The sequence below is a fragment of the Poromitra crassiceps genome (genome assembly GCF_964638095.1).
Source record: "Poromitra crassiceps genome assembly, chromosome: 7".
NCBI lineage: Eukaryota > Metazoa > Chordata > Actinopteri > Beryciformes > Melamphaidae > Poromitra > Poromitra crassiceps.
This window is the reverse complement of record NC_139628.1, coordinates 30149289-30221377: the sequence shown is the minus strand read 5'-3', so window position 1 is coordinate 30221377 and position 72089 is coordinate 30149289. Positions and strand designations below refer to the sequence as shown.

General features: G+C 44.1%; 1 protein-coding gene and 2 long non-coding RNA genes across 3 annotated transcripts; all 3 read right to left on the bottom strand.

The window, feature by feature from the left end:
• Window positions 1–20120: 20120 nt before the first annotated feature.
• Window positions 20121–28230, bottom strand: LOC310780316. The gene is made up of 3 exons (XR_014552918.1): window positions 28138–28230; window positions 20419–20499; window positions 20121–20250 (listed from the first exon to the last, which is right to left on the bottom strand). It is a non-coding gene; the product is annotated as an uncharacterized lncRNA (long non-coding RNA).
• A 7093-nt stretch (window positions 28231–35323) lies between these two features.
• On the bottom strand, window positions 35324–42389 carry LOC310780121. The gene is made up of 3 exons (XR_014552907.1): window positions 42183–42389; window positions 36207–36279; window positions 35324–36111 (listed from the first exon to the last, which is right to left on the bottom strand). It is a non-coding gene; the product is annotated as an uncharacterized lncRNA (long non-coding RNA).
• A 4823-nt stretch (window positions 42390–47212) lies between these two features.
• LOC310779327 (uncharacterized protein) lies at window positions 47213–49042 on the bottom strand. The gene is made up of 2 exons (XM_083639866.1): window positions 48931–49042; window positions 47213–48789 (listed from the first exon to the last, which is right to left on the bottom strand). Exons 1-2 carry the CDS (start codon window positions 48946–48948, stop codon window positions 47830–47832), a joined length of 978 nt encoding a protein of 325 aa, XP_083495992.1. The 5' UTR covers window positions 48949–49042; the 3' UTR covers window positions 47213–47829.
• Window positions 49043–72089: the final 23047 nt, after the last annotated feature.

Genomic DNA, 72089 nt, shown 5'->3' with positions numbered 1-72089 from the left:
AAATGGACCAACATAGCTCATTGACTTTGACACAGCAAAATGAAGCTCACTTCCGGATAGGTTTGATTTTGTTTGATTGGTTGAATGAATGAATGCTACACGGAAGTACGAGGGGAGGGGGCGGCTGCCGGGGGAGTTTCCGAATTTGTCTCCCTTATCGCCGTAATGCATTATGGGTGGTCAGCTACTTTGGCTAATGTAGCCGCTAACGCTACTTACTTTACATTGCAGTAAAACGGCACTGAATGACCAAATTGATTTAACTTTTAACCATTTCGAGTAACACTGTTTCCATACGGACCCCCAGCGTTGGTTAGTTGTTTATAACGTGACTCTATTTAAAACCTCCGGTTTCTGTGCTGAATCCAATGGTCTGAATGTCTGAATACAGAGACGGCTTAAGGCTTTATCTAATGGTATAAATAACGTTATATGGTCCTCCATGTTATGGACGTTAGATGTATGGTATCTATATAGTTACGTGTGTCTACTAACATTATTAAAATATCATAAAGTAACGGTATTTTCTGATAAATGCTCAACTATTACTTGCCACCTGATGCCTTGCGGCACATTGCTGCCTCTACCGGTCGGAAGTATTACTGTTCTTATTATCCGATGTTTGTCGTCAATTTTCCTCGAAATGGGGGTATCATTTGGAAAACGGAGCGCGTTAGAGCATGAAAAAGACTTGAAATTGTTTTTTCAGACCATACACTAATTTGGAAAGTGTTTATTTAAGACGTAGACCGAGAGAGAAGTTGGCTCGTTTCCCATATAGTTGAATGGTGATGTTCCCGGGAGTGCTACACAAGCTGCGACCCCGACTGGCCATTTGAAAGAAGGCAATTTCCGCATAGGCGTAAAAAATAGGCAGGCTGAAATGCCCACTGGTGTTAGCACATACTGCTTGTAGGCTTGTACGCGTGTAGCTATTACTGGCTTCGCCCCCGGACTGGGGGAGCGTTCGGAGATATTTAGCTGAGCGAATACGCTAGCTAGGTAAGCTCGATTCACACGTGTGTTAGCCGCTTCTCTCAGTACTTACGCTATCTTAGCAAGCTTTGCTTGTCTGCTAAGTGTTGCTTTGCCGCCGTGCAAATAGCATCTACTAGATTGTAACTTCCTCTGAGGAGTTTCTTCTGAGATTGACTAGCTTCGCGAGCCGCTGGCTTTCAGCTTGCGGTCACGCTCGTTCCCCCTTGTTACGCAGGGTAGAGGCTCGCTGCACTGGCTTGTGCGCTGGCTTGTGTTAGCTCACGCTTGTCTCTCAGTGCTTACGCTAGCTTAGCTAGTGGCTTGTTCACGCTTGTTCTCTCGGGTTAACAGGTTGTGGGTAGAGGTCGACCAATTAATCGGCCGGCCGATTAATTGGGGCCGATTATTGGCATTTTTAATTAATCGGCATCGGCCTCTGCCTTGCTCACAAGGCCGATTTTTTATTACTATTATTATTATTATTTTTATTATTATTATTGTTATTGTTATTGTTATTATTATTATTTAGCGGGGGTTCCTATCTGGAAGAAACTAACATTGTAGTGTTAAACTCCACGGAGAAAGGCCGGTTTACAAGTGATACAGTGTGGCTGCTCACCCCTCCCCTTTCACCCCTCCCCCTTCCTTGGCTTTGCTGCGGTGTCTGTTCAAAGAAGCAGTGTGGAGTCCTCACTCTGATAGCCTACATGCTTGCTAGATCTTAAACTAAGAAAACTACGGTAAGATTCCCACTCCTAGCTTTCAAAGCTCAACATATACTCTCACTCACTCTTATAAGTTTACTGTCTGTAACGTTAACATTGATTGCGGTCCGCAATTTGCGGGGGGACGCATGTCATTAGAAAGTGTGAAACAACCAGACGCAAGCCAGTTCAATCGTCTCAAGCGACGAGTCATTCCAACATTTACAGCAGGTTGCATTAATGTGGTTAGAGATTCAACAAGCGGGAGTCCAAAAGCTAGCGTTAACGCTACTTGTCAACAGTGTTTTGCTGAAGGAACAGCTTCCTAGTAGTAGGCTAAATAGCTCCGTGTGTGTGTGTGTGTGCGTGCGTGCGCGCTCGCGTGTGTGTTGACTGTTTAATGAGATAGCGTAGCATTCCTCCTACAGTCTACCCGAGCCTGTCAAACGTTCATACAAACGTAACATACGAAAACATGTCTTGGGACAGTTGTTATTTAATGCGTGAAAAAGATTTGAGCTCATGCAACCTGCTGTAAATAATGTTGGATTGACTCGTCGCAAATGGACGATTGGACTGGCTTGCGTCTACGTTATGTTGTCATTCTTATCAACCCGAGCGTTTCACAGTAGGCTTCATGCATCCCCCTTGGCTGCAATCATAGCGTTACAGACAGTAAACGTATAAGAGTTAGTGAGAGTATAGGCTATTGAGCTTTGAAAGCTAGGAATGTGAGTCTTCTCATGCACCCATGCAGTGGCGTGCCTGACCAAGTTGGTGCCCTAGGCAAGATTTTTGCTGGTGCCCCCCCCCCCTCCCCCAAAGAAAATATAATAAAAATTATATCGCAGCTAATCCAGCACTGCAGTGCAGGCTCAGAATCGCCCTTCCCCAGTGGCGCTGGAAGTACTTTTAGGTAGGGGGTGCTGCAAAATTTTAGGTTTTTTGGACTTTCATCCATATTTAGAAGAATATTTAATTTTAAATTAACATTAGGATTATACTGTTGTGATGTCATTATTCAGTATCTTCTCCTTTTCTCACTCACTTTCATGTAAGCACCTGCTCTCCCTTTAGTCGTTTTACACTACAACAGACAGAAACACAGGCATAAACACTGAACTTATTATTATTATTATTATTATTATTATGGAAAACCAGATTATGATGAAAATGGGTGGTATGGATTAGGGACCATGTGCTGCAGCCCGGGCAGCCAGAAAGCCAGAATTAGAAAAATGATTTCACTATTATTTAAAGACGTAAGACGTTGTTCTTCTTATTTTTGTCTACTATTGTAAAATAATAGTAGGCCTATTATCATGAAAAAGTATTTGTAAAAAAAAAAAAAATGTAACCCTCTCTGGCGCCCCTAACGGCTCAAGCGCCCTTAGCATTTGCCTAGTTCGCCTAATGGACGGCACGCCACTGCACCCATGAGCCTACTGTAACGTTACGTTTCCTCAGTCACCATCATCTTCTGCAAACACACTTCTCCCATCAAATGACAGCAAATCTAAACAGTTACATTATTATTATTATTATTATTGTTAATGTATAGAACAGTGCATGAATGAGTTCTCTGACATACTGCTCTCTCGCTATAGCCTACCAGTCACTACTGAAATCTATACCGCATAACCCAATGTATTTTTCTATTTAATAAAAAGAATAATCAGAAACATGTTACTGTACTGGCTAAGATAACATCTTATATTAGATGTAGGCCTACAGTATAATGTTATATTCGATTTTCAATGTGCATGAATGGATAATGGAAATCTAGGCTACTAGATTTCTTTAAAAAAAAATACCAACAGAAGAATATTGCACATTTTTTGGGGGCGCTACCCACACGTTTAGCTGTGTGTTTCTCATTCCACGAATGCACAATCCTTACAAGTTGTACCCCGTTGTAAAGGTGACTAATCAGGCTTTCCAACTATATAAAATACAATACCAATTGGTATTATTAAAGGGGAGAAATAATCGAGCGAAATAACGTTTCCAAACTTTTTTTGAGGAGTTTATTTTAATCGTATTTTATCGAATGAAAAAAAAAAAAAAAATATGCATTATATATCGGCCATCGGCCGCCCTGCTCTCTAAAGATCGGCATCGGCATCGGCCATTGAAAAAGCAATATCGGTCGACCTCTAGTTGTGGGTGTTGTTGCCTTCCCTTCGGGCTAGGCTATTGCCGCTTACGTTACCGTTGCACGCGCACGTTCGCTAGCCTCCGGGTTGCTTACTGTCTAGCCTGTGCTTCATGCTAGTTTGCTAGCTTGCTTAAACGGTACTCCCACTAACAGGGTGTGGCCTGCGGGAGCTTGCCATTTTAGTGATTAGCTTCCTGCTTTCTCTTGTGCTACTGAGCAGGGAAAGTCAGCGAGGGGATGGGCCTTGTGTAAGGCTACATTGGCCGAGTATGAACCGGCACGATGGGTGCGTGTTCTGCCTTGGGCATGAGCACGCTGCACAGGCGCTTTGAACCCTCGGTCTTGCAGCTGCTGGGCTATCTTCAAGATGGCCGTGCTGCGTCATAGAGCTTCGCTCTTCTTGAGGAGGACATTCCTCCCAGCGGTACGCCTCTCGAGAGAAACGTGTCCGTTGAATCTCTCTGGCCTGTCGTGGGTGAAGCCCCTGCTGCTCAGGGCGAACAGGGCCAGGGGCCCCAGTCCGAATTAGACGAGCAGTCTGGAATTAGAGCGGGGCAAATTCCCCGGGTACGACCCCCTAGTCTAGACCGCCCAGGAGGAGGTTCCCGATAGGGAGGAGGCTTGGGATGGTGCGACCACCGTCACTGCGGAGGCGGAGGCTCGCGCGGAAAACGAATGAGCCCTTCAAGGGAGCAGTTTCGTGGGGTGATGCCCTGGGCCGCAGCTAAGCTGGGCATTTCCTGGGCTGAGCCACCCCAGCCCCTGCATTAGTGCTACAGGGGTGCTCTTCAGGCGTGGCAGGCATCTCGCCCTCCGCGTCGCATGCCGCTAACATGGCTCCTTGGTCTACAATGGACATACCGCCCCTTGCTGGCGCTACACGTCCAGCAGGGGCGTCAGCTCGCCAAGGTCTGGGCTCAGTGCCAGCCTTCGGCTTGTAGCTCTGAGGACAAGCCCGCCGCCCTTGGTGCCCAGGGCCCGGGTTGGTTGGGAGCTCTCCTTGGGTCCCATTCCCTTTGCTGGGGCACCCCCTGCAAGCGCAAGGAGCCTGACAGGGGGCCCAGCGCACCTTGGTCCATGGCCACGGCCTGGCCTCGGTTGGCAGCGCTCAGGTCAAGCCCACGGTCAGCTTGCCAAGGTCTGGGCTCAGTGCCAGCCTTCGGCTTGTAGCTCTAGGGACACGCCCACCGTCCTCGGTGCCCAGGGCCCGAGTTCGGTTAGGAGCTCTCCTTGGGTCCCATTTCCTTCGTCAGTAAATGGTGAAAATTGCCCCCTTCGTTGAGGCGCCCCTGGCCCATGGACACGGCCAGGCCTCAGTTGTAGAGCCCAGGACAAGCCCACCGTCGACGACACCTTGCGCCTGTCATCGGTCGGGAGCTCTCCTGTGGACCACGCGCCCGGACACCGGCTCACCATCGTCTGGGCCCAGGGCCTCGACTCCGGCTAGGAGCGTTCATGGGATCCGTGTGCGGCCTCCAGGTTGTTCCACGGCGGTTCAGGCCGCCAAGTGTATTTGCGAGCCCGCCGTCAATGGCGTACGATGCCCGTCTTCGGTCTCTGGCTCAAAAGAGGACCAGCCCGACCTTCTTTTTTTATTTAACCTTTATTTAACCAGGAAAATCCCATTGAGATTAAGAACCTCTTTTTCAAGGGAGACCTGGCCAAGATAGGCAGCACGACAGCAGCAAGTACAAAAGTTACAGTTACAAAAATTTCACAGATAAAACAAACAACATAACGTATTGACTTTTCAAGCAGATCATGAAAAACAAGCACATGTAGTGGAATCGGCCACAAGTACACTCAATTTGGATTTAAAGGCGTTCAAAGAAATTAACCCTGTTAGTTTCCAATCATTCTGCAGCATATTCCATGCTAAAGGTGCAGAGTGGACAAAAGCCCACCTGGCGTGTTCTCCGGACGCGTCTATAGTCGGAGTGCGTGAAGGACTTTCCCCCGGCATGCCTAGCATTGCGGAGCTAGCCGTGAGACAGGTGGGCGCTCTCACACCCTGCTTTCCCCAAAACCACGCTGCTCGCTAAGGGGGCGATATGCTCGGTCCCCAAGGCGGAGGAGCGCTTGGGGTTTCTATCACAGGTACCCTGTGTACCCAAGAAGGACGGTTACTTGCGTCAGATTCTGGACCTTGGCGCCGCAACGGGACACTGAGGGAGGTTCCCGTTCCTAATGCTTCCCTTCCCCGCCTTTCAATTTGTTGAAGCCGCGGGATTTCTTACTTCCGTGGTTCTGGAAGATGCGTTCCATGTCCCCGTTGTTTGGAGGCACAGGAAATACCTGAGGACCTCCTTCCTGGGAAAAGCTTACGAGTTGCATCCTGCCGTTGGCATGTGCTTGAGCCCACGGACCTTCGATGTGTGCGTGGAGACAGCCCTGGCTCCCCTCCGCTTGAGTGGGATTCGCGTCTTCCTCTATCTCGACGATGCTCATAGTGGCGAACTCGAGGGTCCGCGCTATGGAGCATGCCAGGGCGGTGACAGATCACCTGCAGACCTTGGCATTTTTGGTGAACTGGCAGAAGAGTTGCCTCGTCCCAGCGCAGGTTACAACCTTCCTAGGGCTCGAGTTGGACTCTCGGGCCATGCTGGCATGCCTCTCGCCAGAGCGACAGGCGTGCACCATGTGTCAGTGTCAGTGTCAGTGCATCAGTGGACGGTCACGTTGGGACTTATGGCCTCAGCAGTGGACGTGTTCTCGCTGGGACGGCTATACACCCGCCCCTTCCGGATCGGGTTTCTCAGATATCGCCTGGACCAGGCCAGGGACCGTTATCGCAGGATTCCTCTGACGTGTCCGGCCCGGCGGGCATTGAGCAGGTCGGCGGACCCCCGTTACCTCTCAAGAGAGGCACTCTGTTGGGCCGTGTCCTGCTCAGGTTGGTCATTCGCACCGACGCCTCCCTCTGGGGGTGGGCGCGGTGTTCAGAGGCCGCTCGGCGTACGGCCGGTGGGGAGCTCAGGAGCTTCACCACATAAACGTGCTGGAGCTACACGTCCAGCAGGGGCGTCAGCTCGCCAAGGCCTGGGCTCAGTGCCAGCCTTTGGCTTGTAGCTCTAAGGATAAGCCCGCCATCCTCAGTGAGCGTATCCCCATTTCTTTCGCTGTCAGCGATTCATGTGCTAGGCCGGCGGATTCAAAGGGCCGGCCTGCTGCCTCGGGGCAACCCGCGTCAGACAGGGTGGGGCCTCCACCCTCAGGCGCACGCTTGGCCCCAGGACGGGCACTATGCATTCCCCCTGATCTCCCTGATTCAACAGGTGCGGGGGAACAGCGCCTGAGGCTCTTTTTGTGGCCCCCTTTTGGCCCAAGCAGATATGGCGCAAGGTCCGCCCTGAGCGTTGCCAGTGCGGGCGGATCTTCTATCCCAGGCGGAAGGGGAGGTACTCCACCCCTCCCCCAGCAGGTGGAAGCTAGCAGCCTGGCTCCTGAATGGGACCATTTGCTAGCCCAGGGCTTGCCCAATAATGTGGTGTGCACTATTCAGTGCTAGGGCTGCTTCGACCCGCTCTCAGTACACGTACAAGTGGCGGCTCTTTTCGCGTTGGTGCACGGACAAAGGCGTGGATCCAGTGAACTGTGGTGTGCGGCCAGTTCTGTTTCCTTCAGAGCCTTCTTGAGGCGGGCCAGTCCCCGCAGTCGCTTAAGGTGTACATAGCCGTGATTTCTGCTTGCCACATGGGAATTGAGGGTAGCCCCGTGGGGGCGCTCCCTCTGGTCTTGCGCTTCATGAAGGGAGCGCGTAGGTTGTGCCCGCCGTCGCGGTGCGTCTTTCCCAAATGGGACTTGGTTACAGTGCTGGACGGGCTCGCGGGTCATCCGTTCGAGCCCTTGGACTAGACAGCTTTAGGTCTATGGTCATAGACTTGTCAGCACTCTGTCCTCCGCCGTTCAGTTCGGACGAGGAGCGACGTCTGCACACGCTGTGTCCCGTAAGGGCGCTCGCGGCCTAGGTGGCCAGGACGCGCTCATTACGCACTTCAAATCAGTTGTTGGTCTGTTTCGGGCAGAGGGCCCAGGGCGGACCCCTTTTCGAGGATCGCTTATCACACTGGATAGTGGAGGCTATTGCTTTGGCATACTCTGCCGCGGGTAAGGCACCCCCGGAGGGTATCAAGGTGCATTCTACGCGAGGCGTCGCGAGTGCCCATCTTCCCCCTCTGTGAAACCTTCTTCAGAGAAACCACAGAAGGGGGAAGATACGCACTGTAACCCCATCCGGGGCAGATCAACGCTGACTGCTGTGTTGTTGTTAGCTTAGCTTCTAGCTATTAGCTAAATAATTATATTTACAACCATAATGAACCGTGATCTGACAGAAAAAGTGTCATTTAGAGAGCGCGTGCACTCCCGTCCATCATGCCCCACGCTGGCCGCAGGCTCTCATTATAGCCTGTTTGAGGAGACTACTCGGAGCTCAAAATCTTCCGTGGGCATCCGAATGAAGCCAAACTATTTCGGTGAGTAAAACATCATATTTTAACCTGGAAATGAGGACCGTGGTGTAAAAAACCGAAATTCTCCTTTAATTTTGTATGCTTTTTGCAAGGTATATAAAAAAGTAATAAAAAATGGCCAAATCTTTGCCTATACTGTATATTCAAGAAAAATATTGGTATCGGAAAATAATATCGGTATCGGCAGATATCCAAATTCAGGTATCGAAATCGAATCGGAAGTGAAAAATGTGGATCGGTGCATCCCTACTTCCATCCCTACTCCCATCAACCATACCTTGCCATCAGGAAGCATTCAGTGCAGAGGCATAGCGGGTGTAACACAACACTTCCTATACATTTTGAGGTTGAGATTGCAAAACTAAACAGTCTTAGTTTGCCATAACTTCTATGCACTTCTATGCAGCGCACACACTGTCCCATTAGCCAATAGAGAGCCGCAGGGATGACGTATTTTTGTAGTCAGAACGCGGAAGTCCCGGACTTCCTGGTTCTTCACTGTTTCTGTCTATGGGATTTTTGAATGGGTTTTTGCCGCGATGCTTCAAATACGGTCTCTGGGCAACGCAAGAATAATCAAACGCGAACCAGAGTTCAGTCGGATAATCTTCACACGAGGACCACTTTCATGAGTTTTGTAGCGTAAATGCGAGTAAAAAGCTCGAGCTAAGCTAATCCAGAACTACACACTGTCGCATAGGCTTCCACGTCACGTCAGCACTCAACTTGGACTGTTGTTGATGTGTGCACTGATTACCCCGGGCTGAACGGGGCTGAACCAGGTGAGGGAAAGAGAATTTCCGTGTTCGTCCTTTGAAGTGGTGACGTTATTGACGTATATATCCCCATCGACTCAACAGTGTAGTCTCATTTAGCCGTTTGCTAGCTAGCCGCCCTTTTAACGGCACGTAAAAGCTTCAAAACTCATAAAAGCGGTCCTCGTGTGTGAAGATGATATTACTAAACACTGGTTCGCATTTGATTAAGCCAGCATTGCCCAGAGAGATTATTAGAAGCATCGCGCCAAAAACCCATTCAAAACTCCCATAGGCGAAAACAGTGAAGAACCAGGACTGTTAGCATCGATGATTTCCGGACTCGTTCCTGCGGCTCTCTATACATCAGATCGGCAATTAGACCGATCTGATGTAGCCCCCACGAAAACACAAGCCTTTCCACGTTGACTTCAATGTAAAATAGCACTACCAAAAAAATATATAGAAAAATAACAGAATCAATCTCCTTTATTAATGACCCCAAAACACCATGACATAATATTACAACTCGCCTGGCCATAGAATGGGCAAGATACGCCGGAAATATTACTTTGACCCATCTAAAATCATGTGACTCATGTCACATATTTACATTACAGCCCCGGCTGGTCGTCATAGCGACCGCACATCTGCCCTCCGCCCATACCATAGCCCAAGTAGGCTATAACATATAACGTTAAAATTAAATCCATACACGGACCTTTTAAACTGGTTAGGAAATCCTGTTGCCTCTATATGACTTACATGGGCAATAAGACCATCGGCCAGGAGAATGGATATCAATTTGTTGTTATTTAGCCTACATGCATCCACGCTACGGGGAGAAGGGAAGCCAATCCACCACCCCGGCTTGCGCTGCGCGGGGGACGGGAGGGGAAGCCACTACCCCGGCGGCCTCTCAACAGGCAAGACTGTGGCTTCACTAAACCCCTGCCTCCGGCCTAGCGGAGCCGACGTTACACGCAACTACAAGGGCTTCCCGAGCAGCGGAGCAAAATAAATGAATTCACGTAAACTTTTAACTAAATCTTTGGACATATATGCATCGGATACCCTGTAAAAGAAAGTGACCCTGACACGCTCCATAACAAAGCCCTCACCCACAGAGAGACTGTAGAGCAGTGATCCTCCCTATGTTTTCCATGAGAGCCGCACTGGCAGGACAAAGTCAATAGGAGAGCCACTTTTACCGCAAAACACCAAAAGCCACCCCAACCAAGGCCTAAAAAAAAATAAAGTTTGGTTCCTGTTGGTTGTCAGTTGAGGTGATGGGTCGGTAGGGAATTTATTTTATTTTTTTATTTTATTTTTTCCATTGGCAGCAAGGGATAGATAGGAAATATATATTTTTTTTTATTTTCCTTAAAATTACAGCAGCGATGGATACTTTTTCATAACATAGCCTACATGTACCACTGTGCTCTACACACGTTTTTATATGAACAAAATATTTAAGTCAATATGAATGCTTCAATGATATTAAAACGCGCTGATTTTAAATGTGTTTTTTTCTACTCCTAAAAACCATTTGTCAGCTCTGTCCACTTTGCCGGCTGCTGATACGAATATACAAGGGCACTGTTTAACTTCCTGAAGCACGTTTTCAAATGATTTTAACCGCAATCTCACAATTTTGGTTGGCACGCTAGGGCTGCATGGGCAGAGAAGCGACACATATGGCTCATTTCCACCACATATAACAGCACAGTACAGCTCTACTCGACCTGGTCTTATCGTCTCTACTTGATATAGACTCTGTTTCCATAGCAAGTTTACTCACCTCCGCACACTCCTGGTCGTCATAGCGACCGCATATCTGCCCTCCGCCCATAGCCCAAGTAGGCTATAACGTTAAAATTAAATCCATACACTGAACTTTTCAACTGGAATACTGGTGCCTCTAAATGACCTACAGTGTACATGGGCAAATGTGACAATCGGCCAGGAGAATGGATATCACTTTGTTGTTACTCAAACTCACATGCATGCGCAGCGCGGGGGACGGGAGTCATGCTACGGGGGGAAGTGAAGCCTCTACCCCGGCGGCCTCTCACCAGGCAAGACCGCGGCTTCGCTAAACCCCCGCCTCCGGCCTAGCGGAGCTGACGTTACACACAACTCAAAGGGCTTCCAGAGGAGTGGACTTTTTCTCTCTCAAAACAATTGAAACCCACCGTCATGTTAAAGCTGAGCAAGGAGATCGATTTTATTTCACCAGAGCCGAAGGCAGCAACACAAAAGACTGATGGAATGGAAATAACAGAAGAGAGGGTAAGCCCCACTAAACTGCTATCCAGTATAGACCTTATTCGATAACCCCGGACGGCGCCATATTGATGACAAACCGCAGCTGTAACGTAGTCTGGCCGAGCGTATAGCAACAGTTATGGCTTCGTCAAAGAGAAGTGATGAAAAAATAAGTTTGGTTGAAGGTGCGGACCCCTATAAAAAACTGACTTAGAGTAAATATAACTCATTATATTGCCAGGTATAACGTACCGGACATTGTGAATACAGACAGCATTGGCATAGGCTACACATCTCAGGAGCTGAAGGCTTTCAAATCCCTTGAGTCCTAGCGTTATAACTATTTCATCTGTGGCAATTGGTCTGACATTTTTACTTTTGTGCCACCAACAACATCATCATCATCATCATCAAACATTGTCATGACAGCAAAGGTAAATAACCTAAACGTTAAATGTTTGTTTGATCTGACGCTTGCTTGCATGAGCCCAATGTTTGCTACTAACGTTAGCCTCTAGTCTCTTTCCCTTCACGTTTGTGGACAGTAGCTAGTAGCTAACACCTGGGCTTTTATTGCTGCTATTACTACAACTACAGCCGTGTATTATTACACAGCACACTATTCGCTGTCGTGAAATAGCTCCTGGCGCAGTAAAAACGGCATTAAATAGGCTAGTGACATAAGCTATGACAGCTGTCAAGCGCTGGAACCTCAACAAAGGCACATGTCCGTCATGCTCCCTGCCATTTTCGTTTTAAAGTATCCGTAGTGAAAAGCACCTTCGTGCAATGGCAAACCCCGCCCCTTAGCGCCACCATCAAATCAACAAGCTCATAAAATATATTTGGGTCGCACGTAAATTGACAGGGTCGGTTGGAAACCGGAACCGAACTTTTTTTTTTTAGGCCTGCACATCTGCCTACCATTTTTTTGTGTTTTATTGTTTTCTATATTCTCAAATACATACTGCAGCATGCGCTAGGAGGCCTGTGCGCTGCACGTCATTTGCCTGCGTCGAGCACCTCGCTCTAGCCTGAAGGACCCCAGGCCGCGCCGATCTTTGCGCAGATTTTCAGGAGGCTAATCCGTAGCGTTTGTGGATTTCTCCCTCACGAGAGAGCCAAGATGGGGTGCTAATCCCATCCCGTACCGATTGCCGTCTCTCCGACCATCAACTGTCTCTCCAGCTCGTCACCTTAACTATAATTGGTTGTCACCTAGTCTTTCCTAAGTGTCACTGGCCAGAGGCAAGCCAGGATTCTATATTCTCAAATACATACTGCAGCATGCGCTAGGACGCGTCATCAGTGATGTACATACACATATATATATATGATGACTTACCTTATATATATATAGGCTGTGCAAAGACTGCTTCTAAACGGTTGTTTCACGCAAGCAGTATCATTTTAACAGCGCCGGTGTTCCGGCTAAATTACTGGCTTGACTAGACGGACAAAAATATCTTCAGATCTGCAATCGGAGGTCGGATACGGGTAGGAGAGCTTTTTGATCAACCTTGTCCACCTATTGAGGATTCTAACGCTGTGTGGCGCCGCTTTACTGTACGAGAATATCTCGGAGTACAGTATAAAGTGGCGTCATGTTATGGGGCTACCCTCAACCCAGAACAGGATAGGCCCCGGGTCTGCCTCCTGCTGTATAGCTTTAAATACCTCTAATAAGAAGAAAAAAATCAGTGTTTACACAAGTTCCAAGTTTATTTGTATTTGTATATATAATTTTTAACTACAGTGTCCACATTTTTCTACTTTGTATTTTCATTCATCTATACCCTTATATATTTCGTTCAACAACCATCAAGCACAATTTTCTCTTTGCACCTTTAAAGTTTATACTCTTATGTACAGCTGTTTACACACTTTAGAGATCTTCTATTGTATGCCCATGCTTAAGTTAACTATGCTTACTGATTGCATGTTAGATAGCTGTTTACACAGCTCCTTAGTATTTAATTGTAGGCATACTCTTAAGCTAACTTATGTTATATTTGAGTGCAATGTTACACTTCTTTATTCTCCTATAGCCTATCTTTAAGTGTACGCACATTTTTTGCTTTTGTTTTCATTTTACACTTGCTTTGGCAATGTATACCTATGTTTCTCATGCAAATAAAGCCCCTTTGAATTGAATTAGAGAGAGAGAGAGAGAGAGAGAGAGAGAGAGAGAGAGAGAGAAAGAGAGAGAGAGAGAGAGAGAGAGAGAGAGAGAGAGAGAGAGAGAGAGAGAGAGAGAGAGAGAGAGAGAGAGAGAGAGAGAGAGAGAGAGAGAGAGAGAGCTGCCATCAGCTGAGGGACAGCCAGTGGACAGAAGAGCCATCCACATCTGGCTGAAACACAGAACACCTAACAAACTGTATTATTTGCACTAGCATCCAGTTTATTGGTTTGCGTGTTTACATTTAAATTTGTAAGTTTTTAAGTTTTAAATTTGTCATTCCAAATAGGTTTTTTGGTCAACACTAATACTTTATTTTATTTTATCTTATTCTATTATATTTTATTCTTTTTTGCTTTGAATGGTTTTTCGCTCTCTTCTGAAGATTTCAAAAATAACAACGGTTATTTACAGATTCTGTGAATTTTTGTTAATACAATAATATGCTCTCTATCACCATTTAACTGTCCATCTATTACTGTTCTGTTATTATTCTGAATAGATTCCGGTCAACAATAGTCTTCTATTATATTCTATCTTATCACATTCCATTTAATTTTCTTTTCTCTTCCTCTTTGAATATCTTAAGATTTTGTGATTTATGATACTGAGTAACAAAACGCCTTGTTTTCTGTTTTTGATTATTTGTAATTGCTAAGTGTTGCTAATGTATGCTTTGGAAATGTAAGATGCACCTTATCATGCCAATAAAGCAATAATAAATTGAATTGAAGAGAGAGAGAGAGAACATGACTGATAACAAAAAACTCACATATCTGCTGGGTGAAATACAACGATGTGCAAACACAGCGGCAAGGTTTGTGAGCTGTTGTGACAAGAAAAGGACAAATGAGACACAACCACCCCAAAGCTCAGGGTCAGCCCTCTGCACACCCTGTAGGCTACATAGACAGGCTGTACATAACTCTTAACATATTGTACATAGACAGGCTGTACATACCTCTGCACATACTGCACATAGTCATGCTGTACATATCTACATACTGTACAGTAATCTTTAACTCATCTGTCTATAACCTACTTTTAAACTTTTGTTACCTATAGGCTAACATTAATAGTTGTGCTACACTTTTGTTTACAATTGTGTTATTATTATTATATTGTTAAGTTTCATATTATTATTGTGCATTTTTGTTTCACACCTGCTTTGGCTATGTGTCCCATGCCAATAAAGCATTTTTGAATTGAATTGAGAGAGAGAGAGAGAGAGAGAGAGAGAGAGAGAGAGAGAGAGAGAGAGAGAGAGAGAGAGAGAGAGAGAGAGAGAGAGAGTTGTGCACACGTTACCAGATTCGTCTATTGCCTCTCTCACACTAGGCTAGTGAATAAACAAAGGAGATCATCATATCGTTCTCAGTGATTCTAGCAGATCATTCCACTAGTCTATATATCTAATTCTGATTCAGCCTTACTTGCGTTTCCAAAGTTGTCCTTGCTTGTTCGCATGTAGGTTAGTTGTAGACTGGATCGGAGCACAAATAAACCTTGATCAGAGGCCTAGTTCTCCTGGGTCTAATTGTCCGGGAAGCGATATTTGTTTCCAATGATGGCGAAGGCATGACCCGCCCCTCTCTGCCTCTGATTGGCTGACTGCACTCGGCCAAGCTGATGTGATTGGATGAACGTTTGACGCTAGGCCAATCAAAGGCAGAGAGGGGCGGGTCATGCCTTCGCCATCATGGGGAAAAATTATCGTGTATCTTCTTCTTCCGTTTGGTTTTACGGCGATTGGCATCCAAGATGTTGCATTACCGCCCCCTTCTGGACTAATCCATCCAATGTTTCCCTACTCGATTTCAGTCTTCTTAATTATTAGTCCAGTTTCTCTCAAAAACGGACCAGTATAGTTCCTTTCCATCCACTGCTCCCACACATCCCATTATATCCTTCACACTGGCCTCTATTCAAGGGTAGCTTTGATTCTGGCATTGGTAGGGACATACAGGGCCGCCACACCCTATAAGCAGAGTACGCAGACTGCGTAGGGCATCATGTGCTCTTAACATTCATTGCCAACACTTTTTTCCAATCAGTAGGTAGCTTCTGCCAAGGGTTTTTTTGAGGATTCTGGCTCATCTTTCAAGAGCCGAGGATTATTTTCTGCTAGGATTTTGTGAACACAAAATATCTCAAAAGAACGAATAGAATGTGTGCTTTCTCTGTCTAAAATAGTTAGTTTGTAGAGTTAGTAGTTATGTAGGCATTAGCAGTTGAATACAGTATGGTTTCAGAGATTTTCAGAGAGTTTTGAGATAAATTGATTTTTAGAACCACCTCACGTGCCTGTGATTATGGGTGCCCTTGGGCAAGTGTGTATACTGTATTGTGTTTGTGTGTGTGTGTGTGTGTGTGTGTGTGTGTGTGTGTGTGTGTGTGTGTGTGTGTGTGCGTGCGTGCGTGATTCGATAGAACAGGCAGAACAGTCACTTAACCATTTATTTTTGGCATCAGTGAGACATCAGACATCTAAACAATATAGTTCTGAACATATAATCGTTCCTCCATAACAGCACCCCACCCCCCTCTCCTTCAAACTCCTCCCTCCGTAGGTGTGTCTCTGGTGGCTTTGCAGTGTTTGTCACAGGCGAGTTTCTGCTGCCTGTCTGTCTGTGCTGCCTGGCTGCTGGCGGCCGCTCGTCGGGCGAGTCTGGATTAGACTGTAAAATCGGGCTCGTTCGTTTCTGGGTTTTCGGTTGTGAGCTTTGATGAAGCTGCGTGCGATTCTGGGCTTTCTGCTGGTGTTTCAAAGTGTGTTGCACCCAGAATCTATTTTTGGAATCGCCGTTGTGCGCCAGCGCGAAAGCGTTTTCGCCAAACCATTTTCATGAGAATGGCTTCCTCACGCTTTTTCCTGGTGTTTTTTTTGCTCGGCTTCCTCTAGTCTGGAGAGCACTGTCGCCACTTAGTGGGTCGTTAAATAGGTTATACACATTCAATAGCTCCCATATATTTATAGGAGATGTAAAAGGGTTTGATCCACGTCCCACCGTCAAAAAAAATAATTTTTTTTTTTTTGACGAGATAACTCGTCCACAGCAGTCAACCGTTGGATTTTTTTTGACGAGATAACTCGTCGACGGCAGTGAACGTGTTAAGGGCCTGCAAAAAAAAAAAAAAAAAAAATGGGTGCCCGCAGTCAGGCCACTCACTGAACAGCAGGCCAGGTGCCGCCTACTGGTTTACTAGTGGTTTTATTACTTTATTCAGGGTTAAAGTGGGTGCATCTCATTGTAAAATTGGACTCGGCCCAAATTGGGCTTCAAACGGCCCAAATTGGGCTTCAAACGGCCCAAATCTGGCTTCAACTGGCCCAAATCGGGCTTCAAACGACCCAAATCGGGCTTCAAACGGCCCAAATTGGGCTTCAAACGGCCCAATTTTTCACCGACGCCCTTCGGACGCCGGCACACGGCGTCGGCCCGTATCGGCCTGACCTGCTTGGTATCTATTGCCCGGCCTGAATTATGATCCCAGTAAATATAGTAAATATACTGTATGAATAAGTATTCGGTTTTAAGATTGCAGTTGTGTATTTTGCGGGGGAAGGGGGGGGGGGGGGCACCACAAAACAATTACGCTTAGGGCACCCAAATGGCCAGCAGCGGCCCTGGGGACATATCCCGGGGAGGCATGGCATGTCCGGCGCGTGTGCCGTGGAAAAATGTGGGACATTTGAAGCCAGATTGAGATAAATAAATAATTTTAAATTAACAGTTGTGATGTCAATATTCACTCTAAACACCAATATCTTTCTCATCTTTTTGCAATTCCAGCATGGTCCACACAGGGGGTTAGAATTTGTAGAAGCAATAAAATCATTGTCAAGTCTTCTTGGAGCGTGATCTGATATTAATAGGCCTTAGTGTCAGTAGTGTCACATTAATATGAACTAGGCTATTCTGAGGCAGAGTAACATGTACTGTACAGTACATAGGCTTGACTCCAGCCTATAAACTACCTCCAACCGCTAGAGGTAGTTTATATAAAGGAGTATATATAACTGATAACAGTGGGGGGTCGCCCTCTGGCCTGATCCACTATGCGGTGAAGATGCCCACACAGAGATCAGATGTGTGTCTGCTGGATACGGCTGAACTTGACTGTTATGTGGAGGCTTAAGCTACAGTACCTGAAATGTGTGAGTGTCTGAAATGTGTGCTGAGCTAATGAAAACATGAATCTTACATGCAGCGTTAAAAATGTACAGTAAACGTAGCCTTGAATGAATTATGTCGGTTGTTCCTCCTCCTGTGCTTGAATGTCTGTTTAAAACATAATGGTAAATACATATTAAAACTTGAATTCAGTCTGTTTATTTGACTATCATCAAATAAAATACACCCATTTATCCTTGTGGACAATTCAGAATATTAACAATTCCTATATTCACAAAGATTTCCTTTTTCTTTCTTTCTTTCTAATGACCTCTCTTTGTTATCCTTTGACTAGTGTTTAGTTGGGAATTAACAGGGCGAGTGTGCAGGTTGGTATGTAAATGATTACTAGTGAAAACACACACACACGTGCATGTATGCACACGCACACCCTCCACAGACGGTTGTTGTCACCCAGGAGGTGAGGAGGAAGGAGAGTGATTGCTGCAGCCTTTTCTCCTGACAGGGGGGTTAGCGGGAGTCACCTGGCAACCATCACCTCCGGTCTTTCACCCCCGGTGGGATTGGGTGGGTGAGGTGTCTGAATGACAGCCAAGCTCTCTGTCATGTCTATGTCTGTAATCAACCAATCAGCTGGAGGCTAAAACAGAGCCGGTCAACCACAGGAGAGCACTAATTGTTCTGTCTCTATTCACTAAAAACTCTCTTCTTTCTAATTGAGACTTGCCAACGCTACATGCATACAAGCTGTATGTAGAAAGAGAAACACAATGAAGATATCCAGCTGAAGAACTATATGACATGGTTTCCTGTAGTAGTGAGGTGGCATTGCATATAGGATAGAATAAAGGTGATGTACAGATGCACTGACTTGATCTTTTCTTAACTGGAGGTTGGGAAACAGAAAAACCTTGTTTATTTTATTGATACATTGATTTAATTAATACAATAAGCAATAAAGTTTAATAGTGAAACTTGATTTTCAATTAAATGTTGGATGAAGACATTATTCAAATATGCTGCCACAGATCATTCATGTAGGCTATAGGCAATGCTTGTTGTGACTTAAGTTACTTTAGTTAATGCCAGGCTAGAAGTAATACACTGAAGAGATTGGGTTTAAATTCATTGTGCCTTTAATATGAACTCGCCTTTGTTGATGTCACTGTTCTTGTTTAATTCATGTTAGTAACCTTTTTTTGTGACAACATTTTTAGAGTTTTTTTTAACATAAACATTTACAAATGATACATACAAATACTAAAGAGAGACAAAACAAGAACAAAAAAAGGACAGGACCAAGACAAGACACCCTACCCTCCCCCCTTGCCATATCAACAAAAACATTTCTCATCTACAGCCACAGGGTATCATTATTCACACATATATTATAACTCATATCATCGTAACATATCTCCATCATGAAACAGTCTTAAGCCACATCAGAAAAAGTAGAGAAAGTAAACCACATCCATAGTTGCCAACCCCACAGATCTCATGTTAGTAAACCTTAGGGACAATATATCTTCCATATATGTCAATGCAAAATATGACGCTCTGTATGGTGGGTCAGAAAAGATAATGGTGATATTATCTGCATGTTATTCTGCTGTAGTAATCACAAATCAGACAGTTTCACAAGCTCTCCATTTACTTTGTAATGACATTCTTACATTGTTGTTTACATTCTAGCAAAGCAATGTCAGAAACAAACATAATTATGCATAATCAGACTGTCACTGAACTTTAATTCATTGATTACATGTTTGGTTGGACAGAGAGAAGTGTGTTCCACCTGCAGACAGTGGAGGGCGCTCTTCAGGTTAGATGCAGCGGTGTCTCTTCAGACTAGATGACCAAGTGAACATTTTCTTACAGCAGTCACACCAGTAGCCCGTTCCAGTGTGAATGCGTTTGTGTCTTGTTAGGTCACCTATCTGACTGAAACTGCTCCCACATTGGTCACAGTGGTAGGGCTTCTCTCCAGTGTGAATGTGTTTGTGTCTTTTTAGGCTACCTAACTCACTGAAACTGCTTCCACATTGGTCACAGTGGTAGGGCTTATCTCCAGTGTGAATGTGTTTGTGTCTGTTTAGGGTACCTAAATCACTGAACCTGCTTCCACATTGGTCACAGTGGTAGGGCTTATCTCCAGTGTGAATGCGTTTGTGTCTTTTTAGGCTACCTAACTCACTGAAACTGCTTCCACATTGGTCACAGTGGTAGGGCTTATCTCCAGTGTGAATGTGTTTGTGTCTTTTTAGGGTACCTAACTCACTGAAACTGCTTCCACATTGGTCACAGTGGTAGGGCTTCTCTCCAGTGTGAATGCGTTTGTGTGTTTTTAGGTTACCTAACTCACTGAAACTGCTTCCACATTGGTCACAGTGGTACAGCTTCTCTCCAGTGTGAATGCGTTTGTGTGTTTTTAGGTTACCTAACCGACTGAAACGGCTTCCACATTGGTCACAGTGGTAGAGCTTATCTCCAGTGTGAATGCGTTTGTGTCTTTTTAGGTTACCTAACCGACTGAAACTGCTTCCACATTGGTCACAGTGGTAGGGCTTCTCTCCAGTGTGAATGCGTTTGGGTCTCTGTTTCTATAAAGACACAAAGAAAGAATTAGGGGCAGGGGCACTCTGTGTGTGTGTGTGTGTGTGTGTGTGTGTGTGTGTGTGTGTGTGTGTGTGTGTGTGTGTGTGTGTGTTTGCGTGCGTGCGTGCGTGCGTGCTGCAACATCAGTGGTACAACAGTGATATTTTTCTCACCTGTTCTGAAGAATTCATTTGGACAATGCTCCTCCCCACCTATCCACCTACACCAGATGTCTGTCCTCCCACCAAGCAGCTCTGTAGATACAACAGGCGTTGAATTAAATCAGTCATATACAATTTAATTACAAATTGGAGTCTCAAACTCTTTGGGAAATTGTTCAAAAAGGGAAATACTGCCCTCTCACAGACCTCTCCATATCCATTGACAATACCACTGTGCTTCCCTCCCAAACAGCTAAGAACCTTGGGGTGATCTTTGACAACCAGCTGTCTTGCTCGGCCTACATTGCTGCGACAGCACGCTCCTGTAGGGCCTTGTACAACATCCACAAAATCCATCCTATCTCACCAGGGAAGCGACACAACTCCTGGTCCAGTCACTAATCATCTCCTGCCTGGACTACGGCAATGTGCTCCTGGCCGACCTACCTGCCTCTGACATCCGACCGCTTCAGCTCATTCAGAACGCTGCAGCCCATCTGGTATTCAACCAACCAAAATTCTCTCATGTCACTCCCCTCTTCCGGGACCTTCACTGGCTTCCCATCTTGGCACGCATCAAATTCAAGACACTGGTTCTGGCCTACAGGGCAGTACACCAGACAGCCCCTCTGTACCTACAATCTATGGTCAGGCTCCAAACCTCTCACCGTTCCCTCCGCTCCTCCACCAGTGCAGGACGCCTCACCCCTCCTTCACTACGGGGGCTCAAAAGTCACTCATCCCTTTTGCGACTCTTCTCGTCCCTGGCACCTCAATGTTGGAACAAGCTCCCACCTTCGGTCAGGATGGCCGAATCACTGCCGATCTTTCGTCAAAGACTAAAAACACACCTTTTAGTTTTCAGGCTCCATCTGGGCCCTTCTTGAACTAACATGTTTCTCTCTCTCTCAAAAAAATAAAAAATACCACTATAGGACGAATCAGCGTGACGTCACTGCCACCCAAAAATCTGTAACCCTGCAGCAGTTAACTATGTGAGTTGTGCCAAACAAACGTTAATATCTCAAAAGGTATACACCACATCGCTTAAATTTTGACATTCTGAGTGAGAGCAGAATTAGCTGCTCAAGAGTTTGATGTATAATATATGCATGTCGTTGTGTGAACAGTCACAGTTTTTAAATTGTAAACAGGGTCAGCCGGCTAGAGTCAGACGCTCAAACTCAGGCTCCATAGGGTTCCATTGCCGTTGCCACCCAGTGACGCGGTTTGTTTACCAAAATGCTGCTTCCTTCAGAAGTTGTCATAGATTGTGTTTCATAGTTGATTTCTCTATTGTTCTCTATTTGTATACCAATGATTGTCGTAGTCGCTATGCCGACAGATTTATTATCAAGTATGCTGACGATTCTATTATCGTCAGCCTGCTCGACGATGATGAAGTTGGCCATGGCCAAGTCATTGATGACTTTGTATCCTGGTGTGAAGATGCCTTTCTGCAACGCAATGTTTCAAAAACGAAAGAGATTTGCATTGATTTCAGATGCTTCCCCCCTGTTCCCCAGGGTAGTATTGTTAATGGTCAGACAGTTGACCTGGTCACTGAATACAAATATCTGGGTACTATAATTGATAGCAGGTTGAAGTTCGATCTGAACACAGAGTCGCTGTGCAAAAAGGATCAGCAGCGCCTTTTTTGTCTCCGGAAACTTGCTAAATTCCAGGTAGACAGGACCTTGATGAAACTGTTCTACAGCGCTTTTATTGAAATCTGGTATCACCTTCTCTATTGCCTGCTGGTACGGCAACCTCGACACCAGGAATAAGAACTCCCTATGGAGAATTGTGAAAACGGCTTAGAAAATAGTCGGAATCCATTTTAGGAGCCTAGACCACATTTTCAACCTGCAGGTGCTGAAAAAAGCAAGGGCTATCTGCTCAGACAATGCCCATCCGCTGAGCTCTGAATATGAGCTGCTTCCATCTGGCCTTGGTCTTCGTGCTCCCTTGGCTAAGAAAAATAGATATAGGAATTCCTTTGTTCCTGCTTCAATTCAAGCTTTAAATGCTACTTAAAGGGATAGTTCGGTTTGTTTGAAGTGGGGTCCTATCAGCTAGTGAGATACACTAACTTAATTAGGTACAGTGTTCAGGAGTGAGTGCGCATTGTGGAACGAGACCACGCACTTAGCGCAGCAGCCAAACCAGCCTTTTCTCTGTAAGTAGGGGGGGTCAACAACTAAAACGTAATTTAGCCACCTAAAACACCTAAAACAACGCCCACCTAAACAAATCGACATCCGTGTACATGCACGCTCTATTTTGACAATTTTCATCGCTTTACTTTTCCGCAAAACAGCAGTTTCATTCGGCACTGCTTTTTCTCCCAGCCGTACAACTACTGTATTCCTCCGCTAAAAGCCAGCACAGAGCACAGAGCCGCGGTTTACAAAACAGGAAGGCTTAGAAGAGAGATAAAACACTGACTTACTTTAGAGACAACAAGTCACCTGGCCTCTCTGGTCTGGGACGTTTTCCACAATTTATCCTGGGAATGGTGAAAAAGGTCTGCAGCCAGGGCACCCAGGCATTTAGACAGGAGGCACATCTCTCTGCCTGTTCACTTCACTCTCTGCAAAAGTTCCTCTTCTGTATTCTCTCTGGTTCATAATTGTATCCTCTTGTCACCAAGGTGAATGGCATATCATCCTCGCTATCAAAATCACTCATATTTTCGTCCGTGTATTCTATTTGTTGTGTCTTCAAACCGGGAGAAATAAAATAGCCTACCCCCAAATAACTGCGGAGTAATACAGTGCTGCGGCTGTGTGCAGGCTTTTAGCGGAGGAATACGGTAGTTGTACGGTTGGGAGAAAAAGCAGTGCCGAATGAAACTGCTGTTTTGCGGAAAAGTAAAGCACTGAAAATTGTCAAAATAGAGCGTGCATGTACACGGATATCGATTCGTTTAGGTGGCCGTTGTTTTAGGTGGCTAAATTACGTTTGAGTTGTTGACCCCCAGGACTTAGAGAGAAAAAGCTGGTGATGCTGCTGCTCTGGGTGCCGGATCTCGTTCGACGCTGCGCCCCGCTTCAAGAACACTGTACCTAATTAAGTTAGTGTATCTGACTAGCTGATAGGACCCCACTTCAAACAAACCGAACTATCCCTTTAAGAGAATATAATGTAACATCTATGCTGCCTTTGTTGGTTGTTGAGTGTTGGTGGGTTTTGATGTTTTTACTTATTTTACGTTCTCTTATACAATAGTAATATTGTAGCATTTTTCTTTCTGTAATATGTAGCGCTGTGTGGCTAAGTGTCCTTCTTGGACTGCCTTGCTTGCACTTATCGGCCATGGCCTCTAATGCACTTTAAACTACACTGGCACTTTGAACTGCTACTTTGTACTACCTCGTGATCTATTTGTGTCTCCATTTTTGTTTTTATGGTCTATTTGTGTCTGCACTTTGACTTCATGTTTTTATCTTTGTGTGATTGCCCAAAGTGCCCTTCTGGGACATATGAATGAACTTGAACTTGAATTGTTGACAAAAATGTGTTACTGTAAGTCGCTTTGGATAAAAGCGTCTGCCAAATGACGTAATGTAATGTTTCGATGTTTAGTTTAGTGTGTGTGTGTTTGTAAGAGAGAGAACAAAGGGTATTCTTGAGTTCGATGGACACGAGAGAATTTTGGATCGCGTCTAATAACGGAGATCGAGAGAGAGAGAGAGGGTGTGCTAGGGTTGCCAACCATCCCTTAAAATATGGAATCGTCCAGTATTTGTAAACAAAAAGACGTGTTTCATATTGAACTGATACGGCACGCGATTTGTCCCGTATTCGAGAGACACTGTGTAGGGTTGTCACAATACCAAAATTTTGACTTCGATACTGATACCAAGTTTAGTATCACGATACTCGATACTGATACGATACTCGATACAGATACGATACTCGATACCTAATGGATAAGAAACCGAATGTCCACAAGGTTGATCACATTCACAAATTCAAGGTTTAGTAACACCCTTAACAGTCACTGTGGGATTGAAGGACACCTTTTGAAATGTGCCTCTCTGGTGTTAGAAGACCACCATATGAACTGAATGTTTCTGTATTAGAAGAATAACTAACTGAATGTTTTCGTGTTAGAAGAATAACGGCATATTAACACATTCACTGCCAGCCGTTTTTTTTTTTACTGTAGGTAGGTTCTGCCAGAGGGTTTTTTTGAGGATTCTGGCTCATCTTTCAAGACCCGAGGATTCTTTTCTGCTAAGATTTTGTGAACACACAATATCTCAAAAGAACTAATATAATGTGTGCTTTCTCTGTCTAAAAGAGTTAGTTTGTAGAGTTAGTAGTTATGTAAGCATTAGCAGTTGAATACAGCATGGTTTCAGCGTCTGAAAAATTATTCTGAGATAAACGGCTTTTTGTGAAATTCGATAGAACAGTCACTTTAACCATTCATTTTTGGCATCAGTAAGACGTCAGACATCTAAACAATAGTTTTGAACAGTAATTTCCTCCATAACAGCAGGAAACACCCCTCTCCTTCAAACTCCTCCCTCCGTGTGTGTTCTTCTTGGCTGCAGCGGGCATGTCACAAGCTCGTTTCTGTTGCTGCTGTAACCTCGCGTCACCAGGCTCACTGCTTCTGCCTGTCTGCTGGCGGCCGCTGTGCAAGTCTGGATCGGCTCGCTCGTTTCTTGTGGTTTGTGTTGAGAGCTTTGATGAAGCTTTTGCGATTCTGGTCTTATTTATGCTGCGTGTTTCAAAGTGTGTTCCACCCGTAATCTATTATGCAAATTTGCAATCCCGCACTGCCAGCAATCAGCGCGAAAACGAAAGCGTTTTCGCCAATCCATTTTCACGAGAATGGCTTCCTCACACTGCTTTTTGCTTGCCTTCCTCTAGTCTGGGAGAGCACTGTCGCCACTTAGTGGGTCGGTGGAATGGGTTGTACATGTTCGGTGGCTCCAATATTGATATAAGAGATGTAAAAGGGTTAGATGCACATCCCACGGTCAAAAAAAAAATTTTTTTTTGACGTATTAATACGTCATTGGCAGTCAACCGTTGGATTTTTTTTGACGGATTAATACGTCATTGGCAGTAACTGAATGTCTCTCTGTGTTAGAACGACGCCATAATGTAAGGCCAGTGGTTCCCAAATGGTGTGCCTAGGCACACTGGTGTGCCTTGGGATAAGTCCAGGTGTGCCTTGGGATTTTGCATTATTGCAATTGCAAATATAGCATAAAAGTTTAAACTATACAAAAAGTGGGTGTGTTGCTGCTTTGATGTAGTAATTTTGCAAAGTTTCAAATTAATTCCTAGAGTAATATATTTTGTCAAATTTTATTTGACATTAGTAATAGTAAATAAAAAACATTTAGAGTGATAAGAGTAAAAGAGGCTATTTTGCACCGATAGACTTAGGCTATATAGGTGTGGCTTGAGATTTTGTCGTGCCATTGGTGTGCCTTGGGCACAAAAAGTTTGGAAACCCCTGATGTAGGCTATCTCTATGCATCTCTTAATACAATATTTCTCTTTACAAATTATATAGCCATGTATATTGCACTCTTCACAACATCCTGTGATATCAGTCAATGTTTGAGACAGGTCCTTTGCCTGTCTCATTGAAAATAGAAACACAATAGAAAAATATGAACTGCAGCACGGACACAGCACACTGTAGGCTATGTAAGATGGCTCAGACTGAAAAGTTATTAGTGTGTCTGTCCAGTAACACACGATAACATAGTGGGTAACCCAGGTTATTTCTTTTGTTGTGACACATTACAGATGTCACTCAAAGGCCACACGCGCGTGGTTTACCGACGGCTCCTGAACGCGTCATGTGCAGGACTGGAGAGGATGCAGCTGCGAGTGTTTGTCTGCTCTCAACTCCGTGAATCTCGCTTTAATCTTCATAACAGCGGCTCATTACCCGCTGTACACAACGTGCACTAGTTCTGCACAAGCCCTCGCGGGTCTCTCCTCCTTTTACCGACTCTCTCACTAATCTCACCGCTGTTTACATGCTTTTCAGATCGGCTAACACACTAACGCTAGTTATACTTAGCTTAGCTGTTAGCTACTTTAGCTTAGCTCTCTCCCTCTCGGTAAGATTCATGTTCGTTACGCGCGGCATAACAACATTTGTGTATATTTGCTGGAGGGGAAGAAGTGTCCCGCTAGTGTTGATGTCCAATGTGATGGCAGAGACACTGGGAAATGTGTGTTTATTTGTTGCGTCGCGTGTAACGTTAATTAGACGAGGAATCCTGCAACGATATTCACAGCAACGACCAGTTAAAGTGATGGTACCGAACTTTGGGAACTTCCAATACCGAACCGTTTTAAATCAAAAGTATCGAAATTTCGGTATACCGTGCAACCCTACACTGTAGTACAAAGTGATTTGAGTGAGTAAACTCCACAGAGGAGTCTTGTCCGCTGGCAATGGCACCGCTGCCTCTCCCCCTGTGTAGCCGGTGACACCGGCCCGGTGTCATGTTACAGCAGCCTAGCGAGAGGCTGTGGACAGTGCGCAGGACACAGGGAGCACTCAAAACAAGTTCCTCACTCACCAGACATCACAATGCCATTGTTTTTTCACATTGTCAATATATTTAGATGTGATAATAAAGGCTTCGAGAGCCTGGTTTAGGTACCTTGAAAGTCCTTGAATTACTCTTAAAAGCTGTACAAACCCTGCTTACAACAGTAGGCTATTGCAGATGTAAGACTTGTTACAGTAATCAGAGATATCCTCAGTATAATAATCCATACTTTTCAATAGCCTAATTGTCCTTTGATTCAGAAGATTTCATCTGAAATCTAAAATGTTTTGCACTAATGATGTAAACTCTTGCAGGTATGTCTATTCAAAAGAATAGCTATGTAAAATTGCTGTTTGCACTGTTGAAAGAAATGTCTTGAATGAGTAGACTACATAATGTGAAGATAAATTAGGCTATCTCAATATGTCATTTGCACTACTGTTTACTGCGCTATCCATAGCGCAAAAAAAAATGCAAAAACTGATGAAAACCAGGTCTGTGTGTTTGCTTGTATTAATGGGTAGCCTAAATGGTTGAAGCCAAAGCCATTAGTTAGCAACCCCCCCTCCGGACCGCCCCCGTTCCTTATTTCCATTTCAAGAAGTTGGCAACCCTAGGCGGTTGGCATCCTCAAATGTTGCATTACCATCACCTGAATTGTATCAGCTTCACAGTGCTAACTATTTACAGTGTCCACTTTCTCAGCTATTCAGGGGGAAACACTGACATAGCCTACTTCTATGTTTTATTTTTGCTATACGTTTAAATGTAAAGATAGGCCTATGCGTGCAATAATGTATTGATAGTCAGCTTACTCTGTAACCGCCATAAAACACAGAAGAAGAAGTGGAGAAAAAGTTAAGTGCTGTGGGGTGCAGCTGTTGAAAACCATCTATATCAGGGGCGTTTCTAGGTCCTCAAGACTTTGGGGGCTTAGCCCGGTAAGCCAACGGGGAGGGGGGGCACGGGGGGAGGCAGCTCCCCTCCCCCCGCCCGCAAATTTCTTTTGGTTTTTCCAATCCGTAAATACCCATGTTGTGAGTCATTTGAGATGAATACAGAAGAACAAGATTAGTGGGTCTCAAAGTGAGGTCCAGGGACCACCAGAGGTCCTTGATAGGGTTCTGGCAGGAGTCCACTTAGCAAATTCATGAATTGATAAATGTCAGCATTAGCCTCTTTCACTTACAAGAAGTTCTCACCACCTCCCCTCCTCATCCTCTGGTCTGGTCTCCTCAACTCTGCTCTCCTCTCCTCTGCTGTGGTCTGGTGTCCTCTGTTTTTGCTCTGCTCCACTCCCCTCAGGCTGAGATGAGAAAAAAACAAACAGAAAATATCAGTAATCATGCAGGACCAAATTATCAGTTACTATTGTCATAGTGTGTCATTACATCAGCTGCTAGTACTTCCACACAGCGGCAGCGTCACCATGAAATAAACCAACTCAGTGGTGAAACAGGGGGTGTAGCGAAGTTCTTACTGTAGCGAACCCTAGCCAGACAATGGTGAAGCGTACTGATGTTCAAGAAGCCTTTTATTTATGTGCGGCCTTTTCCTTATTTTGAACACAAATGTCCTCTCCTTCCTTCTCCTTTCCCCATGAAACACCATAAGAACTACAGGATAGATAATATAAAATGAGCTCTTACAACAAACAAAACCGTAACTGTATACTATTAACCAACCATACAAGCTACAAAGCTAGCATCAGCATGAAGCCACAGCCATCCACTCCAATGTTTATAGACCAAATCAGCGGGATGTTTACATTTACTTCCGGGTACCCCTGAGGTCCACACATTATAATGGCGGTGGACGGCACAAACTGACGTGTTGAAGACAAAAACAGACAAAGAAGACAAAAATGGTTTGTCCGTGTTGTGTTGTTGTTTAATATCATTCATAACAACACTTTCACTAACGTTAGTGGAGACCAGACTAGCTAATTTACCTGTTGGACCAGACTAGAGTAGACTTGAAGCTAAATTAAATTGACGTGGCGTCAGTAGCTCTGTCTGTACCAGGCTCTTTCTCGCCGAGAAGAGCCTGGTGACGCGAGGTTACTCTGTCTGTAACGTTAACGACTCTGCAAAAAAACAGCGAGTTTGACAGACAAACAAACATTATTAGCTAGCTAACACTACATAAAACAAACACAGAAGAAAGGCTAGATACGTCGGACAAGCATGTTTACCAACCGTTTAACCATTTAAATTGAAAGTAGTCGGCCGAAAACAACGAGAGGGTTTGACAGCATTTATTTGACAACACGCACATTTAAACCTGCCGCCTTTCCCAAGTGGTACCCGGAAGTAAATTTGTTTACATGGTGACGTCACGGTGATTTGGTCTATCCACCTTATTTTTGAATGCCCCACTGTAAAAAATAATTGTGCGTACAAGGTCCGGTTTAACGTGACTATTGCTGCAGCTTGCCATTTCCTAATGTATTCTACCTGATTTGAAAAGATGGCTGCCTACACTCAGTCTCTTGTACCCTGGCTGAATTGAACATAACTTGGTCAATAAGTATGTAACATACAAAATAAAACAACCCGTAATATCTTAATTTTATGTAGAATGCAGAGGACATGTAACTGTTTAGTTAATCTTGCATCCCAGGAATATTGTGCTCTTAACACATTAAGTGCCAGAGACGACCTAACTCGTCTTACATAATCCAGCGCTTAAGTGCCAAGGACGAGCTAACTCGTCTTACATAAACATTTTTTTTTTTTGACGGTGGGACATCAATCAACCCCTTTTACATCTTCGAGATAACTATTTGGAGCAAGAGCATGTGTGTAATCTATTTTACCGACCACTAAGTGGCGACAGAGACCGAGAGAAGCCACAGCCACGGGACCCAAAAGCAGCCGCCTCCCGCGGAAATGGCTTGGCGATTTTACAGTCAGAAGCCCGGACACACACACAGAACGGACAGAGATCTCTTCCCCCCAGAGCCGCGGAGCAACGCGCGAACACACACACACACACACACACACACACACACACACACACACACACACACCGCGGGAGCAAGCCATTCAAGGAAATGGCTTGGCGATTTTACAGTAATCCATTTCAGACTCGTCCCCGCACGCAGGCAAGCAGGCAGGCAGGCACGCAGACAGACAGGCAGGCAGCACAACGCGCTTCTGACACGCCCGCTGTTAGGAGGAAGGAGGAGAAGACACACGGAGGGAGGAGTTTGAATGAGAGGGGTGTTTCCTGTTGTTATGGAGGAAATTACTGTTCAAAACTATTGTTTAGAATGTCTGACGGTCTTACTGATGCCAAAAATGAATGGTTAAAGTGACTGTTTCACAAAAAGCCATTTATCTCTGAATAAATTTCCAGACGCTGAAACCATGCTGTACTCAACGGCTAATATCTACATAACTACTAACTCTGCAAACTAACTCTTTTAGACAGAGAAAGCACACATTCTATTAGTTATTTTTAGATGATTGGTGTTCATGAATTCTTAACAGAAAAGAATCCTCGGCTGTTCTAAAATGAGCCAGAATCGTCAAAAACACCCCTGGCACAACTTACCTACAGGAATGAAAACATGGCTGGCATTCAATGTGTTAAGATGACGTTAGTGGCTCGAGTCTGTTTCGTCCTGAAACCCACACGCTTTGCGGTGGTGGTTTTAGCGTAACCTATGTGCGATTCGGGGCGTAAAGTATGTGCGTTTTAGCGTAACTTATGTGGGATTCGAGGCGTAACCTATGTGGGGTTTGGCGTAACCTATGTGCGATTCGAAATAACGTATCCGAGATAGAAAACGTTATGAATATAGCCACGTTATAAACAACAAACTAACGCCGGTGATCCGTATGGAAACAGTGTTACTCGAAATGGTTAATATTGGCCACAGCAGGCGATTACCCATGAATGCACTGCGCTCTTAAAGGGTTATTTATCGACGAGATTTTTGCCAAGCTGGACCTGATTAGTGATTTGCTCCGTTCGCCCAGACGGGTGTCAAGCTGTCAGCAACAAGGCTGGGAGGATCACACCGGAAGAAGCACCCATCAGCAGATCAGGCAAAAATGGCCGCCAAAAATAAGGTGGATAGAAGCTAACGTTAGCATGACCGTCACAATAACAATAGCCTTCACTTCACAGTTACATTAAACAAAACCACACATCACTGCTTCATTAAACCATTACAACAAACAATACCTTGTTCCCAATTCCAGCTAGGCGCTTTTGATTAGATAAAGAACCGTAGGTTGAAGAGCGACATGTTTTGCTCTTAGCTTTTTCATGTCAATTCACTTCCGGCCGGTGCGCACACCTCACGTCAAGTAGCGTAGATATAACATCACTACGTCCGCTCTAAGTTTCAAAATAAAAGTACCATATGATACAAAAACGGCGCCATCAGAATTTAGGTTTACAGGAAGCGTGTACCTTAATAAAATACATTCACAGGAGGGGGGGTTCGTTACACTCTGACTGAGTTGGTTTCTTCCATGATGCGTCATCATGGGAAAAACCAACTCGACGGGGGAAAGAGGGGGGTTTCGCTGCAAGCACTGAGAGGCTGTTGCAGGGAGGCAGTCAAACAGAAATGAATTGGGACATTTCGTAACCTCCGGGGCGCGATATTTTTTTGGGGATGATGGCGAAGGCTAGTGGCGAAGGCTATGCGAAAGCATAACCCGCCCCTCTCTGCCTCTGATTGGCCTAGCATCAAACTTCCATCCAAACACATTCGCTTGGCTATCCTATCCTGCATTAGGCTACATCTCTATATACACTGTGGTCAGACCGTCAGAATCAGACAGACAGCAGTTACGCTTGCTAGTTCCCTGTAAATTACCCTGTTTTACATCACTCTTGATCAATTCTCTGTCTATAGGCTACATACGTGCACTGCCAAGAGTAGCGGCAGCGTCATAAATAGACTATATTAAAAACATAAACACACTGGCATGTTTCATGCAGGCTAGCGACGGTTTTAACTTGACAACAAAAACAGTCTAATGAACCCCCGCTCACTTCCTGTTGCAGCGTTTGCCATGGACATAAAAGGAAAAAAAACATTCAAGTGCAGGTCCAACACATTTAATTATTTTATGATTTTATGGTTTTATTCTATTATCATTTTAACCCTTATTGTGAGTTTTATAGCCGGTTAATTATAATGTTTATAAGGTTAATTTTATGATTTTATTCTATTATGTTAACCCTCATTAAGAGTTTTATAGTCGGGCAATCCTGAAATGTAGTATAACATGTTTATAAGGTTACAGGCTATATTGTTTGTTTTGTTTGTTTTGGTGTTCTAACTCTTAATTTCTCCCCTATAGAAAAAAAAAAAAAAAAAAAAAAAAAAAATGCATGTGCACACGCACACACGCGCACACACGCACACGCTGGTGAGAAGGTGATGATGCTGAGTGTAACAGCCTGCCTCCCTGATCCCCTCCGCCCTTCTATCCACTCCGAGGAACAGAGGGACTGAAGAGGACTGTCAGTCCTGAGCTGTCCCTACAAGGTACCAAGATTACTACTACTAAGTGCAGGTAGTCTGGGCACCTTCCACCCCGCTTTTTGTCATGGGGGCGTAAACCCCGGACCCAGAATTAACACCGGATGGCAATGCGCCTAACAACGTCTTTGTTGCCGTTAGCTTGACGCGGTGATGTTACCTAAACTAGAGTCTGATCAAAACAAAGCTAGCGTTACATAAAACAAAACGTTTATGCAATATGGCATCTCCGCCACCACCGCCTGACACACCGGTCAAAACGGTGAAAGAGGATTCTGATACTTGGGTCAAATTGTCAAGTTAACGTGAAAGTTGACGAGCTAGAAACGCTGCCATCCGGTCTAGGGCGGGCTCTAGGTGGGAACCAGTAGGGTGACAAAATCAATTGTGGGCGGGAGCCAGGCTCTTTCTCGCCGAGAAGAGCCTGGTGACGCGAGGTTATTCTCGCCGAGAAGAGCCTGGTGACGCGAGGTTAAGTGCAGGACTGACCATTCCGTGAAAACCGTCTATACGGCGAAAACAAAAGTAACATGTCGAGTGAATATTTCTGCAGTTTGCCGAATGCTGAGAAAAAGGACGTGCTGTGGGGTTGCGCTCTGGTGAAAACTATAGCCAAGCGAATGTGTACTACTCGATATCTAATTCTGTAAGATGATTCAGCCTTACTTGCGTTTCCAAAGTTGTCCTTGCTTGTGCGCATGTAGGTTAGTTGTAGACTGGATCGGAGCACAAATAAACCTTGATCAGAGGCCTGTCCTCCTGGTCTATTGTCCCGGAAGCGATATTTGTTTCCAGTGATGGCGAAGGCGTGATCCGCCCCTCTCTGCCTCTGATTGGCTGACTGCACTCGGCCAAGCGGATGTGATTGGATGAACGCTTGACGCTAGGCCAACCAGAGGCAGAGAGGGGCGGGTCATGCCTTCGCCATCATGGGGAAAAATGATCGTGTATCTTCTGTTGTTTTACGGCGGTTGGCATCCAAGATGTTGCATTACCGCCTCCTTCTGGGCTAATCCATCCAATGTTTCCCTACTCCATAGACCAGAACTGCGTCGCGTCTTCAAGCGTCCAGCTCCAAGGCCGCGCCCCTTTTTAGGGGAAACCCACCATAGTAAATGACGGTACAAGAAGCCGAAACCACTTCAAACAAACTATTTAAAACGGTTTAATTTGATAGAGATATGCCGAAGAGTTGCTGTGTTGTTATAGTTTCACTAACAATAAAAAAAAAATAAAAAAAATGGTTGTCTGCAATCAACCAATCAGCTGGAGGCTAAGAAAGAGCCGGTCATCCACAGCAGAGCAGTAATTGCTCTGTCTCTATTCACTAAAAACTCTCTTCTCTCTAATTGAGACTTGCCAACGCTACATGCATACAAGCTGTATGTAGAAAGAGAAACACAATGAAGATATCCAGCTGAAGAACTATATGATAGGATACCCTGTAAAAGAAAGTGACCCTGACACGCTCCATAACAAAGCCCTCACCCACAGAGAGACTAGAGCAGTGATCCTCACTATGTTTTCCATGAGAGCCGCACTGGCAGGACAAAGTCAATAGGAGAGCCACTTTTATCACAAAACACCAAAAGCCACCCCAACCAAGCACATCTGCCTACCATTTTTTTTGTGTTTTATTGTTTTCCATACACACACACATATATATATATATATATATACATTTTATTGCGTTTTATTATTATTATTGCATTTTATCGATTTATTGCGATTTTTGTTTCTTTTTTTATTTTATTTTTTCAGTTTGTTTGCTTTTTTACACTAGATTAGAACATGGGAAAAGTTGCATCATACACTTCTAGAGACTGTATATTATATCATGAGTAGGGCTGGGCGATATAGTTAAAAAGTATATTGATATAACATCTTTCATATCAGTCTATATCGAATATTCACACATATATTATAACTCATATCATCGTAACATATCTCCATCATGAAACAGTCTTAAGCCACATCAGAAAAAAGTAGAGAAAGTAAACCACATCCAACAGTCGCCAACCCCACAGATCTCATGTTAGTAAACCTTAGGGACAATATATCTTCCATATATGTCAATGCAAAATATGACGCTCTGTATGGTGGCTCAGAAAAAATAATGGTGATATTATCTGCATGTTATTCTGCTGTAGTAATCACAAATCAGACAGTTTCACAAGCTCTCCATTTACTTTGTAATGACATTCTTACATTGTTGTTTACATTCTAGCAATGCAATGTCAGAAACAAACATAATTATGCATAATCAGACTGTCACTGAACTTTGATTCATTGATTACATGTGTGGTTGGACAGAGAGAAGTGTGTTCCGCCTGCAGACAGTGGAGGGCGCTCTTCAGGTTAGATGCAGCGGTGTCTCTTCAGACTAGATGACCAAGTGAACATTTTCTTACAGCAGTCACACCAGTAGCCCGTTCCAGTGTGAATGCGTTTGTGTCTTGTTAGGTGACTTGAGTGACTGAAACTGCTCCCACATTGGTCACAGTGGTAGGGCTTCTCTCCAGTGTGAATGCGTTTGTGTGTTTTTAGGTGACCTAACTGACTGAAACTGCTTCCACATTGGTCACAGTGGTAGGGCTTATCTCCAGTGTGAATGCGTTTGTGTCTTTTTAGGTGACCTAACTCACTGAAACTGCTTCCACATTGGTCACAGTGGTAGGGCTTATCTCCAGTGTGAATGCGTTTGTGTCTTTTTAGGGTACCTAACTGACTGAAACTGTTTCCACATTGGTCACAGTTGTAGGGCTTCTCTCCAGTGTGAATGCGTTGATGTGTTTTTAGGTGACCTAAGTGACTGAAACTGCTTCCACATTGGTCACAGTGGTAGGGCTTATCTCCAGTGTGAATGCGTTTGTGTCTTTTTAGGTTAGCTAACTCACTGAAACTGCTTCCACATTGGTCACAGTGGTAGGGCTTATCTGCAGTGTGAATGCATTTGTGTCTTTTTAGGTGACCTAACTCACTGAAACTGCTTCCACATTGGTCACAGTGGTAGGGCTTATCTCCAGTGTGAATGCGTTTGTGTCTTTTTAGGGTACCTAACTGACTGAAACTGTTTCCACATTGGTCACAGTGGTAGGGCTTATCTCCAGTGTGAATGCGTTGATGTGTTTTTAGGTGACCTAAGTGACTGAAACTGCTTCCACATTGGTCACAGGGGTAGGGCTTATCTCCAGTGTGAATGTGTTTGTGTGTTTTTAGGTGACCTAACTGACTGAAACTGCTTCCACATTGGTCACAGTGGTAGGGCTTATCTGCAGTGTGAATGCGTTGATGTGTTTTTAGGGTACTTAACTGACTGAAACTGCTTCCACATTGGTCACAGTGGTAGGGCTTATCTCCAGTGTGAATGCGTTTGTGGCTTTTTAGGTGACCTAACTCACTGAAACTGCTTCCACATTGGTCACAGTGGTAGGGCTTATCTCCAGTGTGAATGCGTTTGTGTGTTTTTAGGTTACTTAACCGACTGAAACTGCTTCCACATTGGTCACAGAGGTAGGGCTTATCTCCAGTGTGAATGCGTTTGTGGCTTTTTAGGTGACCTAACTGACTGAAACTGCTTCCACATTGGTCACAGTGGTAGGGCTTCTCTCCAGTGTGAATGCGTTTGGGTCTCTTGTTGGTGTGTCTCTGTTTCTATAAAGACACAAAGAAAGAATTAGGGCAGGGGCACTGTGTGTGTGTGTGTGTGTGTTACATCATCAGTGATACAACACTGATATTTTTCTCACCTCTTCTGAAGAATTCATTTGGACAATGCTCCTCCCCTCCTACGCCAGATGTCTGTCCTCCCACCAAGCAGCTCTGTAGATACAGCAGGGTTAAATTAAATCAGTCATATACAATTTAATTACAAATTTGGGTCTCAAACTCTTTAGGAAATTGTTCAAAATGTAATGGCATTTTGCGTAAAATGTATTGAGATAATCATAGGTTTGAAGGTATACAAATATTACAATCTAAAGGTTGAAGATTTGTGAGTTTTTAAATAGCAGAGGATGATTTCAATTAATAAATTAAGACAGATTCCTATATCAGATGTCTTGGCCATGTGATCTCATCTCATGTCAAGTTTATTTATATAGCCCTAATTCACAAGCATGTCTCAGAGGGCTTCACAGAAAGTATGTCTAGCTAATTCTAGCTGACACAACAGTAACAAGAATATACAGAATAAAGATAACATTTGAACAATTGATAATATAGAAAATATAGGAATGAGGGGAGAGCAGAGGAGAGCGCAGGAGAAGGGAGAATAGCAGGGGGAATGTGAGAGAGTGATGGGGTGGGGAGGGTATAGGAGGTGGGGAAGGAGCAAGAGGAGAGAGCAGGAGAGGGGAAGGGAGGGGAGGTGTGGGGGAGAAGAGAGCAGGGGGAGGGAGGAGGTGGGGAGAGAATGAGCAATATAGACGGAGGAGAGGGGGGAGGTGGGGAGAAAATAGGAATGTGGAGGAGGAGAGAAGGAGAGATGGGGGTGCAGGGGAGGGAGAGCCAGGGTAGAGAAGCAGGGGGAGCGTCCCACATCCCCCCCCCCCCAGAGAGGACAGAGAGGAGGAGAGAACAGAGAAGGAGAGGTGGGAGGGTGCAGGGGAAGGAGTGCAGGGGGAGAGGAGGAGAGAACAGAGAAGGAGAGGTGGGAGGGTGCAGGGGGAACGCGGGAGGAGGAGGCGGCGGAGGGAACAGACCTCTCCGCCCCCTCCTCCCCCCCCCCGAGAGGACAGAGAGGAGGAGAGAGCAGAGAAGGAGAGGTGGGGGGGTGCAGGGGAAGGAGTGCAGGGGGAATGTGAGAGAGGGGAGAGGACAGAGAGGAGGAGAGGACAGAGGAGAGGTGGGAGGGTGCAGGGGAGGGAGAGCAGGGGGAACGTGGGAAGAGGCGGCGGGGGAGGGAAGAGCATGGAAAAAGAGGGGGCGGGGGGGGGGGGATTGGGAAATGGGGGAGAGGGGGGAACAGGAGGGGGAAGAAGGGAAAGGAGCGGGGGAAAGAGAAAGAGAGGGGGGGGGGGGAGATCAGACAACTGACTACTCTAAGCATTAACCAGAGCTAACTGGGACATAGTATCTAGCTAATCTACAGCCTAATCTGGCCTATCCTACTCTGCTCTAGTCTGATCTTTGCCTGAACACTATAACAGGTCAGCCTTAGGCTGTAGCTAATCTATCGCCTACCTAAACTGTTCTAAACCAATCGGCAGCCCTCGACCAGTGACGAAGAGCACCGATGCCCCCCGCCCCGGCCCCCCCCCCCCCACATAAGGCGTGGGAGAGGCCGGGCCGGGACACAGCGGCGTCCCCACACCCCCAGTGAACGCAAGAAAACCTTTCCACCATATGGATTGCCCCAGTGACTTGGCTTGGCTGAGGAGGAACCTTGTGAGGTCGTTGTGCTACAGGGGCCCAGCAATGGTCGCCTGGGTAAACCCACCCCCCACGCGACCCGCTCCCAGACCCGCCACCAGCTAATGACTCATGGCTTTTCTTATCACTGCTACGCCGATGACACTCAGCTTTACCTTTCCTTCCCCCCCTCAGACACCCAAATCGAGGCCCACATCTCTGCATGCCTCAAACGATGACTGGATGTCTGCCCACCACCTCAAGCTCAACCTTGGTAAGACAGAGTTAAGGGCTCATTATACTCGAGCAAGGCTCCGCGAGCCGGAGCTCTGCTCTCATGCTCTCAACACAACACATTTACTTGGTGAAATGACTAAAAACGAACAGTTGCAAATCAAAGTTTAGCCTACCACATGGGTCAAGAAATGTGGTGAAAACACAGCTCAGTGTTCAGAGCTCAGTGGCTCAAATGCGTCCATGTTTGGAGAGAAGCTGTGCAGAGGGCACGCTGTGAGAAAAATCTTCATGTACGCGGTGGGCGGCCTACGGAGGTCGCGCCCAACACATTGACGTCATTTGCCGCTTGCGCCCCTCGCTCCTCCCCCGCGCCCTTCGCGGAACAGCGAGTATAAAACAAGCTTTACTCTTCCTCCCAGAGAAAGACTGCCCTCTCACAGACCTCTCCATCTCCATTGACAATACCACTGTGCTTCCCTCCCAAACAGCTAAGAACCTTGGGGTGATCCTTGACAACCAGCTGTCTTGCTTGGCCTACATTGCTGCGACAGCACGCTCCTGTAGGGCCTTGTACAACATCCGCAAACAGGGAAGCGACACCACAACAGGTCCAATCACTTATCATCTCCCGCCTGGACTACTGCAATGTGCTTCTGGCCGGCCTACCTGCCTCTGACATCCGACCGCTTTAGCTCATTTTGAATGCTGCAGCCTGTCTGGTTTTCAACCAACCTAAATTCTCTCATGTCACTCCCCTCTTCCGGGACCTTCACTGGCTTCCCATCTCAGCACGCATCAAATTCAAGACACTGGATCTGGCCTACAGGGCAGTACACCAGACAGCCCCTCTGTACCTACAATCTATGGTCAGGCTCCAAACCTCTCACTGCTCCCTCCGCTCCTCCACCAGTGCGGGACGCCTTGCCCCTCCTTCGCTACGGGGGCTCAAAAGTCGCTCATCCTTTTCGCGACTCTTCTCGTCCCTCGCACCTCAATGTTGGAACGAGCTCCCACCTTCGATCAGGACGGCCGAATCACTGCCGACCTTTCGTCAAAGGCTAAAAACACACCTTTTAGTTTCAGGCTCCATCTGGGCCCTTCTTGAACAAACATGTTTCTCTCTCTCTCTCTCAAACAACATACCACTATAGGACGAATCAGCGTGATGTCACTGCCACCCAAAAATGCGTAACCCTGCGGCAGTTAACTATATGACTAAACAAACGTTAATATCTCAAAAGGTATACACCACATTGCTTATATTTTGACATTCTGAGTGAGAGCAGAATTAGCTCAAGAGTTTGATGTATAATTCATCCCCCATGGGGATGAATTTCCCCATGGGGATAAATAAAGGATAACTTAAAGGGGGACTAACCCCCTAGATATGTATTAGAACAGTGATTTGAAAATACCTATGGAAAAAACCAAGAAATGACATATGCTCTTGTCTATACTGGACTCTTTGGCTGTGTTGAAGTCCAGATTTTTTTTCGGAAATCGACGCCATTACAGTTTGCCTACTGCCTCAAAAATAATTTATTTGAGAGGGGCCATATCTGTATAAATATCAGCAACTAGCCAACGCTGGTGGCCTGTTTGGAAAGAGCTTTGCTCAAAATGGTTGAAAGTTATATCAATTTGGTAATTCAGTGGCGAACTAGAAATTTAATTATTTTTCTGCATGTAACTCTATGGAAACTACTCAAACTACGTTACGGGAGCAAAGTGACATGGGCTCGTTAACAGCAGCACACCCACAATAGGACAAACCTCTCGCTCTGGGGTAACACAATGCGAGATTTCTCCACGTAATTCCCTCGTCTAACTAGAGATAAACCGCGCAATGAAATCCGTTTTTTATTTGCGTTTTGGGGGTTTTCGTGATTCTTGATGAAATTTACAGCACCTATGATTTTTCCTCATAGGGCGCAGAGCAGGACAGAGCTCTTCTCCTCCTCGGAGCACACACACACAGACAGAGCCAGTTGCTCTGCTCTGCTGACTGAAAGCCCCCGCCTACTGCTGCTGTGTGCAGTGTGCGCGCGCCCCGCGGGTGCATGAGCGAGCAGAGCAGACTCTCCCGTTTGACTGGCCGAGAGAAAGTGCTTCCAATGAAATGTCAGACTGTGCACAGAGAGCACTGGAGAAAGTGCTCCAGACAGCAAAACACACACACAGCGAGTCAACCCCCCCCCCCCCGTTGCTTGTACACAGTGACGATATTACAGCAGCCGATGTGTTTAGACCAGCTTTGTCACGTTGTCACGTCGTAGTATAGCGTTATATTTTACATGTGCGCTAAACTGCGACGCTATTTGTTTGCGGAAATATCAGACTGCTCTCTGCTCTCAGAGCACAGAGAGCCCAGCTGCTGCTGCGGCCCCCCAGGCTCGTCCATGAGGTTACAGTACGACTCTCTCCTGCCCGCTCCCACCTGCCTGGGCTTGAGACAGTGCTTCCAACTCGGACTGATAATATAAACATCATCATTCGAGCTTATTCAGGTAAGATATTAATAAAGTAGTGACACATTCAGCGGGAAACTAACTATAATTAAGACATGTGCCAACTTTGACAACGTTTGGTTCAGTATTTTAAGAGCAAACTTCAATAAGAATAGGCTTGGAGTTCTGAGGAGCCGAAAGGGTACAGAGGGGGTAGGGGAGTAATTATCTTGAAATCCCATAGTCTTTGGGGGCACTGTGACGTCAGTGTGCCCCTAATCTCCCATTCATTTGAGAAAAAAAAAAAAAGCAGTGTTCGACCCGTAGAGGGCGCTTATGCCAGTTATGCTGCTGAAAAATGATACAAATGGTAAAATGGCAACAGTTTGGTGTCAAATGTGGAAATTCTGACCAGAATTCTTCACACATCACCCCCAAAGTCATATATATTGGTTAAAAGCTGAAAAAAAGTGTTTTGGAGGTTAGTTACACTTTAACTTATAATATATGCATGTCGTCTTAAGGTTGTGTGAACTGTCACAGTTTTTAAATTGTAAACAGGGTCAGCCGGCTAGAGTCAGATGCTCAAACTCAGGCTCCATAGGGTTCCATTGCCGTTGCCACCCACTGACGCGGTTTGTTTACCAAAATGCTGCTCGGCTGATCCCTCGTATTCCTTCAGAAGTTGTCATAGATTGTGTTGCATAGTTGATTTCTATATTGTTGACAAAAATGTGTTACTGTAAGTCGCTTTGGATAAAAGCGTCTGCCAAATGATGTAGCTAATATAATGTATAGGCTAGAGATGTTTAGTTGTGTGCATGTGTGCGCCTGTGTGTAGTAGGGATGGGCATTTCTAGCAAAAACACTATTCGAAATTCGCTGGCCAAATTCGAATTTAATTCGAAATTCGAAAATAAAAATAAAAATGTAATTTTTTTTTTTTGTGAGTGAAATGTTGCATTGTCTCCCCTGATTCTAAGTCTACGGCTTTATTAATTAATATAAAAAGCTTCTGCTGTGGATTTTTAGCTCAAACAAGCATTGCACCACTGAAGTAAAGAACATGTTACATGACATTGACATTTTCGAAAATAAAAAACAGTTTTGACAATCATGAGTGGTTCATTAAATATTTAGTAGGCTCAGGTCTGAGTGCCAAAGGGGTGCCAAAGTCACCCCCTCTCCCTCTTCATGGGATTTCATCCGCCATTCATTTTTCCATAAACCTTGCTTAAAATGCTTATAAAAATTGTTCTACTTGCTCAAACCAAGCGATTTCTTAGAATCAGGGGAGACAATGCAACATTTCACTCAAAAAAAAAAAAAAAAAAAAAAAAAAAAAAATCGAATTTCGAATTTCAATAATAAAAGTCGACCTTGATAATAACAACGATTATTCGAAAATTCGAAATTCGATGCCCATCCCTAGTGTGTAGTAGGTGTGTGTGTGTGTGTGTGTGTGTGTGTGTGTGTGTGTGTGTGTGTGAGAGAGAGGGAGAGAGGGTTGTGCACACTTACCAGATTCAACAGCCTATTGCCTCTCTCACACTCTTTATTAACCACTAGGCTACATAAACAAAGGAGATCATCATATCATTCTAAGAAGTGATTCTAGAAGATCATGGAATTCCATATGATCAGTCTGCACTAGTCTATATCTAATTCTGCAAGATGATTCAGCCTTACTTGCGTTTCCAAAGTTGTCCTTGCTTGTGCGTGTAACCCACACGTGCTGGAGCCTCTCTACACACCCTGGGACTCTGCGTTGTGTTTGATGGAGTGTGTGATCATGGGGTGTTGTGCGGAGAGAAGGAGCACAGGACACAGGCGTTCTGGATTGTGGTTGAGACCAATGTAGCAGTTTAATGGCTCTCTGCTGCTGCTTCACCACCTTACAAGGAGGACATGTAAACTCTCTTTAGAAAACATGTTGCAGTACAAACAATAGTGCAACATGTATAACACTGAATATAACAATTACTGCACATTTCAATTAAATATTGGCACTCTTAACATGTTTCAGTGTATAAATAAATTAAATGACAAAACCAGACAGCAGCCTAACTAAATAAAAACGTCCTCTTTACACTGCACTGAATGGGGGAGCTAGTGCACAGCTTACTCTCTGGCTCTTTCTATGTTCGTCTCAGGACTCCACTGTAGTAAGAGCCCTCCCATGGAGCATAGCATTTTCCTTAGACAATCTGTGTTGGGCATCAAACTCACCTTATTTCTGCACTTTGAAGTCACAGGTAGGGTCGGGTGGGGCAAACTAATTATATCGGAAGCCTAGTTGCGGAAAAAAGTGAGCTGTTCTTTTTTTAAGACAAATTAGTTTGCCCCACCCGACCCTACCTGTGACTTCAAAGTGCAGAAATAAGGTGAGTTTAATGCCGAACACAGATTGTCTAAGGAACATGCTATGCTCGATGGGAGGGCTCTTACAGTGAAGTCCTGAGATGAACAAAGAGCCTGAGGGTAAGTGCACAGCAAGCTAGTCAATATCGCGGCCAGTATTTACACAATAAACGCAAGTGTCTGCCGAAATCTGCCGCCAAAATGTAAACAAACATCTCAACTCACACATAAGTAACACAAATTAAATGGATGGGTGGTTTTAGTGAGGATATTTTAAGATAACTCAGGACGACATAAGCACTGCTTACCTTACAAGGAGGACATGTAAACTCTGAAAAAGACGTCACTTCCGCACGGAATGAACTTCAAAACTACGATGTCCCGTGAAGGACAAAAAGCGCTACTTGCGGAATTCTCCGTGGAATAACGTAATGACGACACCCTGGTGTCTAATTCAGGCTACTGCCTTACATGCGCAATGCGCATGTAGTTTAATTGTAGACTGGATCGGAGCAGAAAATAAACCTTGATCAGAGGCCTGTCCTCCTGTTCAGGGAAGCGATATTTGTTTCCAATGATGGCGAAGGCATGACCCGCCCCTCTCTGCCTCTGATTGGCTGACTGCACTCGGCCAAGCGGATGTGATTCGATGAACGTTTGACGCTAGTCCAATCAGAGGCAGAGAGGGGCGGGTCATGCCTTCGCCATCATGGGGACAAATTATCGTGTATCTTCTTCTTCTGCTTCTGCTTCTGTTTGGTTTTACGGTGGTTGGCATCCAAGATGTTGCATTACCGCCTCCTTCTGGACTAATCCATCCAATGTTTCCCTACTCCATTACAGTCTTGTTAATTATTAGTCCAGTTTCTTTCCATCCACTGCTCCCACACATCCCATTATATCCTTCACACTGGCCTCTATTCAAGGGTAGCTTTGATTCTGTCATTGTAGGGACATATCCCGGGGAGGGTTGCGGTTGGCAGGGCCAGCGCGTGTGCTGTGGAAAAATGTGGGATATTTGAAGCCAGATTTAGAGAAATAACTAATTTTAAATTAACAGTTGTGAGGTCATTATTCACTCTTAACCACCAATATCTGATCATTTCTCATCTTTTTGCAATTCCAGCATGGGCCACACAGGGGGTTAGAATTTGTAGAAGCAATAAAATCATTGTCAAGTCTTCTTGGAGCGTGATCTGATATTAATAAGTGTCAGTGTCAATTTTCTAAAATCCTGGAGAAGATATTTTCAACCAGATTGGACAGTTTTGTTGATAAGTATGATATACTAACTGATAGTCAATATGGTTTTAGACCAAATCGATCTACATCTTTGGCACTAATTGACCTTGTGGAAGAACTAACAAGCAGCATTGACGATAAGAAGTTCGCTGTGGGTGTATTCATTGACCTTAAAAAGGCCTTTGACACAATTAATCATGACATTTTGCTTCAGAAATTGGAAAGGTATGGGATCAGGGGAATGGGGCTCAATTGGATAAAAAGCTATTTAGAACATAGGCAACAGTTTGTGCAGATGGGAGAGAAAAGGTCAACGCTGTCAAACATAATCTGCGGTGTACCACAAGGTTCAATTTTGGGTCCAAAATTATTTATATTATATATAAACGACATTATTAATACCTCTAATATATTTAAATTTGTAATATTTGCTGATGACACAAATGTTTTTTGTGAAGGAGAGAACCTTCAACAGCTGTTGAAGATTGTCTCTGATGAGCTAACCAAGTTGAGAATGTGGTTTGATTCTAATAAGTTATCACTCAACATAAAGAAAACCAAATTTATGGTTTTTGGGAAACGTAAGATTCCAGAACATTTAGCTATAGAAGTACTGTGTGATAACACCAAGTTAGATAGAGTTTATGAAAACTCCTTCTTGGGAGTATTAATTGACCACAATCTCAACTGGAAACCACAAGTCAAACACATCTGTTCTAAACTGGCAAAGACCGTTGGTATACTATGCAAAGTCAGACACATACTGAACCAGAAAACAATTTACACACTCTATTGCTCGCTTTTCCTTCCCTATTTGTCCTATTGTGCTGAGGTGTGGGGCAATACCTACAAAACCACCCTAAAGACAATATGCACCATGCAAAAAAAAGGCAATAAGAATAGTTAACAATGTTGGCTATTATGAGCACACCAATGATTTATTTTTTAATTTACAAACATTAAAATTTATGGATTTAGTAGATTTCAAGACCGCACTAATCATTTACAAAGCTAAAAACAAATTACTCCCTAACAATATACAAAAATGGTTCAAAGAAAGAGAAAGTGGTTATAATTTAAGAAGGAGAGGGAATCTCTTGCAATCCAAGGTGCGCACCACACTCAAAAGCATGTGCATATCTGTCAACGGGGTGAGGCTGTGGAACAACTTACCTGAAGTGATCAAAGAAAGTTTACACATCGCTCAATTCAAAAAGCAGTTTAAAATGTTTACCCTAGAGAACTATAAAATATAAGAGGTCGTGCTGATTTTTTTTTGTCTGTCTCATATATCCAGACATATATTTTGCTTCTTTTTCCCAGTATTTTCTTGTACTTATTTCTAGAATATATGTATATATATATATATATATATATATGTTTTTTTTTCCTTTCTTTTCTTTCCAGAATTACTTCTTCTGATAAACCAAGTTTATTATTTAGAGAAATGACTGTACTTTTGATAAACAAACAGTAACCGTGTCAAAAAAAAAAAAAAAAAAAGATTTATAAAAGGGGTAGGAAACTACAAGCAATAGCTTCTTCCTTCTCCTTTTTTGAACATGCATGTAATTTATTTTCTTGGTATAACATGTGAAACCCTGTGGAAAATGCTTGATTGTTTGATCTCATGTTCAAAAATAAAAATCTCATTCATTCATTCATTCAGTAGTGTCACATTAATATGAACTAGGCTATTCTGAGGCAGAGTAACATGTACTGCACAGTACATAGGCTTGACTCCAGCCTATAAACTACCTCCAACCGCTAGAGGTAGTTTATATAAAGGATAACTGATAACAGCGGGAGGTCGCCCTCAGGCCTGATCCACTATGCGGTGAAGATGCCCACACAGAGATCAGATGTGTGTCTGCTGGATACGGCTGAACTTGACTGTTATGTGGAGGCTTAAGCTACAGTACCTGAAATGTGTGAGTGTCTGAAATGTGTGCTGAGCTAATGAAAACATGAATCTTACATGCAGCGTTTAAAATGTACAGTAAAGGTTAGCCTTGAATGAATTATGTTGGTTGTTCCTCCTCCTGTGCTTGAATGTCTGTTTAAAACATAATGGTAAATTCATATTAAAACTTGATATTCAGTCTGTTTATTTGACTATCATCAAATTAAATACACCCATTTATCCTTGTGGACAATTCAGAATATTAACAATTCCTATATTCACAAAGATTTCCTTTTTCTTTCTTTCTAATGAACTCTCTTTGTTATCCTTTGACTAGTGTTTAGTTGGGAATTAACAGGGCGAGTGTGCAGGTTGGTATGTAAATGATTACTAGTGAAAACACACACACACGTGCATGTATGCACACGCACACCCTCCACAGACGGTTGTTGTCACCCAGGAGGTGAGGAGGAAGGAGAGTGATTCTGCAGCCTTTTCTCCTGACAGGGGGGTTAGCGGGAGTCACCTGGCAACCATCACCTATGTGCGGGTCTTTCACCCCCGGTGGGATTGGGTGGGTGAGGTGTCTGAATGATAGCCAAGCTCTCTGTCCAGTCTATGTCTGCAATCAACCAATCAGCTGGAGGCTAAGACTGAGCCGGTCAACCACAGCAGAGCACTAATTGTTCTGTCTCTATTCACTAAAAACTCTCTTCTCTCTAATTGAGACTTGCCAACGCTACATGCATACAAGCTGTATGTAGAAAGAGAAACACAATTAAGATATCCAGCTGAAGAACTATATGACATGGTTTCCTGTAGTAGTGAGGTGGCATTGCATATAGGATAGAATAAAGGTGATGTACAGATGCACTGACTTGATCTTTTCTTAACTGGAGGTTGGGAAACAGAAAAACCTTGTTTATTTTATTGATATATTGATTTAATTAATACAATAAGCAATAAAGTTTAATAGTGAAACTTGATTTTCAATTAAACGTCAGATGAAGACATTATTCAAATATGCTGCCTCAGATCATTCATGTAGGCTATAGGCAATGCTTGTTGTGACTTAAGTTACTTTAGTTAATGCCAGGCTAGAAGTAATACACTGAAGAGATTGGGTTTAAATTCATTGTGCCTTTACTATGAACTCGCCTTTGTTGATGTCACTGTTCTTGTTCATTCATGTTAGTAAACCTTTTTTGTGACCACATTTTTATAGTTTTTTTAAACAAACATTTACAAATGATACAAACAAATACTAAAGAGAGACAAAACAAGAACAAAAAAAGGACAGGACCAAGACAAGACACCCTACCCTCCCCCCTTGCCATATCAACAAAAACATTTCTCATCTACAGCCATAGGGTATCATTATTCACACATATATTATAACTCATATCATCGTAACATATCTCCATCATGAAACAGTCTTAAGCCACATCAGAAAAAGTAGAGAAAGTAAACCACATCCAACAGTCGCCAACCCCACAGATCTCATGTTAATAAACCTTAGGGACAATATATCTTCCATATATGTCAATGCAAAATAGGACGCTCTGTATGGTGGATCAGAAAAAATAATGGTGATATTATCTGCATGTTATTCTGCTGTAGTAATCACAAATCAGACAGTTTCACAAGCTCTCCATTTACTTTGTGATGACATTCTTACATTGTTGTTTACATTCTAGCAATGCAATGTCAGAAACAAACATAATTATGCATAATTAGACTGTCACTGAACTTTAATTCATTGATTACGTGTTTGTTTGGACAGAGAGAAGTGTGTTTTCCGCCTGCGGACAGTGGAGGGCGCTCTTCAGGTTAGATGCAGCGGTGTCTCTTCAGACTAGATGACCAAGTGAACATTTTCTTACAGCAATCACACCAGTAGCCTGTTCCAGTGTGAATGTGTTTGTGTCTTGTTAGGTGACTAGAGTGTTTGAAACTGCTCCCACATTGGTCACAGTGGTAGGGCTTCTCTCCAGTGTGACTGCGTTTGTGTGTTTTTAGCTGAAACTGAAAACTGAAACTGCTTCCACATTGGTCACAGTGGTGGGGCTTATCTCCAGTGTGAATGTGTTTGTGTCTTTTTAGGGTACCTAACCGACTGAAACTGTTTCCACATTGGTCACAGTGGTAGGGCTTATCTCCAGTGTGAATGCGTTTGTGTCTTTTTAGTTGACCTAACTGATTGAAACTGCTTCCACATTGGTCACAGTGGTAGGGCTTATCTCCAGTGTGAATGCGTTTGTGGCTTTTTAGGTGAGCTAACTGACTGAAACTGCTTCCACATTGGTCACAGTGGTAGGGCTTATCTCCAGTGTGAATGCGTTTGTGTGTTTTTAGGCTAAATAACCGACTGAAACTGCTTCCACATTGGTCACAGAGGTAGGGCTTATCTCCAGTGTGAATGCGTTTGTGTCTTTTTAGGTGACCTACCTCACTGAAACTGCTTCCACACTGGTCACAGTGGTAGGGCTTCTCTCCAGTGTGAATGCGTTTGTGTCTTATTAGGGCACTTCGGTCACTGAAACTACTCCCACATTGGTCACAGTGGTAGGGCTTCTCTCCAGTGTGAATGCGTTGATGTGTTTTTAGGTGACTTAACCGACTGAAACTGCTTCCACATTGGTCACAGTGGTAGGGCTTCTCTCCAGTGTGAATGAGTTTGTGTCTTATTAAGTCACCTGACTGACTGAAACTGCTTCCACATTGGTCACAGTGGTAGGGCTTCTCTCCAGTGTGAATGCGTTTGGGTCTCTTGTTGGTGTCTCTCTGTTTCTATAAAGACACAAAGAAAGAATTAGGGCAGGGGCACTGTGTGTGTGTGTGTGTGTGTGTGTGTGTGTGTGTGTGTGTGTGTGTGTGTGTGTGTGTGTGTGTGTTACAACATCAGTGATACAACAGTGATATTTTTCTCACCTCTTCTGAAGAATTCATTTGGACAATGCTCCTCCCCTCCTACGCCAGATGTCTGTCCTCCCACCAAGCAGCTCTGTAGATACAGCAGGGTTAAATTAAATCAGTCATATACAATTTAAGACAGAGTTAAGGGCTCATTATACTCGAGCAAGGCTCCGCGAGCCGGAGCTCTGCTCTCATGCTCTCAACACAACACATTTACTTGGTGAAATTACTAAAAACGAACAGTTGCAAATCAAAGTTTAGCCTACCACATGGGTCAAGAAATGTGGTGAAAACACAGCTCAGTGGCTCAAATGCGTCCATGTTTGGAGAGAAGCTGTGCAGAGGGCGCGCTGTGAGAAAAATCTTCATGTACGCGGTGGGCGGCCTACGGAGGTCGCGCCCAACACATTGACGTAATTTGACGCTCGCGCCCCTCGCTCCTCCCCCGCGCCCTTCGCGGCACAGCGAGTATAAAACAAGCTTTACTCTTCCTCCCAGAGAAAGACTGCCCTCTCACAGACCTCTCCATCTCCATTGACAATACCACTGTGCTTCCCTCCCAAACAGCTAAGAACCTTGGGGTGATCCTTGACAACCAGCTGTCTTGCTTGCCCTACATTGCTGCGACAGCACGCTCCTGTAGGGCCTTGTACAACATCCGCAAACAGGGAAGCGACACCACAACTGGTCCAGTCACTTATCTCCCGCCTGGACTACAGCAACGTGCTTCGGCCGGCCTACCTGCCTCTGACATCCGACCGCTTTAGCTCATTTTGAACGCTGCAGCCCGTCTGGTTTTCAACCAACCTAAATTCTCTCAGGTCACTCCCCTCTTCCGGGACCTTCACTGGCTTCCCATCTCGGCACGCATCAAATTCAAGACACTGGATCTGGCCTACAGGGCAGTACACCAGACAGCCCCTCTGTACCTACAATCTATGGTCAGGCTCCAAACCTCTCACTGCTCCCTCCGCTCCTCCACCAGTGCGGGACGCCTCACCATGCTATGCTCGATGGGAGGGCTCTTACAGTGAAGTCCTGAGATGAACAAAGAGCCTGAGGGTAAGTGCACAGCAAGCTAGTCAATATCGCGGCCAGTATTTACACAATAAACGCAAGTGTCTGCCGAAATCTGCCGCCAAAATGTAAACAAACATCTCAACTCACACATAAGTAACACAAATTAAATGGATGGGTGGTTTTAGTGAGGATATTTTAAGATAACTCAGGACGACATAAGCACTGCTTACCTTACAAGGAGGACATGTAAACTCTGAAAAAACGTCACTTCCGCACGGAATGAACTTCAAAACTACGATGTCCGTGAAGGACAAAAAGCGCTATTTGCGGAATTCTCCGTGGAATAACAACGTAATGACGACACCCTGGTGTCTAATTCAGGCTACTGCCTTACATGCGCATGTAGTTTAATTGTAGACTGGATCGGAGCAGAAAATAAACCTTGATCAGAGGCCTCTCCTCCTGGTCAGGGAAGCGATATTTGTTTCCAATGATGGCGAAGGCATGACCCGCCCCTCTCTGCCTCTGATTGGCTGACGGCACTCGGCCAAGCGGATGTGATTCGATGAACGTTTGACGCTAGTCCAATCAGAGGCAGAGAGGGGCGGGTCATGCCTTCGCCATCATGGGGACAAATTATCGTGTATCTTCTTCTTCTGCTTCTGCTTCTGTTTGGTTTTACGGCGGTTGGCATCCAAGATGTTGCATTACCGCCTCCTTCTGGACTAATCCATCCAATGTTTCCCTACTCCATTACAGTCTTGTTTATTAGTCCAGTTTCTCTCAAAAACGGACCAGTATAGTTTCTTTCCATCCACTGCTCCCACACATCCCATTATATCCTTCACACTGGCCTCTATTCAAGGGTAGCTTTGATTCTGTCATTGGTAGGGACATATCCCGGGGAGGGTTGCGGTTGGCAGGGCCGGCGCATGTGCTGTGGAAAAATGTGGGATATTTGAAGCCAGATTGAGAGAAATAACCCATTTTAAATTAACAGTTGTGATGTCATTATTCACTCTTAACAACCGATATCTGATCATTTCTCATCTTTTTGCAATTCCAGCATGGGCCACACAGGGGGTTAGAATTTGTAGAAGCAATAAAATCATTGTCAAGTCTTCTTGGAGTGTGATCTGATATTAATAAGTGTCAGTAGTGTCACATTAATATGAACTAGGCTATTCTGAGGCAGAGTAACATGTACTGTACAGTACATAGGCTTGACTCCAGCCTATAACCTCCAACCGCTAGAGGTAGTTTATATAAAGGAGTATATATAACTGATAACAGCGGGAGGTCGCCCTCAGGCCTGATCCACTATGCGGTGAAGATGTCCACACAGAGATCAGATGTGTGTCTGCTGGATACGGCTGAACCTGACTGTTATGTGGAGGCTTAAGCTACAGTACCTGAAATGTGTGAGTGTCTGAAATGTGTGCTGAGCTAATGAAAACATGAATCTTACATGCAGCATTTAAAATGTACAGTAAACGTTAGCCTTGAATGAATTATGTCGGTTGTTCCTCCTCCTGTGCTTGAATGTCTGTTTAAAACATGTCATACTAATGATACATACATATTAAAACTTGATATTTAGTCTGTTCATTTGGCTATCATCAAATTAAATACACCCATTTATCCTTGTGGACAATTCTGAACATAATCTTAACAATTCCTATTCACAAAGATTTTCTTTCTGTCTTTCATTCATTCTTTTGTTCGTTCTAATGAGCTCTCTTTGTTATCCTTTGACTAGTGTTTAGTTGGGAATTAACAGGGTGAGTGTGCAGGTTGGCATGTAAGTTATTACTAGTGAAAACACACACACACACACACACGCACGTGCATGTATGCACACGCACAGACACACCCTCCACAGACGGTTGTTGTCACCCAGGATGTGACAACATTGGTGCAGCCTTTTCTCCTGACAGGGGGGTTATCGGGATTCACCTGGCAACCGTCACCTCCGTGCGGGGACGACCATAGACATATATAAAGGCTAGATGGCTTACCCGCGCTGCCGGTCAATGGAGAGCGACTTCGTCGCATGGTGGCCATCTTGCTACGGCACCACAGCTTTATATATATCTATGGGTTAAAAAAACGCTAACATTTTATTATTATTTTTGGCTCCAAATTACACCAAACTTAAACTGAAGCATCATCATCATGAGATGAATTCACGCACCTAGTTTCATGCAGTTTCATCCATTTTGCTAGGAGCTATGAGCATCTGTTGTTGGGTTAGTATTATCACATCAGATGATCATAACTCCTAGGGAAATGGATGAAACTGCATGAAACTTTGTGCCTGAATCCCTCTCATGGCATAGATGCTTCGGTTTAATTTTGGTGTAATTTGGAGCCCATCAAAAAAATAGTGTTTTTAGTGTTGTTGTTTTTTGTTGTTGCCATATCTCGGGAACCGAATATGCTTGTAATAAACCAAACCGTTTGTAAATCCGTCAAGATTTCAGCGAGTTATGAGTATTTTTGTCTGTGCACCCTCCAACAGCTACCATAGAACGTACCAGAAAGCCTGCCGTAGCAAGATGGCGGCGCTTCAACGACGCTGGTGACTCCGCCTTAAGCCATCTAGCCTTTATATATGTCTATGGGGACGACGGTCTTTCACCCCCGGTGGGATTGGGTGGGTGAGGTGTCTGAATGACAGCCAAGCTCTCTGTCCAGTCTATGTCTGCAATCAACCAATCAGCTTGAGAGTGAGACAGAGCCAGTCAACCACAGCAGAGCACTAGTTGTTCTGTCTCTATTCACTAAAAACTCTCTTCTCTCTAATTGAGACTTGCCAACGCTACATGCATACAAGCTGTATGTAGAAAGAGAAACACAATGAAGATATCCAGCTGAAGAACTATATGACATGGTTTCCTGTAGTAGTGAGGTGGCATTGCATATAGGATATAATAAAGGTGATGTAGATGCACTGACTTGATCTTTTCTTAACTGGAGGTTGGGAAACAGAAAAACCTTGTTTATTTTATGGATACATTGATTTAATTAAGACAAAAAGCAATAAAGTTTAATAGTGAAACTTGAATTTCAATTAAACGTCAGATGAAGACATTATTCAAATATGCTGCCACAGATCATTCATGTAGGCCAGGGATGTCAGAGATGGCCCGCAGGCAGGTTTCATCCGGCCCGCGAGATGTTTTGGAATATTAAAAAAAAATTAAAAAAAAATGGAAATTATTATTATTATTAAATTCGCACCCCATTATCATGAACTACGTGTGGCTAATAAGCAAGCTAAGAGTTCATTCATAAGTTAATTAACCTGCACTACAAGGAAGTATGTCAGTAGGTCATCAGGTGTAAACAAAGCCGCCATGATGCCACGCTGGAATTGAATCGCGCATTCGGCTACCTACCAAAAAACAAAGGAATCAACAAGATGCTGTCAAAAAAGAGAAAGGTTGACACGGAATGCAGGCAGTTTCAAGAGAAATGGAAAGAGCAGTATTTCTTTTGTGAAGTAAATGGGTAAATGAGTCGAATTGATTTTAGTAAAAAAAAAAATCTGGCCCCCATTAGGTCTCAGTTGAACAAATCCGGCCCTCTACCTAATATGAGTCTGACACCCCTGATGTAGGCTATAGGCAATGCTTGTTGTGACTTAAGTTACTTTAGTTAATGCCAGGCTAGAAGTAATACACTGAAGAGATTGGGTTTAAATTCATTGTGCCTTTAATATGAACTCGCCTCTGTTGATGTCACTGTTCTTGTTCATTCATGTTAGTAAACTTTTTTTTGTGATGACATATTTTTTTTTTAAGTTTTTTTTAACATAAACATTTACAAATGATACATACAAATACTAAAGAGAGGCAAAACAAGAACAAAAAAAGGACAGGACCAAGACAAGACACCCTACCCTCCCCCCTTGCCATATCAACAAAACATTTCTCATCTACAGCCATAGGGTATCATTATTCACACATATATTATAACTCATATCATCGTAACATATCTCCATCATGAAACAGTCTTAAGCCACATCGGAAAAAGTAGAGAAAGTAAACCACATCCAACAGTTGCCAACCCCACAGATCTCATGTTAGTAAACCTTAGGGACAATATATCTTCCATATATGTCAATGCAAAATATGACGCTCTGTATGGTGGCTCAGAAAAAATAATGGTGATATTAGCTGCATGTTATTCTGCTGTAGTAATTACAAATCAGACAGTTTCACAAGCTCTGCATTTACTTTGTAATGATATTCTTACATTGTTGTTTACATTCTAGCAATGCAATGTCAAAAACAAACATAATTATGCATAATCAGACTGTCACTGAACTTTGATTCATTGATTACGTGTTTGGTTGGACAGAGAGAAGTTTGTTTCGGCCTGCAGACAGTGGAGGGCACTTTTCAGGTTAGATGCAGCGGTGTTTCTTCAGACTAGATGACCAAGTGAACATTTTCTTACAGCAGTCACACCAGTAGCCCGTTCCAGTGTGAATGCGTTTGTGTGCTGTTAGGTAACTTGGGTCACTGAAACTGCTTCCACATTGGTCACAGTGGTACGGCTTCTCTCCAGTGTGAATGCGTTTGTGTCTTTTTAGGTTACCTAACACACTGAAACTGCTTCCACATTGGTCACAGTGGTAGGGCTTCTCTCCAGTGTGAATGCGTTTGTGTGTTTTTAGGTAACCTAACACACTGAAACTGCTTCCACATTGGTCACAGTGGTAGGGCTTCTCTCCAGTGTGAATGCGTTTGTGTCTTTTTAGGTCACGTAACTCACTGAAACTGCTTCCACATTGGTCACAGTGGTAGGGCTTATCGCCAGTGTGAATGCGTTTGTGTGTTTTTAGGCTACCTAACCGACTGAACCTGCTTCCACATTGGTCACAGTGGTAGGGCTTCTCTCCAGTGTGAATGCGTTTGTGTCTTTTTAGGCTACCTAACTCACCGAAACTGCTTCCACATTGGACACAGTGGTAGGGCTTATCTCCAGTGTGAATGCGTTTGTGTGTTTTTAGGTGACCGAACTGACTGAAACTGCTTCCACATTGGTCACAGTGGTAGGGCTTATCTCCAGTGTGAATGCGTTTGTGTCTTTTTAGGCTACCTAACTCACTGAAACTGCTTCCACATTGGTCACAGTGGTAGGGCTTCTCTCCAGTGTGAATGCGTTGATGTGTTTTTAGGTTACCTAACAGACTGAAACTGCTTCCACATTGGTCACAGTGGTAGGGCTTCTCTCCAGTGTGAGTGCATTTGGGTCTCTTGTTGGTGTCTCTCTGTTTCTATAAAGACACAAAGAAAGAATTAGGGGGCACTGTGTGTGTGTGTGTGTGTGTGTGTGTGTGTGTGTGTGTGTGTGTGTGTGTGTGTGTGTGTGTGTGTGTGTGTGTGTGTGTGTGTGTGTGTGTGTGTGTGTTACAACATCAGTGATACAACAGTGATATTTTTCTCACCTCTTCTGAAGAATTCATTTGGACAATGCTCCTCCCCTCCTACGCCAGATGTCTGTCCTCCCACCAAGCAGCTCTGTAGATACAGCAGGGGTTAAATTAAATCAGTCATATACAATTTAATTACAAATTGGGGTCTCAAACTCTTTAGGAAATTGTTCAAAATTTAATCGCATTTTGCTTAAAATGTATTGAGATAATCATAGGTTTGAAGGTATACAAATATTACAATCTAAAGGTTGAAGATTTGTGAGTTTTTAAATAGCAGAGGATAATTTCAATTAATAAATTAAGACAGATTCCTATATCAGATCTCTTGGCCATGTGATCTGATCTCATCTCATAGCTTTTCTTATCACTGCTACCAGGGATTCCGTTAGCCGGTAATTGCCGGCTTTTAGCCGGTATTTGTTGCCGTGGGCCGGTAAATTAAAAGGTCGCCGGCTCAAGTAGCCGGTAGGAAATGCCAAATAAATACATTCATTAGCCTATAATAGCCCAATATTGTGTGACCAGTGATGTTGCCATAAGCTACAACTTAAAGGGGGACTAACCCCCCAGATATGTATCAGAACAGTGATTTGAAAATACCTATGGAAAAAACCAAGAAATGACATATGCTCTTGTCTATACTAAACTCTTTGGCTGTGTTCAAGTCAAGATTTTTTTTCGGAAATCGACGCCATTACAGTTTGCCTACCGCCTCAAAAATATTTTTTTTGAGAGGGGCAATATCTTTATAAATATCAACAACTAGCCAACGCTGGTGGCATGTATGGAAAGAGTGTTGCTCAAAATTGTTGATAGTTATATCAATTTGGTAATTCAGTGGCGAACTAGAAATTTAATTATTTTTCTGCATGTATCTCTATGGCAGGTGTCAAACTACGTTACGAGAGCAAAGTGACATGGGCTCGTTACAGCAGCACACCGCACAATAGGAGAAACCCCCCGCTCTGGGGTAACACAATGCGAGATTTCTCCACGTCATTCCCTCGTACAACTAGCGATAAACCGCGCAATGAAATCTGTTTTTAATTTGCGTTTTGGGGCTTTTCGTGATTCTTGTTAAAAGTTGTGCAAAAGTTTTCCTCTCAGCGCAGTTGCAGGCTGCACCTCCTCCCTCCTCCCAGAGTGGCTGGCGAAATAGCCTGGCTCCTGCATGCGCATGGGGCGCTCTGTAACCTCACGGAGCAACAAACAAACACAGACAGAAATAGCTGGTGTGCGATTTTTCTGCTCAATACAGTCTGAGATTGGGTCCAGGATTGAGGGAATCGCGCATCTTTTTGCGAAGGTGCGACTGGACAGGACGCTTTTCACAGACGGGCACAGTAGCTGAGTAGCCTGCTATAGTCGGATCTCTCCTCCTCCTCCTCCGCCCATTCACAGTCTGTCTGCTGTGCGCGCCCCCGCGGGTGCATGAGAGTGCAGACTCTCCCGTTTGACTGGCCGAGAGAAAGTGCTTCCAAGTCGGACTGATAATATAAACAACATAATTAGAGCTTATCCAGGTAAGATATTTATAATGTAATGACACATTCAGCGATAAACTGTCTACAATGAAGACATATGTCAGATATGACAACGTGGTGTTCAGTATTTTAAGAGCACAGGAGCTACTTGCTTGATCAAACGGTCAAAAATCCGCGCAGCAAAACACACACACACACACACAGACACACCGAGAGGGCCCAGCTGCTGCTGCGCGCGCCGCCGGAGCTTGGGGCTCGTCCATGAGGTTATAGTACGACTCTCTCCCGCCCGCTCCCGCCTGCCTGGGCTGGAGACAGTGCTTCCCACTCGGACTGATAATATAAACATCATCATTCGAGCTTATCCAGGTAAGATATTAATAAAGTAATGACACATTCAGCGGGAAACTAACTATAATTAAGACATGTGCCAACTTTGACGACGTTTGGTTCAGTATTTTAAGAGCAAACTTCAATAGGAATAGGCTTGGAGTTCTGAGGAGCCGAAAGGGTACAGGGGGGGTAGGGGAGTAATTATCTTGAAATCCCATAGTCTTTGGGAACACTGTGACGTCAGTGTGTTCCTAATATCCCATTCATTTGAGAAAAAAAAAAAAGCAGTCTTCGACCCTTAGAGGGCGCTTATGCCAGATATGCTGCTGAAAAATGATACAAATGGTCAAATGGCAACAGTTTGGTGTCAAATGTGGAAATTTTGACCAGAATTCTTCACACATCACCCCCAAAGTCATATATATTGGTTAAAAGGTGAAAAAAAGTGTTTTGGGGGTTAGTTACACTTTAAATACTGACTTAAATATTATATATTTTCGCCCCGCTGTTATGTTGTGTTGGGTGATAAAGAGAAAAAATACAGCAGACGCTCTTTAACTGCCATGCAATTAAGCCGCACACTGCAGCTGTGCAGCATCCCGCAGGCCGCAGCGCCCCTCAGCCGACAGGATTTGGCTTGACACAAGAGACCGAAATGTCAACCTCAGACATCCCTCGGCCAGTTCTTTTTATGCAACGATGGTCCAGAACAAGATCCAACCACCCATGAGAAGCCGCCACAGCGAGGAAAAGTTGGGTTGATAAGAATCGGCTTTGCACATAGCGGAGCGCTGATCATGAAGAAACTGCCGCAGGCGTATTGTGAGAATTCTCGCAGCGACAGAGAGGTCTTCTGCAGGTTGTAAAGCTTATTATTATGTCCGTTAATTTAGCCACTAATTTCAACATCATTTCAGCATAAATAACCTACTAGAACCTCAATTGATTTGCCATGGAGTATTTAATGGGCAGCTTTCATTTATTTGTCTAGACGACTATGGAGCATCATCTCAAAGCTCACAACACGCAACAATGGATTTCGTTGTCAGATGTAGCTAACAGGTAACACAAGCCGAATATTCGTACCTTTGTCCTTCAGTTTAAAGTAAAGCAAATATTCTCATGTTGTGAAGTAGGCTATGAGGCCGTTCTGAAAGCGAGTTGGATGCCCCTGTGTCAACCAGCTGCAGTCGTCATCGTTGTCAATATAGACCGCTTCAGAAAATATAGGCTATAAAGTTTGACTGACTGCACGTCTCATCTCTGGCTTGTTGCAGGTAGGCAACTTCTTAATTTAGATTATCTTTCAAGTTATTTAATTTCACCTTCTTGGATGCAAAGAGACGTTTAATGTAGGCCAGCCAGTGTCTTTCTTTAGGCTTAATTGAACGGGAATATATGACAAACTCAGTTCACAAAGTTTGTGACGAGTTCATTCACTATAATAAAATACATTTGTTGGACGATTGGATAATAGCTTTTGTTTTTTGTGTTTTATTGTTTAATATGGGTCGGCAAACCCGAACCGAATTCATTAATTAAATAAGGAGCGGTGTGCCTGCAGCTCGCTCCCTTTGCACTCGCAAGCGTAGACCGCACCGCTTAGAAAAAATTTTGGAAATCAAAAAATGATTTAAAATTAAGATTTCCTTTGCTAAAAATTATACAATCATATGTTATGTATGATTAGGCTACATCTATATTTTTTCACTAGGCTACATTTTGACTGGGCCGGTAAATATTCTATAAGGCCGGAATTCTGGAATGTCGCCGGCTCAATTGGCCGGCCAGAAAAAAGTGCTAGCGGAATTACTGTGCTACACCGATGACACTCAGCTTTACCTTTCCTTCCCCCCCTCAGACACGCAAATCGAGGCCCACATCTCTGCATGCCTCAAACGATGACTGCAGCTGCTTTCACACATGTCTGGAATTCAGGAGTTACTTTCACACATGTCTGGAATTCAGGAGTTACTTTCACACATGTCTGGAATTCAGGAGTTACTTTCACACATGTCTGGAATTCAGGAGTTATCTAGAGGCCATCCGTATCGCTGTCTATGTGTGAACAGATTTTCGTGGCTCATGCGCGCCCCCGCGAGCCTCCTCCTAGACGGAGGGAAGTGTACCCCCAGCCGTACTCGCAGGAGTGGATTGTCCCCCCCACCCCCTCCAGAGCTCCGTGAAGTAGTCAGCTCAGTGAGTGCATGAGGACAGAGACATCGTGACAGATTATTATTATATGAATAGTCGATGTGAATGAGCGAGCAAAAAACACATCATGCCGTTTGGTTTCCAAATGAAGCTCAAACCTGCTCCGTGTGCGACAGCCAACATGTTGCTGGGGATTGAAAGGCTCATGGCTCTGATCTGATTTCATGTCTGCGTCGCACAGCACACACATTTAATAAGCATTTTTGGACGCGAGGGTCCTCCCGCTTCCCAGTATTGGACATCGCTAGGTAGGGTATCTGGATCTGGTTGCGTCCATGCCTTTGATTTAACGTTTACGCAGCATTTGTGAAGATTCAATGGCAGAACCGCAAATTCCAAGTAGCGTCAAGTCAGGCAGTATAAAACGAAAAGTTCCGGGTATAACCTTCGCAATAATGGCAATTAAATAAAGTAAATGCACGTGTAATGTTTTTTTGTGTGTGTTTCGAAAGATACAGAACTGTTAAACTGGAAGAATATCTGCTCCCTTCGAAAAGTCAATTTTAAACCGTAGTGAGTCGACATTCTGATGTTTTGTTACTAAGTAATACAACATTTATTTTATTTTTAACACATTGAGTGCCAGCCATTTTTTCAATCCTGTAGGTAAGTTGTGCCAGGTTTTTTTTTGAGGATTCTGGCTCATTTTACAAGAGCCGAGGATTATTTTCTGTTAAGAATTCGTGAACACCAATCATCTAAAAATAACTAATAGAATGTGTGCTTTCTCTGTCTAAAAGAGTTCGTTTGCAGAGTTAGTAGTTATGTAGATATTAGCCGTTGAGTACAGCATGGTTTCAGAGATTTTCAGAGAGTTTGGAGATAAATGGATTTTTAGAACCACCTCACGTGCCTGTGATTATGGGTGCCCTTGTCTCCCACTCTGTGCGCTCTCTCTCTCTCTCTCTCCTCTCTCTCTCCTCTCTCTCTCTCTCTCTCTCCTCTCTCTCTCTCTCTCTCTCAGAGAGAGAGAGAGAGAGAGAGAGAGAGAGAGAGAGAGAGAGAGAGAGAGAGAGAGAGAGAGAGAGAGAGAGAGTGTGTGTCTCCAAACTCCTCCCTCCGTCTGTGCTGCGGAGTGCTCTGCTGCTGGGAGTTGCGCTGAGCAGCGAGTTAGAGCAGCCTCTCTCCCTGGCAGCGAGTGTGGATAGGTCTCACTGTCTCTTGGGTTTGATAGCCCCGATGAAGCCCCGTGCGACTCTAGGCTTTATGCTGCTCACCCAGTCCATTTCTGGAACCCCCCACCGCAGCAGCGCGAAGCGTCCCCGCCTACAGTATGAGAATGAGGCTCGTTCGTTTCTGACTGTAAAATCGCCAAGCCATTTCCGCGGGAGGCGGCTGCTTTTGGTCCACGGGTCCCGTGGCTGTGGCTTTCTCTCTGTCTCTGTCTGGAGAGAACTGTCGCCACTTAGTGGTCGGTAAAATAGATTATACACATTCTCTTGCTCCAATAGTGATATAGAAGACTGTAAAAGGGGTTGATTGATGTCCCACCGTCAAAAAAAAAAAATGTTTATGTAAGACGAGATAGCTCGTCTATGGCACTTAACCGTTGGATTATGTAAGACGAGATATCTCGGCTATGGCACTCAACGTGTTAAGGTAAAAACGTCTAGCTTCCTGTATTCTGTATAATTCTAGTAGGTTTGATGCATTTTAGGACTGAACATAGCAAAGACCTGTTTTGTTTGTAGTGCTTGCGACTCGAGGAAATCGATGCATCTGCATTAATTACTAACGTTATGCGCAAACGATTATATGCCGTGAACGTTAGGCAGTTATCGCCCATTATGTATTTTTAGTTTTCACAACTCTAATCAACGAACTGGCGTGCTCAACCCAACGTTTTAAAGGTTACTGGGTGCCGATCCAAAAATCTCAAAATAATTAAATCAAAAACAGCACTCACAGATGTCTAAAGTTTAAACTTTTAATGCGCACAGCAGCAGTACAACGGACGCGTTTCAGCCTCACAGGCTTTCCTCAGCGTGCGCATTAAAAGTTTAAACTTTAGACATCTGTGAGTGCTGTTTTTGATTTAATTATTTTTTAGTTTTCACAACTCCCCATTGTGTGGTCATGCTCAAATTCCCCCACCCCCGCCCTACTTTACAAACTCTGCGGAGGTGCTACTCATGTGAGAATGCAACATGCCTCATGTGTGAAAGGGTACTCTTCACGTATCATCCGGGGCAGGCTCAGTGGGGAGCAACGCTCACCTGATCCGGAGTTTCCTGTGTGAAAATAGCTGATGTCTGCCCACCACCTCAAGCTCAACCTTGGTAAGACAGAGTTAAGGGCTCATTATACTCGAGCAAGGCTCTGCGAGCCGGAGCTCTGCTCTCATGCTCTCAACACAACACATTTACTTGTTGAAATGACTAAAAACAAACAGTTGCTAATCAAAGTTTAGCCTACCACATGGGTCAAGAAATGTGGTGAAAACACAGCTCAGTGTTCAGGGCTCAGTGGCTCGGAAGTGTCCATGTTTGGAGAGAAGCCGTGCGGAGGTCGCGCTGTGAGAAATATCTTCATGTACGCGGTGGGCGGCCTACGGAGGTCGCGCCCAACACATTGACGTCATTTGACGCTCGCGCCCCTCGCTCCTCCCCCGCGCACTTGTTTTATACAACGAGTATAAAACAAGCTTTACTCTTCCTCTCAGAGAAAGACTGCCCTCTCACAGACCTCTCCATCTCCATTGACAATAGCACTGTGCTTCCCTCCCAAACAGCTAAGAACCTTGGGGTGATCCTTGACAACCAGCTGTCTTGCTCGGCCTACATTGCTGCGACAGCACGCTCCTGTAGGGCCTTGTACAACATCCGCAAACAGGGAAGCAACACCACAACAGGTCCAGTCACTTATCATCTCCCGCCTGGACTACTGCAACATGCTTCTGGCCTACAGGGCAGTACACCAGACAGCTCCTCTGTACCTACAATCTATGGTCAGGCTCCAAACCTCTCACTGCTCCCTCCGCTCCTCCACCAGTGCGGGATGCCTCACGCCTCCTTCGCTACGGGGGCTCAAAAGTCGCTCATCCCTTTCGCGACTCTTCTCGTCCCTCGCACCTCAATGTTGGAACGAGCTCCCACCTTCGGTCAGGATGGCCGAATCACTGCCAATCTTTCGTCAAAGACTAAAAACACACCTTTTCAGGCTCCATCTGGGCCCTTCTTGAACTATCTCTCTCTCTCTCTCTCTCTCTCAAAAATAAAAAAGTAAAAAATACCACTATAGGACGAATCAGCATGACGTCACTGCCACCCAAAAATGCGTAACCCTGTGGCAGTTAACTATATGAGTTGTGCCAAACAAACGTTAACTCGTTGAGTGCCAGCCACTTTTGGAGAACGGACGCTCCCAGTGCCAGAGTTTCAGAGCGTTTTCAGTGATTTCTCGAGGCCCACAGAATATTGTGTGATATTACTATGTAAACACCGAACACGCCCAAAGAACGATGAGACTCTCTTCTATCATCAGCAAAAAAAAGTTTATTGATATCATTTTCCGTTCTTTAGTTATGAGCCGGAGAAGATAGGTTGTTTTGAGCAAAAAGAGACGTTTCAAATTAGAAGCTGAGATAATCAGCCTTTTGTGAAATGAAGCATTTCAAGCACATTCACTGACTCTGAAGCTAATATTTTCTGATGTGACACCTCAAAAATAATTTCCTTCAATAAAACAGTGAAAACAAAGGAATTTTGTTTGGCAAAATAATATTTTTTAGCTGCAACCAGCAGCGCTGGCCCCTGCGTGCGCTGCTGGTTGCAGCTTCTTGCTGGTCTTGATTTACTGCTGGTGGGCATCAGATATTCTAGCATGTGTTGCCAATCCTGTCAAATACAGCGTTCCGCGTGTATTTTTTACCGGCTCCCATCGCTTCCAGTTGAGAATAATAACAACTCCACAACTAATCATGCGGATGGGCTATCGCAGCGGACACGGAGGGGCTCAATTGTGGCAGCAGATTGGCTGCTGGAGGCACAGCTAACGTTATGCTTCACGCATATCGATGCATACCGATGCGATTTCCGTTTCCCCATGACTTCTTCTCTCTTTTTTCCTCGCCTTTCTCTAATCTGGAGAGCACTGTCGCCACCTAATGGGTCCGTAAAATAGCTTTTACACATTCAACATCCACCATACTTTCACAGGAGATGGATCAGGCTTTGATCCACGTCCCACCGTCAAAAAACGCAATTGACGACAATCGTCGTCATTGGCACTCTACGTTAGTATTCGAATTGACGACGATTGTCGTCATTGGCACTCAATGAGTTGATATCTCAAAAGGTATACACCACATCGCTTATATTTTGACATTCTGAGTGAGAGCAGAATTTGCTCGAGTTTGATGTATAATTCATCCCCATGGGGATGAATTTCCCCATGGGGATAAATACAGGATAACTTAACTTATAATACATGCATGTCGTCTTAAGGTTGTGTGAACTGTCACAGTTTTTAAATTGTAAACAGGGTCAGCCGGCTAGAGTCAGATGCTCAAACTCAGGCTCCATTGCACTAAGATATAAATATATACACTCAGATACAACAACATTACACTAAGATATAAATATATACACTCAGGCTCCATTGCCGTTGCCACCCAGTGACGCGGTTTGTTTACCAAAATACTGCTCGGCTGATCCCTCGTATTCCTTCAGAAGTTGTCATAGATTGTGTTGCATAGTTGATTTCTCTATTGTTGACAAAAATGTGTTACTGTAAGTCACTTTGGATAAAAGCGTCTGCCAAATGATGTAGCTAATATAATGTATAGGCTAGAGATGTTTAGTTGTGTGCATGTGTGCGCCTGTGTGTGTGTGTGTGTGTGTGTGTGTGTGTGTGTGTGTGTGTGTGTGTGTGTCAGTGTGTGAGAGAGAGAGAGGGTTGTGCACACTTACCAGATTTGACAGCCTATTGCCTCTCACACTCTTTATTAACCACTAGGCTACATAAACAAAGGAGATCATCATATCGTTCTAAGAAGTGATTCTAGAAGATCATGGAATTCCATATGATCAGTCTGCACTAGTCTATATCTAATTCTGCAAGATGATTCAGCCTTACTTGCGTTTCCAAAGTTGTCCTTGCTTGTGCGTGTAACCCACACGTGCTGGAGCCTCTCTACACACCCTGGGACTCTGCGTTGTGTTTGATGGAGTGTGTGATCATGGGGTGTTGTGTGGAGAGAAGGAGCACAGGACACAGGCGTTCTGGATTGTGGTTGAGACCAATGTAGCAGTTTAATGGCTCTCTGCTGCTGCTTCACCGCCTTACAAGGAGGACATGTAAACTCTCTTTAGAAAACATGTTGCAGTACAAACAATAGTGCAAAATGTATAACACTGAATATAACAATTACTGCACATTTCAATTAAATAAGGCACTCTTAACATGTTTCAGTCTAGAAATAAATTAAATGACAAAACCAGACAGCAGCCTAACTAAATAAAAACGTCCTCTTTACACTGCACTGAATGGGGGAGCTAGTGCACAGCTAGCCTTGTACCAAGACGCTGATTACATTACACTGCATTACATTGCATCAGCGTAAGTATGCGAGGTGTATATAAGACACCTCCCAACCGCTATAGAGGCGCTGTGGCGCAGTAGACAGCCGGTGCACTCATTCATTGCGGGACAAAGAAGAAGTGAGGAGAAAAAGTCGGACATCTGGGATAAAATGCACGTTTATTGAACAATAAGGAATATACAAAGACCCGGCGACGCTTCCGTAGAGCTTCCTAACATCTGTGGCTTTGAGGGTGAGTACATTACATGTTTGATTTGAACGTTTATGGACACGTAAATCAGGGAAAACCAAAACCGCCGACCGGAAAAGGGGACAAGTGTCCAAGCCGCCGATGCAATGTAATGCAGTGTAATGTAATCAGCGTCTTGGTACAAGGCTAGTGCACAGCAAGCTAGTCAATATCGCGGCCAGTATTTACACAATAAACGCAAGTGTCTGCCGAAATCCGCCGCCAAAATGTAAACAAACATCTCAACTCACACATAAGTAACACAAATTAAATGGACGGGTGGTTTTAGTGAGGATATTTTAAGATAACTCAGGACGACATAAGCACTGCTTACCTTACAAGGAGGACATGTAAACTCTGAAAAAGACGTCACTTCCACACGGAATGAACTTCAAAACTACGATGTCCCGTGAAGGACAAAAAGCGCTACTTGCGGAATTCTCCGTGGAATAACAACGTAACGACGACACCCTGGTGTCTAATTCAGGCTACTGCCTTACATGCGCATGTAGTTTAGTTGTAGACTGGATCGGAGCAGAAAATAAACCTTGATCAGAGGCCTGTCCTCCTGGTCCGGCAAGCGATATTTGTTTCCAATGATGGCGAAGGCATGACCCGCCCCTCTCTGCCTCTGATTGGCTGACTGCACTCGGCCAAGCGGATGTGATTCGATGAACGTTTGACGCTAGTCCAATCAGAGGCAGAGAGGGGCGGGTCATGCCTTCGCCATCATGGGGACAAGTTATCGTGTATCTTCTTCTTCTGCTTCTGCTTCTGTTTGGTTTTACGGCGGTTGCCATCCAAGATGTTGCATTACCGCCTCCTTCTGGACTAATCCATCCAATGTTTCCCTACTCCATTACAGTCTTGTTAATTATTAGTCCAGTTTCTCTCAAAAACGGACCAGTATAGATTCTTTCCATCCACTGCTCCCACACATCCCATTATATCCTTCACACTGGCCTCTATTCAAGGGTAGCTTTGATTCTGTCATTGGTAGGGACATATCCCGGGGAGGGTTGCGGTTGGCAGGGCCGGCGCGTGTGCTGTGGAAAAATGTGGGACATTTGAAGCCAGATTGAGAGAAATAACCCATTTTAAATTAACAGTTGTGATGTCATTATTCACTCTTAACCACCAATATCTGATCATTTCTCATCTTTTTGCAATTCCAGCATGGGCCACACAGGGGGTTAGAATTTGTAGAAGCAATAAAATCATTGTCAAGTCTTCTTGGAGCGTGATCTGATGTTAATAAGTGTCAGTAGTGTCACATTAATATGAACTAGGCTATTCTGAGGCAGAGTAACATGTACTGTACAGTACATAGGCTTGACTCCAGCCTATAAACTACCTCCAACCGCTAGAGGTAGTTTATATAAAGGAGTATATATAACTGATAACAGCGGGGGGTCGCCCTCGGGCCTGATCCACTATGCGGTGAAGATGTCCACACAGAGATCAGATGTGTGTCTGCTGGATACGGCTGAACTTGACTGTTATGTGGAGGCTTAAGCTACAGTACCTGAAATGTGTGAGTGTCTGAAATGTGTGCTGAGCTAATGAAAACATGAATCTGACATGCAGCGTTTAAAATGTACAGTAAACGTTAGCCTTGAATTAATTATGTCAGTTGTTCCTCCTACTGTGCTTGAATGTCTGTTTAAAACATAATGGTAAATAAATATTAAAACTTGATATTCAGTCTGTTTATTTCACTATCATCAAATTAAATACACCCATTTATCCTTGTGGACAATTCAGAATATTAACAATTCCTATATTCACAAAGATTTCCTTTTTCTTTCTTTCTTTCTTTCGAATTACCTCTCTTTGTTATCCTTTGACTAGTGTTTAGTTGGGAATTAACAAGGCGAGTGTGCAGGTTGGTATGTAAATGATTACTAGTGAAAACACACACACACGGGCATGTATGCACACGCACACCCTCCACAGACGGTTGTTGTCACCCAGGAGGTGAGGAGGAAGGAAGTGATTGCTGCAGCCTTTTCTCCTGACAGGGGGGTTAGCGGGAGTCACCTGGCAACCGTCACCTCCGGTCTTTCACCCCCGGTGGGTGAGGTGTCTGAATGACAGCCAAGCTCTCTGTCCAGTCTATGTCTGCAATCAACCAATCAGCTGGAGGCTAAGACAGAGCCGGTCAACCACAGCAGAGCACTAATTGTTCTGTCTCTATTCACTAAAAACTCTCTTCTCTCTAATTGAGACTTGCCAACGCTACATGCATACAAGCTGTATGTAGAAAGAGAAACACAATGAAGATATCCAGCTGAAGAACTATATGACATGGTTTCCTGTAGTAGTGAGGTGGCATTGCATATAGGATATAATAAAGGTGATGTACAGATGCCCTGACTTGATCTTTTCTTAACTGGAGGTTGGGAAACAGAAAAACCTTCTTCATTTTATTAATACATTGATTTAATTAATACAATAAGCATTAAAGTTTAATAGTGAAACTTGATTTTCAATTACCGTGAATTTTTTCCCGTTTTTTGGGCTTTTTTGGCCCCTGCGGCTTATATAACGGTGCGACTTATCTATGGATTTTTTCCAAAAAAAAAAAAAAAATCTCTCTTTTTTTAGCACTCTTTCTAACTATAAATCCACTTCTGTTTTAATTTCCTCTCTTGCCCTCTTTTAACAACATAACATAACATAACATAACACAACACAGGTAAGCAGAAAGAAAAAGACGAAGCAATCATCGCCATGAATGAGGAAATGACTCACCTGCTGGAGGCTGGAGATACACGGCTTGGGCTAAACTTTTACTCCGTGAAACACTATCGATTAAGTCCGACATCGCTCAGAGGTTTGAGCAGCTTGAAAACAAGTTTGAAAACGTGCAGAAGTCCATCCACTCACTCACTAAAGAAAATAATGCAACCGTGAAGAGTTTCTAATGCGGAAAAGCGCATCAGCGCACTGGAGGACAAAAACAACACAGTGAGTCCGAAAGTGGATAAAATGCAAAAACATCGAAACGCTGCACACGCAGGTTGATGACTTAATCAGCAGGAGTAAAAGAAATAACATTCGCCTGATCAATGTAAAAGAGGGAGCTGAGATTGGTGACATGGACGCTTTCGTGGCAAAATCCTGTGTTACATCCTGGACCTGAAGGAAGGCGAGAAACCACCAGAGGTGGACAGGGCACACCGGGCGCCTCGGCCACGTCCAGACCCCGGCCTGCCACCGAGGGCCATCTTCATCTGCCTACTCCGCTGGCCCGACCGTCAACTCATCCTCCAGGCTGCGGGGAAGAAGCCCCTCACCTGGGAGGGTACGCGCTTTTTCGTCCGGCAGGACCTCTCCGCGTTGGTGCAACAGAAACGCGCAACATACAACAGCATCATCGAAAAGGTTAAAGTCAATGGATATCGCTTTGGCGTACTGTACCCAGCGAGACTCGTCATAACCATTGATGGACAGCGGCGGAACAAGAGCTCAAAGTGAAACTGCCGAATATCTTTTGAGTTGGACTGGTCAATAGTACTGTGAGTAACTAAAATAAAAAAATAAAAAACGGAATTCTCTCTTCTTTAGCACTCTTTCTAACTATAAATCCACTTCTGTTTTAATTTCCTCTCTTGCCCTCTTTTCACCACACCGCGGACACTGTGTGCACTGTAAAAAAAACAAAAAATACCATTAAAACACCCGCGGCTTATAGTCCGGTGCGGCTTATATAAGAAAAAAATAGTCACCTTTGAAGGTGCGGCTTATAGACCGGTGCGCCTTATAGTCCGGAATTTACGGTAAACGTTAGATGAAGACATTCAAATATGCTGCCACAGATCATTCATGTAGGCTATAGACCAAATCACCGTGACGTCACCATGTAAACAAATTTACTTCCGGGTACCACTTGGGGAAGGCGGCAGGTTTAAATGTGCGTGTTGTCAAATAAATGCTGTCAAACCCTCTCGTTGTTTTCGGCCGACTACTTTCAATTTAAATGGTTAAACGGTTGGTAAACATGCTTGTCCGACGTATCTAGCCTTTCTTCTGTGTTTGTTTTATGTAGTGTTAGCTAGCTAATAACGTTTGTTTGTCTGTCAAACTCGCTGTTTTTTTGCAGACTTACAGACAGAGCTACTGACGCCACGTTAATTTAATTTAGCTTCAAGTCTACTCTGGTCTGGTCCAACAGGTAAATTAGCTAGTCTGGTCTCCACTAACGTTAGTGAAAGTGTTGTTATGAATGATATTAAACAACAACACAACACGGACGAACCATTTTTGTCTTCTTTGTCTGTTTTTGTCTTCAACACGTCAGTTTGTGCCGTTCACCGCCATTATAATATGTGGACCCAGGGGTACCCGGAAGTAAATGAAAACATCCCGCTGATTTGGTCTATAGGCAATGCTTGTTGTGACTTACTAAGTTACTTTAGTTAATGCCAGGCTAGAAGTAATACACTGAAGAGATTGGGTTTAAATTCATTGTGCCTTTAATATGAACTTGCCTCTGTTGATGTCACTGTTCTTGTTCATTCATGTTAGTAAACCTTTTTTTGTGATGACATTTTTTGATTTTTTTTAAACATAAACATTTACAAATGATACATACAAATATTAAAGAGAGACAAAACAAGAACAAAAAAAGGACAGGACCAAGACAAGACACCCTATACCCTCCCCCCTTGCCATATCAACAAAAACATTTCTCATCTACAGCCATAGGGTATCATTATTCACACATATATTATAACTCATATCATCGTAACATATCTCCATCATGAAACAGTCTTAAGCCACATCAGAAAAAGTAGAGAAAGTAAACCACATCCAACAGTCGCCAACCCCACATGTTAGTAAACCTTAGGGACAATATATCTTCCATATATGTCAATGCAAAATATGACGCTCTGTATGGTGGCTCAGAAAAAAAATTGTGATATTATCTGCATGTTATTCTGCTGTAGTAATCACAAATCAGACAGTTTCACAAGCTTTCCATTTACTTTGTAATGTCACTCTTACATTGTTGTTTACATTCTAGCAATGCAATGTCAGAAACAAACATAATTATAGCTGCTGCGCAGCAATGAGTCGTGGCCGGGCAAGTCTCAAGGCTTTGAGCTATTATGACATCAAAATTGCTCGAGTGACATCAGTGATGGCATCACAATTGCTTGAGTGACTGATGACATCACAAATACAACCTAATTGCCCTAGGTAATTAAGGCAATTAGGCTATACATGGGGGCAGAATTCAACGTTTTGATGCACTGTGGGCTCAATTTTTGACCAATCGAAAATCTGTTTGATACTTTTGTATAGGACAGTCTAACGATGCAGATGCTGAAGTTTGGTGTCGGTTGAAGAAAAAATGTGGGAGGAGTAGGGTTTAATTAGTTTTACAGTTTTGCAGTCTTTAGACTTCATAGTTTGCCATAGGTTGCATTGTACAAAAGTTTCTCCTGATTTGGGCCCACATATCGGTGAAAGTTGCAAAGCTGTAGCACATATGCCTGATTTTTTATGAATTTTCGAAGTTTAAAACTTTAGACGGTCGCTGTAGTGCCGCAGTTAGGACTATTGGTGCCAAATTTGGGTCAAAGACGTTTGGCATGGGACTGGACCTTTGTGCAAAGTTTGGTTAGTTTTCATGCATGGGAAGTCGAACTTCCCGGGAGAAGAATAATAATACAGGCAAATACAATAAGTGGCCGTAAGTGGCACTAATTATGCATAATCAGACTGTCACTGAACTTTAATTCATTGATTACGTGTTTGGTTGGACAGAGAGAAGTTTGTTTCGGCCTGCAGACAGTGGAGGGCGCTCTTCAGGTTTAATGCAGCGGTGTTTCTTCAGACCAGATGACCAAGTGAACATTTTCTCACAGCAGTCACACCAGTAGCCCGTTCCAGTGTGAATGCGTTTGTGTGCTGTTAGGTAACTTGGGTCATTGAAACTGCTTCCACATTGGTCACAGTGGTAGGGCTTATCTCCAGTGTGAATGCGTTTGTGTCTTTTTAGGCCACCTAACACACTGAAACTGTTTCCACATTGGTCACAGTGGTAGGGCTTATCTCCAGTGTGAATGCGTTTGTGTCTTTTTAGGCCACCTAACACACTGAAACTGTTTCCACATTGGTCACAGTGGTAGGGCTTATCTCCAGCGTGAATGCGTTTGTGTCTTTTTAGGCTACCTAACTGACTGAAACTGCTTCCACATTGGTCACAGTGGTAGGGCTTCTCTCCAGTGTGAATGCGTTGATGTGTTTTTAGGTTACATAACTGACTGAAACTGCTTCCACATTGGTCACAGTGGTAGGGCTTCTCTCCAGTGTGAATGAGTTTGTGTCTTCCCAGGGCACTTATGTCACTGAAACTGCTTCCACATTGGTCACAGTGGTAGGGCTTCTCTCCAGTGTGAATGCGTTTGGGTCTCTTGTTGGTGTCTCTCTGTTTCTATAAAGACACAAAGAACGAATTACGACATGGGGGCACTGTGTGTGTGTGTGTGTGTGTGTGTGTGTGTGTGTGTGTGTGTGTGTGTGTGTGTGTGTGTGTGTGTTACAACATCCATCATTTATATAAAACAGTGATATTTTTCTCACCTCTTCTGAAGAATTCATTTGGACAATGCTCCTCCCCTCCTACGCCAGATGTCTGTCCTCCCACCAAGCAACTCTGTAGATACAGCAGGGTTAAATTAAATCAGTCATATACAATGTAATTACAAATTGCAGTCTCAGACTCTTTAGGAAATTGTTCGAAATTGAATGGTATGTTGCTTAAAATCTATTGAGATAATCATAGGTTTGAAGGTATACAAATATTACAATCTAAAGGTTGAAGATTTGTGAGTTCTTAAATAGCAGAGGATGATTTCAATGAATACATTAAGACAGATTGTGTGTGTGTGTGTG